General features: G+C 39.6%; 4 protein-coding genes and 1 pseudogene across 4 annotated transcripts; 3 read left to right on the top strand and 2 right to left on the bottom strand.

The window, feature by feature from the left end:
- Nucleotides 1-11,993: 11,993 nt before the first annotated feature.
- On the bottom strand, nt 11,994-14,272 carry LOC144706167 (mannan endo-1,4-beta-mannosidase 5-like). The gene is made up of 5 exons (XM_078579078.1): nt 13,841-14,272; nt 13,377-13,571; nt 13,183-13,305; nt 12,645-12,847; nt 11,994-12,579 (listed from the first exon to the last, which is right to left on the bottom strand). The coding sequence occupies exons 1-5, from the start codon at nt 14,156-14,158 to the stop codon at nt 12,069-12,071; spliced, it is 1,350 nt and encodes a 449-aa protein (XP_078435204.1). The 5' UTR covers nt 14,159-14,272; the 3' UTR covers nt 11,994-12,068.
- Nucleotides 14,273-21,500: 7,228 nt separating this feature from the next.
- On the bottom strand, nt 21,501-23,493 carry LOC144706169 (Core-2/I-branching beta-1,6-N-acetylglucosaminyltransferase family protein). The gene is made up of 3 exons (XM_078579080.1): nt 23,309-23,493; nt 22,544-23,075; nt 21,501-22,265 (listed from the first exon to the last, which is right to left on the bottom strand). Exons 2-3 carry the CDS (start codon nt 23,063-23,065, stop codon nt 21,624-21,626), a joined length of 1,164 nt encoding a protein of 387 aa, XP_078435206.1. The 5' UTR covers nt 23,066-23,075; nt 23,309-23,493; the 3' UTR covers nt 21,501-21,623.
- A 1,432-nt stretch (nt 23,494-24,925) lies between these two features.
- Nucleotides 24,926-30,104, top strand: LOC144706166 (ferrochelatase 2). Its single transcript, XM_078579077.1, has 11 exons — nt 24,926-25,105; nt 25,512-25,620; nt 25,836-26,163; nt 27,479-27,622; nt 27,935-28,036; nt 28,290-28,393; nt 28,484-28,610; nt 28,696-28,848; nt 28,909-29,009; nt 29,116-29,317; nt 29,719-30,104. Exons 1-11 carry the CDS (start codon nt 25,057-25,059, stop codon nt 29,941-29,943), a joined length of 1,644 nt encoding a protein of 547 aa, XP_078435203.1. The 5' UTR covers nt 24,926-25,056; the 3' UTR covers nt 29,944-30,104.
- A 6,385-nt stretch (nt 30,105-36,489) lies between these two features.
- On the top strand, nt 36,490-38,919 carry LOC144706168 (mannan endo-1,4-beta-mannosidase 5-like). Its single transcript, XM_078579079.1, has 5 exons — nt 36,490-37,065; nt 37,335-37,529; nt 37,601-37,723; nt 38,059-38,261; nt 38,327-38,919. Exons 1-5 carry the CDS (start codon nt 36,751-36,753, stop codon nt 38,823-38,825), a joined length of 1,335 nt encoding a protein of 444 aa, XP_078435205.1. The 5' UTR covers nt 36,490-36,750; the 3' UTR covers nt 38,826-38,919.
- A 15,204-nt stretch (nt 38,920-54,123) lies between these two features.
- Nucleotides 54,124-55,443, top strand: LOC144705394 (putative carboxylesterase 18 pseudogene; annotated as a pseudogene).
- Nucleotides 55,444-72,089: the final 16,646 nt, after the last annotated feature.

Below are 72,089 nucleotides of genomic sequence, written 5' to 3'. Positions count from 1 at the left end.
TGAAAAACCCACACTGCGCGTTGATTGTTGATTGGCTGGAAAGATTTTTAACTATTTTGTTGGGTTTTTTCTTGGCATGCTACGTACCCTGGGCCCTGAAATAACAGAAATTAAAAATTACATAAGATACATTTTGATTTGTACTTACCTATCCGCTTTTACCATGTTACCCAACCAAAAGCTGCCACATTACCTCACGTGCGTGTGCTTTGGATGCACAGCATGGGTGGTGCACTTACGCTCTCAAAGAATGCATCTGCGGATTGCATTTAAGTCATCGGATTGCATTTAAAAAAAAAAAATCCGATGACTTAAATGCAATCCAAGACGTGGCCACGTGGCCCTACAAATCCATTTCCTAACTTTTTTCACAAAAATCCAAGTGTTAATTTGCGCGCGCAAACAGACGCAGCATGAAAATTAATTGAAGATATACCCTTCGCATTCTCTCTCCTCCATATTTCTTATAAAAACATAGAAAAATCCAAATTAATTTGATCAAACCCAGAAATTATTTTTATTGGATTTTTAGCCCTGCAACGTGCGACCAAGAGGTGTTTTAAGGGCATATTTGCAACCAAAATTTCAGAAAAGTTCCTCCACCTTTAGAAATTGATTTACTACTATGTTATTTATAATTATATCTTTTTTGCTATTTAAAATTTTATTTATTCTTTGAATAAATTCCCAAAAAGTTCAATAAAATGCCAGAAAAATCTAGAAATTTTGGTAACTCATTCCCACATTAGTTAAAATTCAAATTAGTTTTTAAACCTGCCATTTCTATTTAAATATAATTATTTCAGACTTCAATAAAATACATAAAATTCATTAACTGAAATAAACTTAGGGAAAAATCAGAATTTACTTGGAAAAGTAATTAACATGTAAATATATGATAACAACCCTATTTGAATCTCTTTAAATGCATAAAAATTTGTGAATTTCTTGAATTAAATATCAAATTTACGCTGTTATCAAGTTATTAAATTGTCGACCACTAGACTTTAAGCATTTATTAAAAGTATTCATATTCAAAGGATACTTGAGAAGAACATCAAAGTATCCGGATATAATAGTACTATCTAGCCTTAATCATATGATGAGTATGTACGGTCCTGTAGCCATTAGTGTGGAGACACAAACTCAGATGACTGATTAGGGATTTATCGTTGATCATACCGTTAGTCATCCTAAGAGCATCAAGTGGACAAGGAACTATATTGATGACACATGCTCAATTTACGTTTGGACCTATCAATCTGACATTAATTAATCTATATGATGATATTGTTAATTAATTTGGGAGGCAAATAAAGGTTAATGGGCCATGAGAGTCATTAATTAGAATAATACATGGGCCTAGAGGGTTACATGTAAATGGTTTTTTGGATGTCAGAAGATATACTTAAGGTTTGGGAGTTTTAATAAAAAATAACCACTTAGTACAAGTAGGGGAATACCATGAATTAATCTATATGATGATATAGTTAATTAATTTGGAAGGCCAATAAAGGTTAATGGGCCATGAGAGTCATTAACTATAATAATACATGGGCCTAGAGGGTCACATGTAAATGGTTTTTTGGATGTTAGAAGATATACTTAAATTTTGGTGGTTTTAATAAAAAATACCCACTTAGTACACGTAGGGGAAGACCATGAAAAAAATGCATCAAGGCCATGGCTCTTCCCTTTCTTCTCCCTTCTCCCCTTAGCTCCTCTCCATTCTGGATGTGGGAAAGTGTAACGATGATGGCAGAGTGTGAATGAAGCACACCATGATGAAGACGGAGATTTGAGGTGCCATGGACTGCATGGATATGTCTGAAGGTTATGCACATGACCAGCTCAAGAAGTCTAACGCAAGGACCCAAGAAATTGTGAATATGATTCACGCCCATTTGATTTGTTTCATGGTTTTATTGATGAAATGTTTATTCCATTATAAGTCTGCCGTTGTGAGTCTTTCTCAGTTCTCACCCTAGTGGACATCCAACCACAGAAGAGACTCCTCCGAAAAGACTCATTTAATCTTAATCGTGTCTATGAAGAGACATATCAAATCAGTATAGATCTGGAACTATTTCACTTAGCTCAAGAAGATCTTCTCACATATCAGGAGGCATCATGGGAAATTCTTTTGAAATGTACCATGAAGAGAAGTTAGCTGCAATTGAGAAGAGTGAGACATGAAAACTGGCGAGTCTTTCCTCCACATGCACGCCTATTGGTGTCAAGTGAGTTCATAAGTTCATAAAGTTTTCCCACTGTCCGATAGTCAAGCATAATGATTGATTTTTTGCGGTTTAATTTATTTTTTATTTTATAACATTTATTTTGGTAACTAAACCTAAATCAATTAAGTTCTTGTAAAAAATAGTTCAAAATAATTATAAATTATTAGAAACTTATTTTCCTAATTAACATGATTTATTTAGAATTTAGAAACTAATTTTAATAATTTATATAATTGTTTACAGTAATATTAGTACAATTTTATAGGTTAAGATACCAATTAATTCCAATAAATAGCTATGGCAGCGCTTTGGTAGTGCTAGGTGACAATTGATGGAAGTGTACATGAGTGGAGTGGAGCATAAAGAAGATATATTAGCGCTGATTGTGATGGAGATGATGGACAAGACACATCAACATGCCACATGGGCGAGGCAAGTGATGGCAATTTTAGCATCACTGGTGCAAAGGAGATGGAGGTGGATAAGTGTCGATAAGCAGAAGAGTTGGAGGTGGCGTGCGTGATGTTAGAAACCTAGGCAATTAGTGATGGTAATGTAAGAAAGAAACAGACTCATTCAATCCTCATTGGCATGTGCCTGACAAGTCGAGTTGTACTTTTCATTCTCACGCATTGACCAAAACATGACCCCTTCAACCCTTTGCTTTTGGAATACAAGAACAGATCCAAACAAGATTTTGAATGTGCAAATCACTCTATTAATAGTAATTGGAAACATAATATAACTGTGCTTTTTTACAAGGATGTGGGGTTCTATTAATAGATCCAAATAGTTGATGTTCTGAGGAGAAAGATGTAAATACCCCCAAAAGTTTAGCCTGAAACTTGTTCGATATTATCATTTAAATTTGGAGCAATCTAAGCCATCCAATCTTCTCTACTACAATTTTTTATCCTCCCATTTGTGTGGCAGATTAGCATTTTGGCACACAATTCTAAGAGTAGAAAATTCAAAATTTCATTTCAAATACTTAAATATTTTTAAATTATATTTTGTGACTTAATTTTTTTCTTTACAAATTAAGCTTAAAAAAATTGCATCAAGATATTAGAGAATCCAAAAAATCATAATATAATTAAAAACATAATAAATTCGTTACATATTTAAATAAATCTAAATAATATTTTATGATTTGTAAATTTATTTTATCTATGAAGTTAATATCATTAAATTATGTTAAAATACCATATATCAAGAAAAGTATGGAAACTCATTCAAAAAGTACAATAAATCATTTTAACCATTAATATCATGCATTTATGATCATTTCAATGGAAAAAGCACATAAATTGTGTTAAATTATGAGTAAAGATAGCATGACATTTATGATTATCAACTATGAAGATGTTTTTGCTTTAGTGGTCGGAATGGAGGCTATTTAAGTACTTCTATCTCCAGTAGGATAATGAAGCAAGAAAGTTCATTACATGGGTGAAAATATTATTGTTACTTTTTGCAAAATTAAAAAGTATATGCGAGACAACCTGAAGGGTATAACAAAAGGGCAGTGAACTTGGTGATTAGATTGATGAAGGCCCTTTACGGTTTGAAGCAAGCATCCATGGTCTGGTACATAAAATTAAGCAATTGTTACAGGCACCCTAACTTCTTTACAAGTACACGTGAGTATACTATCTACTTCAAGAAAGCAGTTACCTCGCACTTTATAACTGGTGTATATGTTGTTATTTGTGTGTCACAAGGTCAAGTACCTTCATACTAAACATTTTAGACTCAAATGAAGAACAAGTTTGAGATGTGTTACCATGGACTGATCACCTCATATCTTGGGATTAAAATGGTGCAAGAGTTTGGTTGGATCAACTGAGTGAAGGGAGTTATGCCTTGAAGATGCTCAAGCAAAATGTTTGAAGAGTGACACTCAGATGTAAGCCGTATATCATATCAGAGCCTAATTTGAAGTCTGAGGTACTTGAATCATACCAGACCTGATATCCTATTTCTGAGCAGGTTTTATAGCCAATGGAAGAACATATGGCTGAAGCAAAAAGAATCCAAAGGTACATAAAGGGGACATTAGAACTTGGCCTAGTATATTAGAAAAGAGAGGTAGGTATGATGCTCGTGGCTACAGTGACATAGATTTTGTAGGTGATCCACATGCTAGCAAGAGCACATCTGCAATGATTTTAATTTTGGGAACTAGTATAATCTGAATATGTTGCAGCCACCACAACAGCTTGGCAAGGACTTAGGATGGCCAAAAGTTATGAAAACAGAGACCATACCAGTAAAACTAATGATTGATAATAAAGTAGTCATTGACTTGTGAATGAATCCAGTATTTCATAGCAGAAAAAAACATACTGAGACTAATATTCACTTGATAAGTTTGTGCACTCAAGAACGGAATATGGAACTGGATTAATCAGGTCACATAATCAGTTGGGAAGTATGTTCACCAAGTCTTTGGGAGGACAGAAGTTTGCTGAATATGATCAATGACTAGGCATGAGGTGAATCTGGGAGTAATAATTGATGCGATCACTAGCCCTTCTATTTTGAAAGGCTATAAGATGTATGTTGGCCTGTATAGGCAAGTGTAAATCCCTTGTAGTAATCTACCGATCTCCTCAGAAATTATTGCTTCTTTTGTGCAAGTCACATATTCTTTAATTCATAGCCTTCCTAACAAAGTAGAAGAAAATTCTGGAAAACATTTCTCCATGAAAAAGTTATGGAAAGTTATTTTGGGGCAGAACACCCTTTCCTACCTATGATCCCTTATTCTATTCGTAGACCTCCATTGCAACAGGAAATGAGGAGAGTGTTTCCCCAAAGATTGCCATATTTCACGCTTCAACGGCTACTTTTCCGTTCCCATGAACTTCATGGCATGAAGGAGGGTATTATCTATCTCTGGAATGCGTAGGATTATGAACTTTGTGTCTCACTGTTAACTTTACAGAGATATCTATGGAATTAGGATGACTAACATTTATTAACACACAAACAAAGCATGATGACAACGAAGGACTTTTGTCCTCCGGCACGCCAGCGGATACGCGTCCCAGAAACATGCCTGTCAGGAGAAGCCGCCAACCGTACGCTTCGGTTGTCAAGAAGACCTCGAAGCTTCCTGAGTCTAAGAGAGGGCACTGTCAGCTGCCTCAGACTTTGTCCTCCTCTACTGTGCCTATAACGATTAGGATGCCTGTCTTACAGTCCCGAGGTATCCCTCGTATGCCGAGCAGCGGTGCCACGGAGAGCGATATGCATCATCATGCCACTCGGCATGATGAAGCCCTGTCGGTTAGGTATTATCATTAATACTTCTAAATCGCATCTGGCGCCTATATATATTGAACACTATGTTGGTTTTAGTATGGGATCTTCACTCTCTTATCTCAGTACTCTCTCTCTCTCTGTTCTTCTCTCTCATTTCATACAACACCATCTTCTTAACATGGTATCAGAGCATGGTGAGGGCGTTATTGCCTCGACCGATGGCATTCTAATGCCTCTTGATGCGCATCCTGGTCGCATTCCACCACCGTCTCGTGCCTCCACTGCGTTGACAACACCAATGGTGTCAATCAAGCTTAGGAGAGCGAACTACCTGATTTGGAAAGTACAAATCGTGCCCATTGTGAAGGCACAGGGCTTGAGGAAGCATCTCACTCACACCCAACCTCCTGAGGAAGAAGACATTGATGACAAAAACACTCCATGGAAGTGCAACGATCAGCATGTACTCGCTACGATTATCTCTGCCATGTTTGCCGAGCTTCTCCCTCTTGTCTTGAACTGTATTACAGCCCGAGACGCTTGGAGAAAGCTTGAGATCAAACTTTTGTTGGCTTCTGAATTGCGCATCATGGAGTTAACTTCCCATTTCCACTCCATCAAAAAAAGGGTCTCTTTCCCTCGATGGTTACACTTTGCACGTTTGGCAAGTTTTGGCAAAACTGGTCGATGTCGGGGAGCCTGTAGCTGAAAGAATAGTCAAATTTATCTTTCTTCGCGGGCTAGGTCCTAAGTTTAGCTCCTTCTCAACTGGAGTGACCACTCGCAACGAGAATCTTTCGTTTGATGATTTAGTAGCTAATCTCTGCTCTGAAGTTTCCTTAGACAATTTTGAAAGTGATGATGATGCCTTGGATGCACCTGTTGCTCCAATGGCACATCAGGTCCAGATCAACCCTCCCAACAAGACATCCTACCGCAACCAACCGTCGTCTTCTAATTGAGAACGTGGCAGCGGTCATGGAACTTGTGGAGACAACAATTGGGCTTGTGGAGGACGTCATGGTCGCTTTATTCCTCGTTGTCAACTATGCCTTAAACAAGGTCACCAGGCTCCTGAGTGTCTGTATGTCTCTTACAAACGTATGCACTCTCCTTCTCCATCGGCGGTGATGATGCGTCCACCTACACACATTCAGGGGCCTCCTTAGGCTCATGTGACATCTTTTGCTGGGCCCTTTGCTGGATCAAACTCATCGCTGCCTGGCACGGTGTTGCCTCCACAACTGCATCCCTACCAACAAGCCTAGTACCCAGACATTGGTGTTACCCATCACGTTACCTCTGACATACACAGCTTGTACGGGTTCACTCCCTATGATGGATCGGAGCAGCTGTATGTCGGCGACGACGAGGTTTGCCCATATATTCCCTTGGCTCCTCCAGAATTTCTTCATCGCATCTTTATCGACCTCTTCTTTTGAAAAATGTTCTTGATTGTTCAGGTTTTGGTGTTTTAATGTACACTAAATTACATTAATATCATGAATTTATAATTAAGAAACTAATTTATAATTAGAGCTTAAAAATATTTTACGATTATGTTTTTAAACTGTTTTAAAACTATATAATAAACTAAAATAATCTTAAAGTACTTGGGAGAATGAAAAATGTTTTTTAAACTTTCTGAAAATAATTTTAAAAGTATTAAAATATTATTTTAATACTTTAAAATATTTTAAAAGGTCATTTTATATTTAAGGTTTGTTGAAATTATTTTCAGAAGCCTTAGAAATATTGTTAACTACTTTAGAAAATATTACAAATATTTTTCTGAATTTTTTAAACAATTAAAAGCCTTTTAAATGGTGCAAAATTGACTTTTAAATAAATTTTTGGTATTTTAGTTCATTTAAAAAGGCCCAATAAGGCCTAAATGGGCGGAGCCCATTAGCCTTAGTGGCGGACCCGACGGGCGGATTTAACCAGTTAAATCCGCGGTCGGGTCCGCTACTAAAGTTTGAATAATAAAAAATATATATATATACATATATATGGGGAGGGCGGGATTTGAATCCACAATCTCTGCCCCAGCACTGGAGCGCCTTACCAGTGCGCCATGAAGGTTTTATTTATAGAAAGACCTTTTTTATATATGTAATAACTAATTAAGTTAAACTTAATTAAAAAAGGAATTTAAAGGGTCAAAGGGCGGGTCCGACGGTTGACCTTCCGAAAAGGTCTTTATTAAACGCCAAAATTCGAATTTGTTCCGACTTTTGACATTCCATTATTAATTTCGTTAATGGGTAATTAATGTCATTAATTACGTCATTAATGAAACCTTCCAAAAATCTTTGAAAATTCATAAAAAATTAAATACAGCTCCTTTTGAGCTCGAATGTTTTTTGAAATTCTCAGAAAATTACAACCTACCCCTCTGGTCCTATAAATACCCCTTCAGAGCAAGGATTGAGGCATCCCTTTTGAAAACCATCTCTCTTGTACTACTCTTGAAGAAGAAAGTACTCCTTCTTGTGAAGTTTCTCCCCTGCAATCAGCGTGGTTGTGCTTCTCCATTGATAAGGGAAGTTTTTCATTTTCATCATTCATCCATTTAGTGAATAGAGTGATAGTTTCCTTCACATTCTTGTTATTAGTGGTGAATTTGTGTGATTCCTTGAAAGAGTGTGAAGGATTGATCTTGAATTCTTGAAAGAAGTTTTTAGTGGGATTGAATTTGTGATCTGAGTAGACATTTTGGAAAGCAAAAGGCTGACATATTGATCTTGATATCATATCTTGAATTTTAGTGTTGATTATCCGTCATACATCATTGAGAGCGGCGATTGACCTTTGATCAATCACGGGGAGCGGCATAGCTTCTGTTTCACTAATCTGAGCAGGTGACGAAGATCGAGAAGGCAGGGAGGTGATGTTGGTGGCACCAGGGACGTGACAGTGACGAGGGAAGTGGACGTACGAGGAAGAGTTCGTGACGGTCTACCCGAAGGCGGTTCGGGTTTGAAGCTCGTGCACCAAAGAACGTGACGTGCCATCAGAAGACTCCTCTGCAGAAGCAACTCTGTAAGTTGGGTTAGGGTACCTTACAAGGGAGGATCCTTAGTAAGGTTATCCTGAGTCCTAATTTGGACTCGAAGGGGGGCCTTGGATTGACTCGATCACTAAGCGGATCGAGGAACCAAGTAAATCTAAGTGTTTGAGAGAAAGAAGGTGAGAGTCAAATCAAGGAATCTTAAAAGCTAATTAGGCAAACAAAAAATAGATTAGCTAATTCACCCCCCCCTTAGCTTCCAACATTGATGTTCCCCAAATCTCTTAAAATCTCATTTCTATTCATAAACTAACAGTTGACAATCATGTATTTGTTGCGTTTCACCATAATGCATACTATATAAAGGATCACACGACGGGGAAACTGCTCCTCACCAGAACAGTTCGTGATGTGCTCTACTGCATCGACCCTCCATAGGCCACCACATTTTTGGGAGAACAATCAACAACGGATGGCTGGCACCTCCGACTTGGGCACCCCGCGTTTAACATTTTGAAGAAAACAATATCTCATTTTGGGCTTCCTACATCACAAACTCTATCTACTTTTTCTTGTTTTGCTTGTTGCCTTGCAAAATCTTGAAGACTCCCATTCTCTCCTATTACTCGTGTAGCTTCACCTCCTCTTCAAGTCATTCATTCTGACTTATGGAGTCATGTACCCGTCCAATCTCATTTAGGATATTCCTACTATGTTTCTTTCATTGACGAATTTAGCAGGTTCACATGGCTCTACGCCTTGAAGGCCAAAAGCGACGTCTACTCGACATTCGTTTAGTTCCAGCGCCTGGAGGAGAAGCAGTTCTCTCGCCGCATTCAGACCTTCCACTCGGACTGGGGAGGTGAGTTTCAGTCCCTGCATAAGTATTTCTTAGCATGTGGAATAAAACACTTTGTTTCATGCCCACACACTATGGAGCAAAATGGCACAGTAGAGCGCAAACATCGACATGTGGTTGAGACCGCCCTCAGCATGCTGCATCAAGCCTCCTTACCAGTGACTTTCTGGGATGAGGCAGTCACCACATCTACATGTCTAATAAACCGAATGATCTCGCTTGTTCTAGGTAACAAATGTCCGTTTGAAAAGTTACATTCCAAATCCCCTGACTACCAATTCCACAAAGTCTTTGGATGTTTATGCTTCCCTAACTTACGTCCTTATATTAAAAAATCTCCCAGATCTGAGCAATGCCATTTTTTTTGGGATACAGCTCATTTCATAAGGGATATCGATGTCTTTCCCTCTTGACTTCCCACCTTTATATTTAGTGTGATGTTATTTTTAATGAAAAGGTGTTTCCCTTTTCTTCTTTGTTTAAAGAAACTCGACAGTCTGACAGTTTGTTAGGCTCCGGCCCTACTGACAACTCAACAATATGCATTATTAATACACCTGAAGATAATACTCTCGTCTCTAACGTTTGCTCTGAAGTAAGCCCTAGAGTCAGCTCTCCTGTTGAAGCCTGCCCGGCCAGTGGTCAAACGCCTTTACCAGCACTTTCTCCTCTACCGTGCATTACAATCGTCAACTCCGCCTCCACGCACCCGTCGCATCTACAATTTACTTAACATCCCCGACACGTCTCAAGAACGTGCTCGCCATTTATTTCTCTCGTATGTCTATCATACTAAGGTACGCCCTCAATGTCAAAATTCTCTACCTCCCCAACCAATGAACATCTCACAAGCTTTGTGCGATCCTCGTTGGCCGACCGCAATGGAGGCAGAAATCTCTGCCCTTCATAAAAATGGCACCTAGGTGCTTGTGAACCCACCAAACGGTGCCAATATAGTTGGCTCTAAACAGATTTTTAAACATAAGTTAAATGCATGCAGCACATAGGAGAGATATAAAGCTCGCCTCGTCGCCCGAGGGTTTACTCAAGCCCTAGGAACTGAATACCAGGACACTTTCAGCCCCATAGTCAAAATGACGACCATAAGGCTTCTTCTCTCCATTGCACTCTGTAATAATTGGGAAATTAAGCAGCTAGATATCTCTAACGCCTTCTTACATGGTGACCTTAATGAAACTATTTTTATGAAACAACCCCCTGGCTTTGTTAACCAAACTTTTCCTCACCATGTGTGCTTACTTCAAAAAATTTTATATGGCCTAAAACAAGCACCTCGCATGAGGTATAAAAAGGTATCGGATTTTCCAACACTTAATGGCTTCCACAGTTCTAAAATGGACACCTCGTTCTTTTTTAAAATACACCCAATTCAAAATTATTTCTTCTTGTGTATGTAGATGACATACTTTTCATCGGTTCTTACCCTTCCGAAGTTGCAGACACCATTTCTTCCCTACAAAGTGCATTCCTGGTTCAAAACCTTGGTAGTGCGACATACTTTCTAGGCATTCAATTAATTTCGCACTCCAAAGGCATCTATCTTTCTCAATCTAAATATCTGGCACAAAAATTTCAAACTGCAAAAATGGGTGAATGCATGCCACTAACACATCATGCAGCATATCCTCATATGTGCCATCGAAAAATTATGATAGGTCTGACCCAACATTTTACAGAAAAATTGTTGGAAGTCTCCAATATCTAACAATCAGTAGGCGCGACATTGCCTATGTTGTCAGTCGAGCATGCCAGAATATGCATGACCCCAAACCCATATACTAGGCTGCTGCCAAACATTTACTTCAATACTTTAAGGGAACTGCTGACTTCTCCTAATCATACTCTCATTCAACCACCACATAAATTAATGTCTGCAATGACTCAGATTGGTCGGGAGACTCAAGTGATAGACGATCCACACAGGGTTATCTTACTTTTCTTGGTCATCCAAGAAACAGTTGCCCACTAATAGAGCACACAGGGTTATCTGAGGCGGAGTACAAGTCAGTTGCCCACGCTATCACTTTGTACGAGATAGCCTTTCACTTTGTACGAGAACATGTATCAGCAGGACTCCTGCAAGCGTCATTTGTGTCCACTAATGATCAACTTGCAAATCTTCTTACAAAACCATTAACCAAGCGCGGTCTCATTGGCTTCGTATAAAAGTCAATGCGGTCCCCACCTTGATTTTGCGGGGGATATTAACACACTAATAAAGCACGATGACAACGAAGGACTTTTGTCCTCCGGCATGCTGCCGGACTCGCGTCCCAGAAACGTGCCAGTCAGGAGAAGCCGTCAGCTGTATGCTTCGGTCGTTAAGAAGATCTCAAAGCTTCCTGAGTCTAAGAGAGGACACTGTCAGCTGCCTCGGCCTTCGCCCTCCTCTGCTATGCCCATAACAACTAGGACGCCTGTCTTATGGTCCCGAGGCATCGCTCGTCTGCCGAGCAGCAGCGCCATCTGGCGCCTATATATACTGAACACATCTTTGGTTTTAGTATAGGATTTTCATTCTCTTATCCCGATACTCTCTCTCTGTTCTTCACTCTCATTTAATGCTACGCCATCTTCTTAACAACGTTAACCTACATTTATTATCTTCCTCTCCAAACATAGACAAATAATCATGCCCAGTGCTGGGGATCTCAACATAATTCAATCAATGCGCCGGCTTCTTCTTAGACTTCGAGGACCGACCACGCGGACGACCAACCGCGCCAAATCGACGCCCAGGAACGAATCCTCTTGGCGGCGAGCTCATCTCTTCCTGTCGCTGCGGAAGCTCATCATTAGAAACACTTATTCCCGCCATTGTCTGTCGAAGCGAGTTCATCTGGCGAGACTGCCGGGCAAGAACAGTCCCGGTCTCGGGCTCCTTGGACAGGACGATCTCATAACCATCGTAGTACGAATCCATTCCCTCCGCCATTAACTGCCAGACCAGCCCTCCCGCAAAGGCCCCGCCTTCCTTCGCAAACCCGTATATATCGTCGTAAACGACGTCAATATAGGCGTCTCTCTCCTGCGTGGTGTACCCGGGGTCCTTCTTCGACATGCCGAACTCCGCGAATACCAGAGGCTTCTTAAGCGCCGAGGTTGCATCCTGCCAGTGGCTCCACATCCACCGCTGCACGAAGCTGTCCTGGGATTGCTCGCCTTGCCCTGAAAGCCTGATCAGGGATACATGTCAGATTTTAGGGTCTTAGGATTTATTTTGGGTGAGTAGTTTGCTCACCATATGTCCGGGTAGGCGTGGATAGTGGCGAAGTCTATGGTGGGGAGTTGGTTTGTGCGGATGAAGTCGGTTCCGACTTGGTATCCTGGGTTGTACTGCTTCCTGTCCGGCGACGAGTCACCGTAGAAGCCTTCCATTCCCACCTCCAGCAGATGGTTGCTGTCCAGAGATTTGGCGAATGCTGCCATCTCTTCTACCCATGCCTGTAGAAGTAAAGCCTCAAAGTTTCAGCTCTCTCTCTCTCTCTATGTATCTCTCTATCCATCCATGCATACATATATCTTTATATCTTTGTATTCTTCTATCTCTTCCTCTGTACTCTCCCTCTGTCTCTCTCTCCATCTATAAATGTATTTATATACCTACTTACTCATCTATCTTTCAGTGCTTTTATGGATCTAATTAAAATATCTCTGTATCTAAGGTAAAATATTCTCTCTTTCTCATTAGCACCTATCTCTGAACCCATCGTGCCATTTTTTTTTACTTGCTCTACCTTCCTCTTTCCAGCGTAAAGACCGATGAGAGAGAAACTCACATGAATGGTTCCGCCGGAAGAGTCCACCTCGCAGCGGGGCTCGTTGATCAACTCCCAGGCCATGATCGTCGGATCGTCCTTGTAGGTCACATTGGTCACCGAGTTGACTCTCGCGAACACCCCCTGTCGCAAAAACAAGAACTAATTTCACAACCGCTCTTCTTGCAGCGTCGCGAGGTTTGATTTTTCAGTACCTCGACGTGGTTCTTATAGTACCCTTTGACTGCTGGGTTGGTGTAGAAGTCGTCGGTGCAGTTGATGGAGACGCCCTCGTTCCGAGCCCACTGCACGTACTGCCCCCGTCCCCCGAAATCGTCGAAGTTGTTGACCAGGCTCAGGATCAAGCGTATGCCCTTCTTCCCCGCCTCCGATATCACGAAATCAAGGCCCTGCCACAGACCAAAGCTCATCACTCATTATTAAAACAATGATCGTATAAGGTAAACTACTCTTTAAGAATGGCGGATGCAAAAAACATCATCAGAATTAAATCTAATGCGCCCTCAGTCATCACTCATCATGTATTCCGTTGTGTTCACAACCGTCTACAGCCCGGTTCGTCATCTGTTCAGTGCAGCCCCTAGAACGGCAACGGAACAAATTCCCGTTTCGTCCGTCGGCCAGCACCCACCCTTAGTAGAAAGGAAAGGAAAGAGACCTGAAAGACGGACTCGTCGTAGACGCCGGGGGAGATCTGGAGAGCTTTATCACCGCCGTCGCTGAAAGCCCACGTCCTGCAAACGCCGAGCCCCGCCGCCGCGGCGCCGCCGAGGACGTCTGAAACCTTCGACCGCTCGCTGGGCTCCGCCGCGACGTGCAATAACCAGTAAGCGTTAAATCCGTTGAACAAGAAGGGAGCGCCATCGACAACGAACTCGGCTCCATTCGTCTTAACGAACCCGCTTTGCACTGAGCCGACGAGGGCCGATAAGACAAGGGCGAGGTAAATTAGTAGAGCTTCGCCGAGTCTGGCCATGGCTATCGGCTATCAGTTTACGAAGAAAGGTAGCGCCCTTACAATCAATCGGGTAGAGGTTTTAACTCAGCGGGCAGGCAGGGAGACGCTCAGAGCTCGTCCGCGGGCTAAATGTGGTGATGAGATAGGCGCAAACGCTTAAAGATTTATAGCCCGTGGGGTTTTCGGTGGTCAGGTTATGAAGTAAAGAAGCATGTTTTCTTTTTTTGGAAAACTGTAAGGCGTTGATTGGAGCATGGGGCATGGCGAGATCACGGAACTCCCGGTGAACGTTTGCAGCGGCCTATTATTTTTCAGCGATTAATTCCCTTCGCGTGAAAGCCATGCAGCCATGAAATCCGAGGAGAAAACGACGAGCCGCCACAGTACGAAAGTACGCAGTCGTCGTGAGCGCGTGATGGCGTTATTTGAGGTCGTCTTCGCGAAATATGGGGGAGAGTCGTTTGTGGATGATTGCCTCGAATCGGAAGCCTTCAATCCGGTATGGATGTCTCAGTCTTAATGGGATCCTGATGACGTTTAGGTTCGTTGAGAAATGCGGCCATTGGCCTGCCTTATGAACAAAACGCTGAAGTTATTGAAGTATTTTTTGTGTCCTCTCAGCTGTAAGGCCTGCCTTATGGAAAAAACGATAAAATTATTTAAATATTTTATACGTCGCCTCAGCTTTCAGCAAACCTGATTTTGTGGGATGCTGCTTTTGTTTCTCACTGTACATTTTTTTAATTACCCGTCAAGAGTGCCTAAGTCTTAATATATGTGGTTAGCGGGATGTCTAATCTTCTATAATTTGCCTTGAACGTTCTCCTGTCAAGCACCATCTTCACTTTGACCACAGAACCTGAAATAAAATGATGAATTTGGAGATTAAGAGTATTTAGTCATCTGGATGCATATAAGATTGGTATTCGCAAAGATGAAGAACATCCATAGTGTGACCTAACCTCACATTGATGGAAATATCCACCATCCTGCATCCATGTATAAATTCCAATACATTTCTCCAGAAAAGTACATTACATGTACCAATGATTTTGCTCGATTGTAATGTGTAAGTATAGCTATCCCCCATGTTTTCCTGGGATTGCCCACACTTCACAGGATGAGAGTTGTGAATAATTTATTCTTAACAATCCATCCTGGAGGAAGTCATCAAATATCCTAATCTGGAAATTGCTTTCTGTTTCCGAGGCTTGACTGTTTCAAGGCACTGAAAATTTTAGAGCATATTTCTCAGATAAGGACTTTTAATATATTCATTGTTTATTTGGGTTTATCTATGTTATTTGGAGGTTTTTTTGCCAATTTTTGGGTTTAGATATTAGTCGTGGATAATGAAGAAATCAATATATTCATAATATACTCGGAGGGAGAACCAAATTAATGGCATAATCATAGAAAGTAATCTATAAAATCGAAGACAACAATAAGAAAATGTTCTTGGGGGGAACTAACTTCAAATGACTTAAAGTATTCCAATAATTCTTTGGATTTTGATGAACCAATTTTCATTGTTTTATTAGAAATTACTAAAAGATATATAATCACTTTGAGTTAAATAATTTATTTCCAGAACATTAAAATTCAGGTGGTGTCCTCAGGGAATTGGTTCTTGATTCAGTAAAGGGATTTAGAGAAATATAGGAACACAAAGCATTAAAAAATAAATGTTCAGGGAGAGAAATATGGAGGGAAGAAATAAAGGATTGAGGAGTTACATTTGATTGAGAGAAATAAACTAATCACGAATAAAGTTGTTAAGAAGTCAGAAATCCAAAAATACAAAAAATTTGAGAATTGGAGAAAAGATAAAATGATTAAAATAATGGGTGGAGAGATCAATCCAATATTATGAAATACAATAGAAACAAGAAAATAAAGAACTTGCATATCAATTAGACCATCACAGTTGACTAGGTTTTACAGATTTAAGTTTGGAATAAATTTTATGTAACAAATCGCTCTCCAAGGGTTATGAAATATCTTCATAATATTGTTCCCCAAACTCACATACCCCTGTGGAGATTGCAAAAAAAGATTTCACTCTTCCAATCACTTTCAGCACAATCTTTAAGAAGAGGGAGAATGAGAGAGAATATGAAATGAATTAAATTTATTTATTGATAGTCGATGACTGATAATCTGAAAAAAGGGTTTTATTTCGTCATAGGTATTTTGAGCTTGTTCAAGAAAAATATAGACCTATACTCACTTAGTAATCTTAGCTAGTGATGAGTATGGATTTTCTCCACATGGAACAATGATTAAGGATTTAATATTCTTAATATGGGATTATTGATTGATATGAGAAGAAATAATAATTAAATACCAAATCAAGTGACGAGAAAGTACGAGGCGAGATAGTGATATTAATTTGAGGAGACTAGTTTGTAGATAGTGATAATTCAAGTTTGAGAATAGTGAGTGAATGTGATAACGGAATAACGTTGACGTGAGGCGTAACGGGAATAGGGTAGAGAATGAGTCAAATACGATAAATAAGAAGTTAATGGAGGACGTATGGAGGTCATGAAATGGAGAGATGTGTAGTGGGAGTGAACAACACAACAGAAGGTGTCAAGAAAGAGCAATGTAAAGCGAAGATGCTTATTGTAGATCCTTACTTTCTGCCAAGATCACTGTCACTTGCAAATGCACGTAAGTTCTCCATCTTCTGTGTTGCTTCTTCTTACACACCCGAGGCATCCAAAACACAATTGATGGATCTCAAAAACTCATTATCTTTCAATCAGCTTACATGAGTAGGAATCAATATTAAGTATGATTTTGATAGTGATCCATACTTTTTTATAGATAATAGGGCACGAACGAAAATAGAAGGGGGAGATGAAGCATCTATGAAAACTTCAGGTCAATTGGAGCTCTAGATCATCACATATAGCATCTTGAATTTGGAATAATCTGAGTAGTTCATTTTCTCTCTCCTCATCATTGGCGTTGACGCTGCCTCTTTTTCCATTTTCGGTTAAGCCATCCAATGATTTCCAGCTCAGGTTATTAAATGATTCTGTGATCACCTCGTATTCCATAATCATGCACTTCAAAATCGTTGTGTGTACCTAGAGGAGAAAAAGACAAAAAATCACTTAGATTTTTGTTTTAAATATTGTGACGTGGCATTGCATCAGTACGCTCCACGTCACAATGTTTCCTTTTGTTTGAATGACAAGCAAAGGCATATCATTTACGCCATAAAAAGGTGAATATTCATTTTTAGTATCTGACGTGGCAGGCAAAAACGTGTATTGCGTCAGCGCTCTTTTGTTTTTTAATCAATTGGGGGTACACGTGTGCACCAGGTGTACTACCACAATTGTTGACTTTTTTCCCCTCTTTTTTAATTATTCTCTCTATCTCAATTCTTGTATCTCATTTATTGTGGTTTCAATCATTTGTTTTTTCCATTGGTCCACATCACTCCTATGGATAAAAAGAGAGAGAATGTCTGATAATGATTGGCGAATTGTAGCATTGCGATTTGTGATGGCACAGTTGTGCCTTTTTGTAATGATTAGAGAAATTAACCATTGAGGATTCTTGTGATTGGTCGCCATTTCATGAATCAAATGGCAACACACGGCGGGTGCATATTAAAGCCAAAAAATAGATTAATAAATCGTTATCAAATAAGTAATTGGCCAAAAAGTAAAATAAATATATATTTTGATGTAGTAAATTCATATCTTTGTGGATATAAGTCCAAAAATTCATAAAAAAGTTCTCCAAGGACTTGATGTCATAAAAGTTATTTAAAATTTGATTAAACCCCCAAAATTGGAATATCAATCTAAAAATAGGTTTAATCATTTATAAATTGATAAAACATATTTATAATTATTTTAATGCAGAAAAAGATGTACCTTTCCCAGAATTAAGCCCATAATTTACATGTTATCAGTGTCTACTTTTCCAGTTTTTTTGAGGTACTTCTTGGGTCCTTCTATATTGGAACATTCACTTAGAAGACTTAATTAGTAAATGGACGACCAAGGAAATCCACAAACCATCTCCCTTTAAAAACTGTTTTTGTGCAACACCATGTAAAACTTTTGATTAACCATGTCCTTCGTGTTCCAAACTGAATATTTTATCAAGATTTTAGCCTAAGCTCTTACTCTAATGTATGTTGCCCAAATTATGAACCCATGAATATGCAAAACATTCGTTACAAACAAAATGTCTTCACTCGAAAGAAATTATTCAGGGTTAGTCATGGAATGAATCAGAGACATTATAAAAAACCATATTAGAGTAATGACATATATCATTTAATAAAAAATACACTTTGGAAGAATAATTATGCATAAATTAACACTTTATTGTTAACTTAAATCCCATAAGCATAAAGTGATTACAAGAGTGATTAACTAGACTGTTACATAAGCCATAGGGTCACATACAAATGGTCTGTTAGATGTTGGAAGATAAAGTTAAAGTTTAGGGGTTTAAATAAAAATTTTTGTTAAGTATAAATAGGGGATTGTCATGAAAAAGATTACCCAAGCCAGAATATTTTAGGTTCCCACCCTTCTCCTCCATTCTTCATGTCCCTTCTCTCCACTATCAATGTAATCAGGATGGTGTAAGGACAATGGTGGAGTGATAACGGGGATCATCAAGATGGAGGTGATCTGATGTGGTGAGGATCACCTAGATATCTCCAAAGGGTAGACAAAAGAATAGATCAACACGTCTCGCTCAAGCAACCAAGGACTTGAGCATCTAATCTGCATCAAGGTGATTTGATAGTCAAAATTTATGCATCATCATGATTCCGTTCTAAGTCTTCCATTGTGTGCATCATCAATTTTTTCACCCAAATACAGCCTTAGAACCAAACGATGTAGACATGCTTGTGGGAAGAGCTACCACCCTGTGTTCTAGTCATGATAGTTGTATGTATGGGGAATGATACTAGTTCTATCATATGAACCATTCTTCATAGTAGAGTGTGCTTATTATCCTGTGCTTATATTCTGTGAATTGTTACTACTTATCATCAGTACATACACTATAATTATTGGGAGAATTATAGTATATGTACTGATGATTGATGATGCACACAATGGAAGAATACCTTGATGCTTAGAATGTACACTACACTATAGTATTTATATAGACTCATAAATAAAATGCCCATATATCATTTCTCAATTTCTCTCCATGCCATTTTTTATTATTTTCTTATTGGTTGACGTCCCCATTACTTGCATTTTATGCTCCTCCTCAGGAGAGATGTTAGAGGGGTAAGTGGAGAGATCTAGGACATGTCCCACAACTCTCAAACTTCTCCTTTCAATCCCAAAACAGAAAATGATTATGTTAGCCCAATAGGCCAACGATTTGACTTCAAATCCCCATAGAGTGCTCCTACCCATTAATGATACCCTTGTTTGTCTCCTAAAAATGTATTTACACATGGAACTTGGAAATACACACACCTATTAAAACTATTTGACTTTTTAAAATTCAAGCAGGGTTATTTAAACATGTACATAATATGTAAAAGTGATAATGAAGTAACTAGGTTACTAACATGATGTATTCATGATTTTGATGTCTAAAGATTTATTGATTTGATGGAATTATAAGTAAATTCTCATGTTAATGTGTGGGGGCCTCAAGTGTTCAACAGTCAGTCGACACATAGGGTAATAATTCAATCAATCAATGTCACTCCTATCTTTTCTCACATCGCCATGTGATTCTCACATGAATTTCTAAGGAAAAAAACTCATGAATAGTATTCGGAATGAGATTGTGCACTGCCCTCTAAAGAGTAACATGATGCTTTCATGAATTTATAAGGAATAAAGTAAAACTCATAAATACATGTGCAACAACTTCAATACATTTTCATATGAGATACACCCCACAACTGTATACAGTCTAATAACAATATATTTAATTGATAGAGATACAATTACCAATAAAGACATTTGATGCCAGACACAATATCCACAAACTGCACATGGACTCCGGGACTCATCTCAAAGACAGTCATTTCTTACGAATCCAACATCCAATAACGATACTTGGTACTATTTTCTGTATCATTCATGACTCTTATGGATATCATTTATCGTCAATGTCAATATCGGACGTTGATACCACTATTTATTGGGAAGCATGAAGACACTCCTTCGGACCTCTATTTATGAGTTGATGTTTATCAATATAGGTATCCTTTATATGTTCTAATGAAATTTATTTTTTGAAAATGACTATGAAGTCTAGTGAATCTGTATCTGATGCGCATGTGTCTGAATGATACTAAAAAAAATAGATGATTTGATTATGTTTGTTTTATTTCATTAAAGATTTTAGAAATTCGTGTTATGAACTTCATAGCTCTTTAGATTGAAGATATCAATATTACAATCAATTTATTCATAAAATAATGATGGTTTCCCCCCATTTCTTTACCATATTATTAATTTAATGTTAGCGTTTTCTCCAATTAAAATCTAAAATAATTCAGTCGACATGGACTATAATATAAAAGAATATGAGCGCCATTTCTCTTGTAAATAAAATTCATCTCAATTCAATTATCTCGACGTTACATGACACAGGATTTGATTATTCTGAAAATTCATAGTTAAACTATTGAGTTCGACACTTTGCCTTTACAGTAAAGAATCTTCCGTCCACAAACATGTAGATATCAAGTTCTGCAGCAGTCTATTTACCACTAATTTGTCTTCTTTTGTATCTAGATGATTTCCTAAGATATTAGAAACATAAATCCATGGATTATATTGTTAACTTGGGCAATAAAGCCTCAATTTGAACTTTATAAGAAACCAACAATCTGTATACTCCAAACCAATCCTCTAGCACTTATTATTTATTCATTGTTCACTTCCATCTTCCTTCCCAAACTAAATGATTTATATTGTATATATATAATATAAAACTCAACACATCTCAGCAACAATTTCTAGGTTTCTCTATCTCAATCTCAACCCCAATATCTGTCGCTCCTAAATTCTCCTATCTCAGAACATTTCAGAAGATACCTTGGATTGATAAAATACGAAATCATTGTCAATCATAGAAAGAATATGATCAGTCAATGGGCAGGTATTCAAGCTCTTGGAACAACTTTTGACAGTAAGCTCTTCGGTAAAACCCCATTCGTTAAGCAATATAAAGTCTGGGTCCGTTTGTTAAAGATGGAGGGCAACCACATTAAAGCTAGATAAGAAAGACGAAATAAGAAATCCAACCTGTCTTTCTGAGATGGGTCCAACTGCTTAAATTAATGCTGCTCGATATCAATCCCGAGAAATTGCAGTAAAATTAAGGATTGGACTAGTTCATCTCAGATTTCATCAATTTCGACCCTCAATCGAGGCAATCCCATCATAAAAATCTACAAAATGGTTATTAACAAGGGAGAATGATTCCAACCATACCAAATAATTATGGGCGGTAAGTATCAAAATTTCATCGCTCTAGGGCTGATTCTGAGGAGGGGCCCCAGAGAGCTAGGAGAAAACTTTCTCGCAAACAAGAAGCAAACTGACGTCGGCACAGAATTATGCGTACAAATGGTGCCATTATTTATGATAGATTGAATGAAACTCTCTGTAATATTTTCTCGTCCAAGCTGCGCAGGATGGGGCCCTCCTCTTGACCAATCAACCCAAGTGATTGTTCTATTGGAGTTCATATCCCCATGAAACATGTTCAGATAAGTGGGTATGTAGTGCTCGTCAGGATAACAAGAAGGCCTGCAGTGCTTAGCGAAAACCGAATAATACTTAACGTCGGCGATAATATCCACGGCGAGTTTGCGGTTCAGTTCAAACCATTCTGACCCTTTTCTCCATTGGAACAGTTTAATCGTTGGAAACATGCGACGATGATAACGACCGCGCCCGCGTTGAGATGGATCGTCGTAGGACTCGACGAAGCTGTTCATTGACGTTGTCAGATACTGATAGACTGTGGGGAAGTTGAATACCGGTATACAGCTCTCCGATAGAAGAACGAAGCGTTCGTTGGAGAAGTCTAGCAGAGCGTTGGCCAACAGACGCCTCTCTGCATCTAATAATGATACCGACCCCCATGCAACAGTCTGCAGAGAACGATAATGATTTATACGAAATAATATTTTTTTACGGTTATTCGCACACTTACGAGGGCTAGAAAGAATATTGGTGTGAAGATATTTGAAAACAAGAAATTGTGTTGATCTTTCGGGGTTTAATTTTTTTTTTTATACTAATCCGCCCACTTAAGATGTCTGTAAATCTGTTGTAGAATGCTCGAATATTGGTGAGAAGATATTTGAAATCAAGAAATTGCGGTCATATTTACGGGTTTTATTTTTACAGCGTGAATAGTAAGACGTACCTGGCTGGGTATCTCGCGCCGGAAGAAAGGAGATGATCTGGTTACGTTCAATCTGTGGCCTGGAAGAGAATGAACATAAACTGAGAAACGATCTTCGTGCCCGCGGAAGAATCTCTCCCAGAGCGGAGCGAGCGGCAAATTTCTCCTCGTCAGAAAGAGAAACGCCACTTTCGGCATTCTTTTGTATGGATATTTCGATTTTCTTGGGGCCATAGATGCTCTCCAAAAGAGTTCATCATCGGACATGTTATGCTTCAATTTCTTCGGCATGATGTAGTTGTTCAAGCTCTCTGCATCTTCAATATTGTCTTTGATACAAACGGGAGAAGGTAATGAAATCTTGCCGCGGGACATGAATTGATGGATATTCGTTGCCGCTGAGAAACCTAGAATTGCGCCAGCTGTGAAAACAACCAAGAACGATAGGGCCTTAATCAGACGTACAGACACATCGTTTCTCGGAGAGTTTACGAAGATCTCCACCCCGTCCTTTTCCCCCCGGCCCCGCGGTAAGGGCTTCATTTGATCCTCCCTGCTCGATAGAAATGAAAATCAATTCTCCAAATCAACGATATATGTCCCGCAATTTCAATAACAAAGACGATTAACTGAGTGAATTGCTTGAACATTGGGAAATTCTCGGATTTGCGGATCAGGGATTCCGATCGTCGCATGTTCGATGAAAATTACAGCAAATTCGATATAAAATCACAGATTAGGGGGCAGTGACCGATAAATCATCGAAATTAACGATCGCCGGAGTACCTGATTTTCGAGTGGCCAATGACCTACTTCGATATCTGATCTCCCCGAGAACGATAAAATTCGAAATACATTGAACGGATTAGTGAGAGGCGACGCAACGGACTGAAGAAGAACGACTGTACCGCGTTCTTGTTATCGGAAAGAAGAGGAAGAAGAAGACGATCGCGAGAGACTCTTCAGACCGACGAGGGAAGGTATCGGCATTGAAGGAAACGTGGGACCCACGATATTGAAAAGTCAACTACCATTTACCTTTCTATTTTCCGTTTTCTTTCCTAAATTAGCGCCATTTATTTCTCATTTCCTAACGGTCCCCAGAGGTGGGCCCCATAACGATGACGGTTACGGACGGACGGGAAGAAGACTAACAAGGCCGTGCTCACTTTAGCAAAGACCTAAACCTTACCTAAACTTCAGTCCCGTTTGGGTCCGTTTTTGTTCAGTCCCCGTGCGATCTGGACTGGTCACGGTCTGGTCAGGTTGAGTGGTCAATGTCAGAGTCAGAGTAGAAAAATTATGTCAATGTCAAAGTCAAATATCTTCTACATCAAGTGGGTGCCCAAAGATGGTCAAACATATGGCGGCTAGGCTGAGCTCAATAGAAACCTCTCTGTCAAGTTAGATTTGATATTTTTAAAATTTTACAAAAATATTTTTAAAATATTTAATAATTTATTTCTGTTTGATCAACCGATCCACCCTCAAACGGAGTATCTACAAACCCGGTTCGGTCTGGTCAAAGCAGTCCTCGGTCCTAAATGTCCAACCCTATTGCCACTCAACTCCTCCCCTCTCTATGCATGCATCTGTTGGCTATTGCTGCTGCTTCCGTCGACGCCTTATTATCTCTCCATCTCGCTCCCTCCCTCTCCTGACCTCTCTTTCTTTCCATCCCCTTGGCTTTTCGTCTCTATCTTCCGTCGCTGCCATTTCTGTCATCAGTCATTAGTCATCTCGGACTTTAATGACTTGGTCCAGTCATCCATCCCTTGGTTTTACGGATGACGAATGCTAGATTGAGACAAAACGGATGACAGATTTCATCTAGAACTGAAATGACTTTTTTCCGTCATCAGTGTACTGGGTTTACGTATGACGGATGCCGTAGCAAGACGAATTGGACGACGGTGACGGACTGAAACCCCCCTCTGGTAATACGGATGACGTATGCTGGATTAAGACGGAACGGATGACAGATATAATCTCGGACTGAAAATGACTTCGGCCCGTCATCCGTCATCCAATCACATGCCCAGAGGAAGCTCCACCGCTCATCGTTCCCCTTTCGACGGCTGAGATCTCGGCACGTGGCGCTTAGAGGGATTAAACTAGTGTGATCGCACTGCTGGGACCATAACGGGAGACCACTTTCTCTCTCGACGACTAAGATGTGGACACGTGGCTCGGGGGGTCTCAGTTTTCATGCGCTCACCGCGGTGACAAAACCTGGCTCCGAGCAAGCACAACCGTTCATCTTTTACCTTCCGACGGCTGAGATCTTGAGTTTGGAAGGGGCGGTGAGAGGGCTCTTTCGCTCACCGCGGTGACGAGAACGGGAGCCCAATCCGTTGCGGGAGAGAGTCGTGCGGCACGGAGGTAGGCAGCTCAAATCGTTGGCGTTGGTTCTTCCACGACGGTCAGCGCTATTTTTTTTTTAGAGAGGGGCTGCAAGACTAACGCAGCCCCTGTTCTTCATCGATCGATCGCTGTTCTTAGCCGGTTTTGAGATTTTCTCTGATCGGCTTGCTATGAGGATCGAGGTCCTTGCTCTCTCCCTCCCTTCTCCCGCTTCTCAGTGTAAGGATCTTCCCCCTAATCCGTCCTCGTGCCCTAATTTTCTATTTTTTTTTCGTTTTCGCCCCGTTTGGCTTCGATGTTTAGTTATTTTCTTTGCGGAAGGTTTCTTATGATTTGTTTGCAACTATTTGTCTCATTTGATTTATTAGCCTTTGCATCCTTCTTTCCCTGTCGAGAGTTTTGTGCTTGTGACTCTGATTTCTGGTTGGGAACTAAATATTTAAGCCTTTTCATCCGTCGGCTCAGGAATTATCGTTAAATTTTTAATTACTCGGTGATATAGAATTCAAAATCAATTGTTACAGTGACCGAGTTCAGGTCTGAGCTGGTCATCGGAGGGTTCCGTTTGATAGAGAACGTTTCTGAGCTTATATTTTGAGCTTGATGTCCCCGTTGGCCTTTTTAGGGGATCGTTTGTCCTCTTCACACCAGGCGAGTACTCGAGGTGCTATCGATTTGGGCTGTTTGGAGCTCAGTTCTTCGCGTTCGACTAAGCAGGCGTCTTCTTTATCCAGGTGAAATTTTAGACTGCTGTGTGGATAATGGATTCTATCACTGTGCACTTTTTAATATCTTGATTGAATGTCTTTCACAAAATTGTCATTTCGTGCTCTAAAAAGGAACTCAAAAGCTTCTTGAATTTCAACCAACGTTCCAAAAAATGGAGAAACTCTCTCTAGTCTTGTTTTATCTCACGAAAAATACGTAAAAACTATAGTCTCTTTTGCAGGTTCTCCCCTGGGCCGAAACAGGAAGCTGGGAGGCCTTATTTTCCATGTGCTACAACCACAAAAGCTTGTAGCAAGCCGCTTCTACCGAAGAAATCTGGTGTCCCAAAACGTGATTTAAGGTGGTGGGAACTGGGTTCAACCCCCGTTCATCGAGGCTCTAGTTCGAGATCATCGTTTTCTGAGGCAGTGCTCACCTCCCAGACTCAGGATGCATCTTCGCGGCTTCTTGTTGATGGTGAGAAAGTTGGAGTACTTTTACTAAATCTGGGAGGCCCAGAGACGCTCGATGATGTGCAGCCCTTCTTGTTTAATCTCTTCTCTGATCCGGTAATATGGCATTCCTTTTCTCGATTGATCTAGCTTTAAATATTTTCCTTCGGCCTGCTTCATTTTATCTGGACTCGGTATCTCGAACTACGTGGAGTGATATTTGTTCAAAAAATTATGTGTGCCGGGATGTCATTGATCATATTGCAAGTATTGATTGGCAGCGATGTAATGGGTTAGATCCCACTTGATGGTTAAGTTGTCCTGGTTCATATTAGATATCGTCGAAACGTAGATTTTTTGTGGAATCTATACCAATGTCCAAGAGTCTGTATAGGCGTCAAATTCTTTAGTACCTCTTGGTGCTATATTACTCGGTGGATTGAAATTTTAGTCTGCAATGGATGAAAAGAAAATTCATGCCCCTTGGATGGCGACATTAAATTAGATCTGAAAGAAGTTATTGACAATGGAGGGTTCAGTCGCACTTAAGGCCATTGAGAAAGAATCCCATTGTGCGTGAGTTTCCTGTGGTGTCCCTTTTTATTGAAAAAATGCTCTTGTTTTGAAATAGTTGAAAATTTTCAAGCCTGACCTTATAAAAAGTCACTTTAACAGGGTAATGATGTATTACATTTGCCGCTGCTGTATCTGATATACGCGTAAAGGGATCACTGTTGTAACCTGTTCAGTTCTGTCTCATGAGATAACGGACAAATGCATGTAGAGACTAAATAAGTTCAGTCATGTCTAGTCCTTAAACTGCTGCAACCCAGAAAATAAGATTGCTAGTCTTGTGATTCATTTTATCTGTTTTATTTATATTGTGTTTCTTTTTACCTTGTTGTGTGCAATCTCCCAGATAATGACCCAATATTATCCTTTTAATTACAAGGACCCGATATTATCATGTTGCAAATAATGGTGCTATAATAAGATGTTTTATTCCCCTGATTTGCAGGATATGCGGGGCTACTCTATGTATATTGAGGATGGAAGTTTTGCAGCCATTCTGAAATAAATAAATTTATTGCACTAGAAGTTATTTGATTTTAAAGTCTTGAGCTAGAAATGTATAAATAGATACGGATGTTATTTTGGACCTGAATCAATGTAGTATTGATAGTTTACTGATGTCGGTACAGCAATTCAGGTAAAAGAATTATTTGTAATTCGTTTGTGGGGACGACTAGAAATCACTGGATTGGTAGCCTGCTGAATGAGCGAGCCTATTGGGTCGATGTTCCACTTTGACTACACCTTTTAATCATATGATGGGTTTCTCGTATCATGGCATGATGTTTAATTCGAACTATTACCGAAATTGTTTTCCATCTTTTGTATTTCTAATTGCGGTCCTAATTGAAACATGCAGGACATTATCCGTTTGCCTAGGTTTTTTCGTTTTCTCCAGAAGCCCTTGGCAAAGTTCATATCGGTCGTTCGAGCTCCAAAAAGCAAAGAAGGTTATGCTTCTATTGGTGGTGGTTCTCCTCTCAGACAGATAACAGATGCACAGGCATGAGAGTTTTTATCTCACCCATTTCTTCATTGGAAACGTACTATTTTGTCATCTTATAAAAAAAACCATTCGGACTGTGTGCTTAAATAAATTCCTGGACAGTTAACTTCAGATGGACCCATGTTCGGGTACCTTTATTTTCCTTGACATTTTCTCACATATTTGGGCTGCAAAGTAGTTACTGTTGTTCTTTGTTGAATTACAAATTATTTTCGTGTCCTAAAGTGAGAGAGGGGAAGTTTTTTAAATGTTCGGTTTCTATTTCTGTTGTACAGCCATATAATGTCTGTCTCCGATGCTTGTCTTTAGGCTGAGGAGCTGAGAAAATCCCTCAACGAAAAAAAGATCCCTGCAAAAGTGTACGTTGGAATGCGTTATTGGCATCCTTTCACTGAAGAGGCTATTGAACTGGTAATGCCTTACAAAGGATAGATGGGCTTTACTATGTACAATGAATGCATTAATAACTCTGAGAACATCATTCTCCAACGTCTGTATAGGCATCATAGAGAAAGCATCATTGAACAACAATGTTATTTTGAAAATCTGTTGTGTCATGTCTGGTACATCGAGTGAAAGAAAAAAAAAGGCAAATTAACTTTATCTGGAGAACTTTCATTAGTACTCACCCGGTGCATTCTGCATTTGTTCTCTTGCTTTGCAGATCAAGCGAGATGGGATCACAAAACTGGTCGTCCTCCCACTTTATCCACAGTTCTCAATTTCAACTAGCGGTTCGAGCCTCCGTTTATTGGAGAGCATATTCAGGTGAACAATCCTCGGAATTAGAGATTCACGCACAGTAGGAAGCAAATGACTCCTCATTTATCAAGTGTCGATTTTCTTTGCAATATGCAGGGAGGATGAGTATCTTGTGAATATGCAACACACAGTCATACCTTCGTGGTACCAGAGAGAAGGTTATATCAAGGCAATGGCGTCTCTGATCGAGAAAGAACTAGAGAAGTTCAAAGACCCCAAGAATGTTGGTTTTTCTTATCACTGGTTTTGTAGAAAAAGCATAAAAAAGCGATATGTAGTTCTTTCATTAACATTTTTTTCACTCTCAGGCCATGGTTTTCTTCAGCGCTCATGGAGTTCCTCTTGCCTATGTGGAAGAAGCGGGAGACCCATATAAAGCAGAGATGGAGGAATGCATCGATCTTATTATGGAAGAGCTGGAAAGGCGCCAGATCACGAATCCTTATACTCTTGCTTATCAGGTACACTTTCAGTTAGATCTCAATCAATCAAATGCCCATCTAATTGATTTACAATTTCAGAGTCGGGTGGGGCCAGTGGAATGGCTGAGGCCATATACTGATGAAACCATCATTGAGCTTGGACAAAAAGGTGTCAAAAGCCTTCTGGCCGTGCCCATCAGGTTCCTTTTGCTCTCAACCATGAACACTCTTGCTTCATAAAGCTAAAATTAGGTATAATCGCAATATATTTTTTGTAATCCGTTTATGGTTGCGATTATATGATAGCTTTGTGAGTGAGCACATTGAAACACTTGAAGAAATTGATGTGGAGTACAAGGAGCTGGCTCTGGAGTCGGGGATTGTCGAGTGGGGCCGAGTGCCTGCTCTGGGATGCGAGCCCACCTTCATCACTGACCTTGCTGATGCTGTCATAGAAAGCCTTCCCTATGTCGGAGCCATGGCTATGTCTAACATCGAGGCTCGTCAGGTAAACCCCCAACCCAAAATGCTGAGTCGTGAACCATAAACCCTAAACCCTACGCTCTAAGGCTTAAATCCAAGAATGCTAGAGTTCACAGACAATGGCAAAAATTGAGTGAAGGTGACAATTTTGTCATCGTCATCATGGTCACAGAAGAATAGCGATGGAGATGACGAGACAAATCTGTCATCATCATCATCATCGTCGTTCCAACAGTGATGATTTTCTCATCATCATCATCATCATCATTGCCTTTGTAAGGAAAAATGATGGCAATGACGGTGGCGTTTCATCATCATCGGCGATGACGAACACTACCGTACACAGAAGTGTACGGTATTTCTTGCTTATCTGGATGTTCCTACCCTAAACCCTAAACGCTAAACCCTGGTTTGGTGGAATTTTAGTCTCTTGTACCTCTTGGAAGTGTGGAGGAGCTGCTGGCGGCGTATGATACGAAGCGAACGGAGCTGCCTCCACCGGTGTTAGTCTGGGAATGGGGGTGGACAAAGAGCGCTGAGACCTGGAACGGTCGTGCCGCCATGCTAGCGGTGCTGGCCCTTCTGGTGCTCGAAGTGACCACTGGCCAGGGCTTCTTGCATCAGTGGGGCATTCTCCCCTTGCCCCGCTGAGCATGAACCCTGAGCCGCCATGTTTCTTCATTTCCTGATACACCATACGGATCGTTTTTTTTTTTTTTTTAATTCGTGCCTTATTTTTTGTTCCTCTGACTGGTTGATTGGTGTGATGGATAATTCAGCACTTCTCAATTTCAGCATGTATTTGATGCCTCTTTAGAGAGACTCATCATAGATCAGTCTCCACTTGAGTCTTTGTATAAAACTAAAAATATTCTGAACTGCTGAATTTTACGGGGATATCAGCATGAAACACATCTGTGAAAAAAACAAAAAGAGTAATGTTTGATTGCTGTAAAGTCCCCAGGTCTTCTATGTCCGATTGACTTACACCAAGTTTAATTTTGTGTTCAATTTTGGCAGTGCCTGTAGAGAATCTTAGAGTTCATTTCTTCAAGGGTTTTTATCTTTGGAGGATTGTTTCTTGATTTCTGTATGTGAAGATTGTGAATGGCATCCTTTACAAATCTATCATTCTTGCATTTGTGATTTCCTGCACAATCCAACTTTCTTGGGAATCGCTCTAAGCATCATTTCGGTTTCTTAGAGGTCCTGAACCTTCTTGGAGCAAAGAAATACTTTCACGACGCATAATTTCTTATTGTTTAATTCCAGATGCTCACGTACAAAACTATAGATGCACTATGAGACCTAACTTCTGTGTATATTATCCAATTTATGACATAAATGATTTCTTTGTTGTGTGATCTGTCATGGGTCCTTTCAAACTTGGTAATGATTTCTTTCTTTCTGAGAGTAGAGAGCTTACTCTGATTTTTTTGTCTCCTTATTTTCAGAGTACATGAAAGCCTATCTATGATCAGACAATAAAGTGATATCATTCTCACAATTAGTTTCAGATTATTTATACAGTTTCTGATTATTGGGCTGATGGGGCTGAATTGGATTGGGAATTAAGATCAGATCAGTTGCGCCTCAATTGATCAGATGTTCTTGATCCAAATCAAAAGGGTTAAAAGATGATCAAATCAAAATTTTCCTTCATAAATGAAACATATTCCCATACAGCTATGGCCATTATGGACCTCCGGCTCTCACCACCTATGGTGCTGTCTGATAAAAAATTTTCAGGCTTTACGGCAATAATCAGCAGTCCAAAAAAAATTCATGCATCAAAGTAAATTAGAACCTACAACATACCTGTGAAAGAAAATTTTATGCCAAAGATTGAATCATTTGGTGCAGAATCAAATCTGTCATTCTTTTAGTTCCTCAAATGAGTCTTTATGAGCTGAACGTCTCCAACCTCTGGATGTAACCGTGTATTCATCATTTGAAATTTTCTCATCTTCTACTTGATAAGAACCGATGGAGGAAGGATATATCACAGTTCCATGTGCACTTGGAAGGGAGACCACTGTATGAGAGAGGGAGTACAGCACCAAATAAATACTTGCATGGGTAATTTTTTGCGGCTTTATACTATTTTATACTTAATAGGGATTTTTTATAAAAGTTTACAATTTAAAGTATATCAGTTGATGTCCAATAAACCTTATGTGTGTGATCCTCCAGGACCATGTACAAGTGACATCAATGAATACATAAGGCCAGTAACTCTTTATACAATAACCAAATTATTTAAGCATATATATGAATTAATCATTGATTATTTTAACCTAATCAACAAGTTCTATTAGTAATCACAAGTCTTGGTTTATTGATTGGTTGGTTGATTTTACCTAGACATTGACATTGAATATATGGAAATTTACTCCTCAGTTTTTTATCTGAATTCCATCAACAAAGCATGGTCTCTACATCACGAGGATGTCTCTAACATATGCCATTACAGTGATCCCTATGAACATGTGTATATGGAGCAACCTCCAACTTACGTTTCTCAAGGGCAGTCCTCTCTAAAAATACCTTCTCTAGCATCCTCTATGTGGCATCAAACCTAGTCTGGGCACCTGTTTTTTGAAGTTATCAGCCATCTATACACATATGTCTTTACTTGATGCACTAGTGATCCTACCATGATGAGCCACATACCTTTACACTGTATTATCTTCAACAACACTTTGGACACTAGACTTGTACAAACCTTGCTACTTCCTTGGTATTAAGTTTTTCTATCGCTTGGGGAAGGTGGCTCTCTCTTAAAAGAAATGTACTCATTTACTTCACCAGATTGGTGTAAACTCAAAAATTAGGGTTTGAATTCATCGTTGGTGTTTTGGAGTTTGATCAATAGCAATATATACATGTACCCACTTAATTAAATATAGCTAACGATGAGTACAGATTATCTCCATAGGGAACTGTAATTAAAGATTGTATATTATTTAAATAATGATTAACCGGAAGAGATACAAATTAAATATGGTGTTGAGGGACAAGAAAATGTGGAACAAGAGGGTGATAAAATTAAGATTAATGTAGTAGATATTAGAAGAACATGTGAGAACAAGAAGGGAGTGAAAACAACCAGATAAGAGAGTAAATAGACGAGAGTGACGTTGTGAAAAAAAGGATTTGTATAAGTGGGATGACAATGAGACGGTGATGTGAAAGGGGTAAGACGTGATTGAAGGTTATAACAACATAATTTTATTAGAGAACATGATGGTGAAATAGTTGTAACCCAATGATGACACTCATAAGAACCACTATAAGGCAATGATACTAACTGTATAATTTTAAGCCTAACGATCACTTTAATGATCACTTAAATGTCCTTCTCTAGTATAATTTTAATAGGAATATTTAGAATAAATGCCTAATGATCTCTGTATCATGATTTGACTACTGATCGCCATATTATAATCTCATATTAATTCATTAAGTCAGATCATGTACTCATGGACTTCACCATAAGCATCACAAGAGTACGATAATTAATACATTGTATTAATGAACATGGAACGATATATGGAATGAGTGATTTTATTAGCGGGCACATATTTCCATCTCCACTCACACTACGTGGGTCCATAATATGGCGAATGACATATGGCCTCATAATGGAACTTACGCACATACATAAACATACATGGTAAATATATAAATAAATGATAAATAAGCTTCAATGGCTGACACTCACCAATGGAGGCTTGGCCTCAATTTTGGGCTGATTCTTCATCACTATTATATGATGGGAACCGATATCATTGAATTTTAGGCAAACTAATTATTTGGGTAATTACCAGACCTAAAATAGTGTGTTTATATAGATTAATAATTCAGTTAAATTAGGAACCTCATCAAGTATGCTCGTAGTGGACTCTACACATCCTCCCCTACCTCAAATGATATCCTTGAAAAAGGCTCATCTACATGCATCGTGGTTATGTTCGGATCAAAGGTTAGTTCAACTCAATGTAAGTAGGAGACATATTGTATGATAAGTCTACTACCAGCTATTATGCGTACATTGGTGAAAACATAGTTAGTTAATGAAGAAAAAGCAAACTGTAGTCTCTTGATCTATTGCAAAACCTTAGTATCAAGTTATAGCTGAGACTGCATTTGAGATGGTTTTGTTTCTTTTTTTCTTATAGAGACATTTGGCTTTATCACTCTAGTAGATATGCATATGCACTATGACAACTAGGCTGCCATCTTTACTTTAGTTAATCCCACTTTCATGATTGGACGCAACACATCAAAAGTAATTGTTATGACATCATTGACAAGGTCTTACAAGTTGTCATTTATACTCCACATATGAGCTCGTCCAGTCAGCTACCTAATGTGTTTACCAAGATTCTATGTGGAATAGTCCATAATATGTTGTGGACAAGTTGGGCTTGTTCAACCTATACAATAGCTGGAGGGGGAATGTTTGACTGGTCCATTAGACTCATGTCTAACTTGACTCTCTTTCTTTCTTTAGGTATATATTTGTACTCTAAGTATTTTTATCCTTGGCACACACTATCCATCATCCATGTGTCATATATACATGTTTATAAGCATTCACCCTCCTTATTGTCATGGTAGTAGTATTATAATTTTGAAATTAAAGAAAAAAAGTAATATTTTGAGTTCTTAAATTGGAAATCACTTTAAAATTAATATCAACTATATAGTTTATGATCTGTATTTGTATAAAGATAAATTTTTATTTATATATTTAGAAAATTTTATACATCTTAACTGAAAATTCCTATGTCATTATGATGTTTTATCTGTATCATAACGATCATGCTTGACTTTATTGGAGCAAAGATATTTTACTTGAATTAAAACTAATACAAGTTATATTTTTCGTTTCTCTCTCTAATATATATAAATATAAATAAATCTCCTTATCTCCCCCTCTATCAATCTATCTATGCTTATCTCTTCCTCTATCTATATATCTATCTCTCCTTCTTCCCCCCTCTATCTATCTATCTATCCTTCTCTCTTCCTCTATCTATATATCTATCTCTCCTTCTTCCCCCCTCTATCTATCTATCCTTCTCTCTTCCTCTATCTATATATCTATCTCTACTTCTCTCCCCCTCTATCTATCTGTCTTTCTGTCCATGTATCTATCTATCTATCTGTCTATGTATCTGTTTATCTATCTATATGTCTGTCTATCTGTCTGTCTGTCTATATGTCTATCTATCTTTCGATCTCTATCTATATCTATATATCTATATCAATCAATATATATATATATATATATATCTTCTCATCTTGGATATTTTCTCAAAAGTGGCATTATCATTATCTTTTATTTTTCTATTTGATATTTTCTCAGCATTCATTGGGGATAAATGATGTCCTTTCTCCACATTGATTATTGTATTTGAATACTTGGTTTTATCATGGTATTAAATAAAATTTTGAGTTTTATTTCTGGTATAAAACGTCTAATATAGACTAAAATATATTAACCCCATGGTGAAGTTCATTAAATATAGAAGTTTCACTATTGTTTTCATTATCTAGATAGGATTCAAAATATTTGTTTCTCTCCCTTAGAATGATTCAGAAAATATGAAAACTCAATTCTTAAATCATTGTGGAATTTCTCAATGCTTTTTCTATAAGAAAAATCTAATTTTATTGGTTCTCATATGTTTTCTTAGCCCATAATCATCACTCAACCCAAGATTTCTCTCATCCATATTTGCTCCACTTCTTGACAACCATTTACTAATTTCCTTGGAGTTATTAACTTCAATAAAAAATGATGATTCTTTACTTTCCAATATTTCTTCATGTACGGTTGATTTTTAAACCCTATATTTCTCCCTTCAATAGATCCCTTAATTCTATTTTTAAATCTCTTACCTCCACTTCTTTCTCTCTCTCAGACATCAGTAACTTATTCCATAGGGATATGACTTTCACTTCTGAAGTAAATTCATAAAGACATAGTTTAGTAATGAAGGTGGAAGTATTGAAGGTAAAATCATAAAGACATTACAAAAAAAACTTAAACTCAGCACTCACGTATCACATAATGATATAAAACTTAAATTTTATTCATTTCCAGTCAAGCATTCTGCCCCAAACATGTTTTCTTGTGAAAAAGAAACTCATGGCTCAAGAGGAGCACATGACAGACGAAATTGCAAAATGTCAAGACATAATAAGAGAGTCATTTGATTGCCTTCTACAGCGTACCCATAAAAAACAACATGCACAAATGTTTGGTTGCAGAATCGATGACCGAGTCCTATGAGTAATAAATATCCATATACAATTCCGAAATCCAAATACTTTAAATTAGTACATTGAGTAAAAAAAGATACGCTTAAGGTCATACATGGTAAAGGACCAAAAAGTTTTAGAGGTGCGGATCATCTTCATGTTTAATTTAGTAAGTTATCTGTCAAACCTTAAACAGTAAATTGGGGCTTTCATCTTCGGACATTAGATGACTTATGCCTAGATGGATGCCTTGAAAATACATTATTCATCACTCTAGTACTGGGTTGTATAGGCATCGTCCAAGAATAACATGCAGGAGAACTGTTCGCTCTTGACCTGTTGAGTATAGGCATCCTCCTATAATTACATGCAGTAGAATTTTTTTTGTTGTGTATCTCGGTGTAATGCACTTTGATGAGTTAGTTAATATGAGTTCGAAAAACATGATGTCATTTAAGGCCCACAGTGATCAGAGGAAATATGGTACTTAAAAGTGGGGGCTCTAGTAAGTAGGGTTGAAAATAAATAGTGAGCTAACCTCATCAACGAGTGTAAAGTCAGTTTACAAGATAATAATAATTATACGCCGCAAGAAACAAAAACATCACCCCTCAATATCAGGTCTGCTGACCTGTGACGCGACAAACAAATGGAAATTAAATAAATGAGACTTGGTTGCGTTTTTCAATAACTGCCGTAGTTTGTCCATGACGAATTGAGGACGGCCAATCTCCACATTTGTATACGAACTTGTACCATTTTCTAGGCATTGTAGAGAAGACAGTCGTCTACAGACTTCCGCAAATTCCGCCGAGACGTCCTCAAATTACGTAATTACACATGCACGACAACAGTGTACTTTCTTATTTTGGCTTCATAAACCCCCTCCAGTCGCCGGAGAAGAAGAATGGGCCGCCGCCAGCGTTCACCGGGATCTCGCCATGCCCCATGCTCCAATCAACGCCTTACAGTTTTCCAAAAAAAGAAAACATGCTTCTTTACTTCATAACCTGACCACCGAAAACCCCACGGGCTATAAATCTTTAAGCGTTTGCGCCTATCTCATCACCACATTTAGCCCGCGGACGAGCTCTGAGCGTCTCCCTGCCTGCCCGCTGAGTTAAAACCTCTACCCGATTGATTGTAAGGGCGCTACCTTTCTTCGTAAACTGATAGCCGATAGCCATGGCCAGACTCGGCGAAGCTCTACTAATTTACCTCGCCCTTGTCTTATCGGCCCTCGTCGGCTCAGTGCAAAGCGGGTTCGTTAAGACGAATGGAGCCGAGTTCGTTGTCGATGGCGCTCCCTTCTTGTTCAACGGATTTAACGCTTACTGGTTATTGCACGTCGCGGCGGAGCCCAGCGAGCGGTCGAAGGTTTCAGACGTCCTCGGCGGCGCGGCGGCGGGGCTCGGCGTTTGCAGGACGTGGGCTTTCAGCGACGGCGGTGATAAAGCTCTCCAGATCTCCCCCGGCGTCTACGACGAGTCCGTCTTTCAGGTCTCTTTCCTTTCCTTTCTACTAAGGGTGGGTGCTGGCCGACGGACGAAACGGGAATTTGTTCCGTTGCCGTTCTAGGGGCTGCACTGAACAGATGACGAACCGGGCTGTAGACGGTTGTGAACACAACGGAATACATGATGAGTGATGACTGAGGGCGCATTAGATTTAATTCTGATGATGTTTTTTGCATCCGCCATTCTTAAAGAGTAGTTTACCTTATACGATCATTGTTTTAATAATGAGTGATGAGCTTTGGTCTGTGGCAGGGCCTTGATTTCGTGATATCGGAGGCGGGGAAGAAGGGCATACGCTTGATCCTGAGCCTGGTCAACAACTTCGACGATTTCGGGGGACGGGGGCAGTACGTGCAGTGGGCTCGGAACGAGGGCGTCTCCATCAACTGCACCGACGACTTCTACACCAACCCAGCAGTCAAAGGGTACTATAAGAACCACGTCGAGGTACTGAAAAATCAAACCTCGCGACGCTGCAAGAAGAGCGGTTGTGAAATTAGTTCTTGTTTTTGCGACAGGGGGTGTTCGCGAGAGTCAACTCGGTGACCAATGTGACCTACAAGGACGATCCGACGATCATGGCCTGGGAGTTGATCAACGAGCCCCGCTGCGAGGTGGACTCTTCCGGCGGAACCATTCATGTGAGTTTCTCTCTCATCGGTCTTTACGCTGGAAAGAGGAAGGTAGAGCAAGTAAAAAAAAATGGCACGATGGGTTCAGAGATAGGTGCTAATGAGAAAGAGAGAATATTTTACCTTAGATACAGAGATATTTTAATTAGATCCATAAAAGCACTGAAAGATAGATGAGTAAGTAGGTATATAAATACATTTATAGATGGAGAGAGAGACAGAGGGAGAGTACAGAGGAAGAGATAGAAGAATACAAAGATATAAAGATATATGTATGCATGGATGGATAGAGAGATACATAGAGAGAGAGAGAGAGCTGAAACTTTGAGGCTTTACTTCTACAGGCATGGGTAGAAGAGATGGCAGCATTCGCCAAATCTCTGGACAGCAACCATCTGCTGGAGGTGGGAATGGAAGGCTTCTACGGTGACTCGTCGCCGGACAGGAAGCAGTACAACCCAGGATACCAAGTCGGAACCGACTTCATCCGCACAAACCAACTCCCCACCATAGACTTCGCCACTATCCACGCCTACCCGGACATATGGTGAGCAAACTACTCACCCAAAATAAATCCTAAGACCCTAAAATCTGACATGTATCCCTGATCAGGCTTTCAGGGCAAGGCGAGCAATCCCAGGACAGCTTCGTGCAGCGGTGGATGTGGAGCCACTGGCATGATGCAACCTCGGCGCTTAAGAAGCCTCTGGTATTCGCGGAGTTCGGCATGTCGAAGAAGGACCCCGGGTACACCACGCAGGAGAGAGACGCCTATATTGACGTCGTTTACGACGATATATACGGGTTTGCGAAGGAAGGCGGGGCCTTTGCGGGAGGGCTGGTCTGGCAGTTAATGGCGGAGGGAATGGATTCGTTCTACGATGGTTATGAGATCGTCCTGTCCAAGGAGCCCGAGACCGGGACTGTTCTTGCCCGGCAGTCTCGCCAGATGAACTCGCTTCGACAGACAATGGCGGGAATAAGTGTTTCTAATGATGAGCTTCCGCAGCGACAGGAGGAGATGAGCTCGCCGCCAAGAGGATTCGTTCCTGGGCGTCGATTTGGCGCGGTTGGTCGTCCGCGTGGTCGGTCCTCGAAGTCTAAGAAGTAGCCGGCGCATTGATTGAATTATAGACTTGATTGTTTATCTTACGATTGGAGAAGGAGATAATAAATGTGGTTTGACCTACGTGGTCTTATTTTTTATGAAATTTGGCCACAGAATCTGATGTGGGACACATAAATGGAATTCGTGAAGTCGATAATTTAACACCACAAATAATATTAACTAAGTATTACTTGAGGGTGATTTGAATTCGGTTTAATACTATAGAAGGTCACTAAGTTGATGGAGCAGGGATTTAAAAATGACACTTAGGGAATACTTATGATATTCCTAACTTAACGGAAGTAGGAGATTCGAAACAATCTATCAGAGTTTAGCAAACGGATTTCATGAACCAACAACTATCTCAGTGAAAATCAACAATTAACAGCCACTCAGAGCAAATCAACAATCATCATGAACCAACAATTATCTCAAATTTAAGGTGTCACAATGTACCTCAAAGACTAGAGCCAATAGCATGATTGTTCTGATATTGAATGGCCTTGATTGATGATGATCTGCAGCTCCACGAGCAGGTGTGAATAAAGAGAGGAGAAGGTGTGGGAAGCAGATAAAATGGGAGTGTAAGATTTGGTCGGCGAGGAAGATGTTGATGTATAATGTGAGAAGGGTGGAGAAGAAGTGCGGAAAATGAACTTCTACAGTGGATGGGATAAGGCGCGAGAATTGATGAAGATTAGAAGGGAGACAATGAGAAACAAGATGGAGATGATGGAGGTGAGATGAAGGGATGTGTTTCAATGAGGTCCAGGGTAAGATGATAAAGAAATGATGGAGATGAAAAGGTATGGAGAGAGGCAAGGAGAAAACCAAGAGGAGTTGATCAATGTTGAAGATGATAAATCGCAGTAGTCGTCGCGTTGTTGTTATCACCAGGAAATCACTAGAGAATCACTCTTTTCTGACAAAAAAATTCACATTAATTCTCAAGCAAAAAGTGTCCATACAAGCAGGCTCATACCCCTTTTAAAATAAAAGAAACATGCAGTTACAAAGAAAATATATCATTCACAGTTTGAGAGAAAGTGGTAGAGAGATTGGTGGTTCACGTGGAGGGAGTTTTGGGGAAAGGTGAGGGTGAGAGGTTAAGAGAAAATTCAATTCAGAAGTTATAGGGAAGAGAGAAAGAAAGAAAATTAGAGAAGGAAGAGAATGGTGGAATAGACCAATAATGGGAAATTAAGAGGATGAGAGAGCGGATAGAAAGAACGAGAACAGGTGGAGAAAAAAGTCAAACAAAATGGTCTGAGTGAGGAGAGAGAGAAAAAGAACATGAGAGAGAGGAGAAAAGTCGAAGAAAGGGGTTGAGTGAGGAGAGAGAAAAAGAACGTGAGAGAGAGAGAGAAGGGAGGGAAGACAGAGGGAAATGCTAATCATTTCTCATCAGAAACTAGAGATTGTGTGTGAGTTCTAGAGAGAGAGGTGGCATAATGTTGAGAGAAAAAAGGGAAGAAATGAGAGGTTAGAGAGAGAAAGTGGAGGAAACGTTTGTGTGCATTGAACCCACAATACCTCTTTCTCAATTGGGATCTTTATATTTGACCAGGATCATGCTTTATTCACTCCAAAAAGAGGAACGACAATAAATAAACAATTCAAGCACTTCTATCTTGTTGAACCAACCAGATCGTGGAGAGCTCTGTCCTTCCTGAATAGACACTACTTGAGCACGTCGAGAAAGAAGAAAATTTGGAGAAAATAGAATTATTCATACACAGACATATCTACTAAAATGTCCTTCACTTGAAATTTTTTTGCACCTTTATAGGAGGCAGTTGAGGGATAGGTAGATGGAGCCATTACGTCCCACCCCTCTCTAACTGCTTCCTTGAAGCCTTAAACCAAAATTCATATTTTACGGTTCTATATCATATTAATTAGCTTCAGATTCACATAGACTAACTCACTCCTGATATAATCTAATTAAATTCTTAGAATCATGCACACGTGATACTAAAATTACACAGTAATTGTCAAACTAATGAAAAATATCCACAATAAGCACATTTAAATTCAAGCATGGTTGATAAAACATCTCTATAATATGAAGAAAATGATATTCAATTAAAATTCAAGAATTTTGAATTTTTTATTAATAAAAATATGTAATCATGATTCAGATGTCTAAAATCATATAAAAAGCCTACAATGATAAGAAATTTTGTCATGTTATCAATAATCCCCCAACTTAACTCTGAGTTAGTCCCTTAGCAATGTCCCTCAGGTAAATATGATCTTTTAAAGATATTTTAATAATTTTTTAAGAAAGATAACATTATATATATGCATTGATGAAAATATATGTGGTCAGGAAGCCAATTACACAATCCACATCTATTTTAACATTTGTCGTTATCATATATTCATATAACACATGTTTGTTGCTTAAAACGTGTCCATGAATATGTGAAATTATTAAGTGAACTATGATCAGATTATAATACACAGAACACTAGTCTTTTGACGTGTATTCATATTTGAAGGCTACTTGAAGGCACAAAAATTTTTGGGTAGAATTGAACTATCCAGTCTCCCTCATTTGATGAGTACGTTTGATAGTGTATTCATTAGTGCCTAAACATTGTGTAGTACTTCTAGATCACAATTTGTAGCTTGGCACTCCAAGGGCTAGCTACACAATTTATCTAATAGGTTTGATAAATATTTTATAAATTAATCAATATGTTGATATATTTATTGGTTTCTAAGACCCTTTAAAAATTTTCACAATGAAATAAAGATGGAATTGTAATAGCCCTTAAAATAATTTAAAATATGTGATGACTGATTCCCCTTAGCATGGATCATATCTGCAATTGCATGCGAAATGAAACAATTCGTGTTGACCTATCCATGTTCAACTACCCAGCTCTAGACATCTCTATGCAATCTGTGGCATGTCAAATCTCTTCATCTCAATGAGCTACAATATGAGCTACTAGTCGTTCATCACATTGAGTACTGATGCATTGGATAATCTTTAGAGAATTCTTCCATGATATTACATTACATTTGCAAAAAACTTCATCACATTGTCTCCTCTTATACAAAGGACATGCAATCCCATCTTTTATCCTCAAACACCTTCGTGATACAACCACGGTAAGATATTTAGAATATATAATTAGAAACTCATAGGTCATTGTCAAAAGATAATCGTCCATCCATATGATATCTCCAAGGAGTATGAATCAACAATGGCATGAATCAAAATGTTTGACAGTTCTGAATATTATTATTGAGAAATTCGTACTGATAAGTTCAGTGAATGCTTTTTCCAAAAAGTATCTAGTGCATATCCTTGGTGTCTCCACACAAATAGCTATGGGATCGATCATACTCACCATAAGATCGGGAATAGGTGCATTATTGAATATTTAAGAAGATTTGAATGTGTAATTAGCTTTCTGACTACATAAATAAGCTGAGGGTCACACATACATGTTTTTTTTGGATGTCAAAAGCTATACTTAAAGAGTAAGTGTTTTATAAAAAATATCTTAGTATAAATAGAATAAATCCCTGAATCAAATTTTGTATTGGTGCCCATCCTTTTTCTTCATTTTCTCATTAGGTTCCCTCCACTTAAAATGTGATTAGAATGGTGATCATGGATAACTAACAAGGCTCATATAAATCAAGAAGTGAAGATTTACCGTGTTTAGGATGCTATGGATTCATCTAGATGGTGAATGATAACGTGTATGTTAAGTAGGTTAATCTGACCATATTTACATGTTTATTTGCATTAAATATATTACATATGTGTGTTATCACACTTAAAATGATTAAATTTATGTATAAAATGATATTTTTAATTTTATACATTTTCAAGTAATTTTAGCAATTTTCCTAACAATTTATTTCTGAAGGAACATAATATTCTGAGTGAAAATATGTTTTTCCTGAATTTGTTGACATTATATTCATAAAGACATAATTTTCTAAGTCAAAAAATATTTTTCCTGAATTTGTTGACAAAATATATATATTGGGATTATATTTAATTTAATATGAATTTTGGAATCTTTTTAAGCCTTTTTTCTATAATCCGATGTGTCACCATTCGACTCGTCAAATAGAAACCAATCAAATATTAAGATTAATGACTGGTCATTGCCAATCATTAAACTTCATTAATGATAAGTGTCAACCAATCATGAATCGTAGACTGCTATGCCATCACGATTAGAGATCCCAGAATGGTATTTAATGATTAACTCTTTTTTTCTTAGCTTTTTTCAACAGAGGATGACGTAGCCCAATAAAAAAAAAGATGAGTTTTTTTGCGTATAAATGCTATGCATAGACCGAGGTGAGAAGGCTTAAAAATCTTTGTTGACTGGCCAAAAGTTGCATCTCATCTTGTGTATCATCCAATGACTGGATGATACATGCACGCATATAGGTGGCGTGCATGTATCATCCAGTCATTGGATTTAAAGGGAATGCACTGATTTGGCACACGCTCACGCATTGCCACGTCAGATGAGACATACTTATTAGTTTTAATATTTGACAGTTATCTTTTAATTTTAATTTTTAAAAAGGAAACACGTGGCACAACGAGAATTGTTGATCGAGGATGACATGAGGCAATCCAAGCCAATGATTGCCTTTAATGCATCAACAAGACAAAGCTCTTACAGAATGACATGACGGTGCTGATGAGGATGAGGAGAGAGAAATATTTTGATTAAATCAACAACTAAGAATTGACAAACGTCTAAGCTTGATATTGGACAATCCAGAACTCTAATTTAACTGAAAAGAAGGGCAGTATTGTCTTTATGTCGTATATCCATTGATATCTTTGGATCTATAAATTGATCTCCTGATCTTTGTAAAAAATATCTTTAAGATCACTTCCTCCTAGAGAGGCAAATTGAAAGAAAGTGAAGATTTGAAGGTTCATCAAGGTGTTATTTATGTCTCTAAGGCTTGGAGAGTATCAAAAGAGACGTGGGGAGGCTGATCTGCATCAGGAAGATGCCTTGATCCTGGCGGAACATAGGGATCTAAGGCTAGCCTATTGCCTTAGATTGCTTATTCTTCAACATATTTTGATTAATCATCTATCTCTGTCATCCATCATCAACATCCATTATCATCTCTATCTATCATCACCTACCATCCACCTAATGTATCACCTTCACCATCACAATCTCATCATGCGTCCCTCTCCCACTGTATAAGAAAACCTAAATCATTATATCCCCTATTTCTCTCCTTACTCTACTTCTATTTTACTACCTTCATCACCACGCATCACACTATCATCTTCATCCTGTCTCACCTTCCCATTCTCATATATTCTAGTATACCCTAGATTATTAAACCCTCTATCAACTACTTTTTATCATTACTTCTCATCTCGTCTCACCGCCACCATTCACGTCTTCCTCCATCCTAAGCTATAGTGTCTAATCTCTTGATCACAATCTGTTACTAGTATGATATTCATCCGTCTTCCTAAATTACTGCTATCTCTATTTTGATCACTATCTCCATCCAATCACTTTCTCTTATGCTATACATAATCCTTTTTACCTTCTAGAATTCACCCTATAGAAAGAGCTATTTCCCTAAGATTCGTTCCTTGTGGGGAGGACCCTTTGATGGCGCACGCCATCGACGTCATCCGCACCGCGCGCCCTCGACGTTGAAGACCGGGTGAAGCCGCTCCAGCTATCCTTTCTGTTTTCTCGTCTCTCTCTCTCTCTCGTGTTCTTGTCTTTTTCCGTCCTCATTCGTCCCGTTTTCGTCATGCTTTGCCGCGTTCGCGGCGTCTTTTGTCCGTCCGTCATTTTACTGTCAAGGGGAGGGGCCATCCGTTGACCCTTCCCCCCTTGTCTCTCTCCCTTTCTTTCCCCACTCCCTCATATTCCCCTTTGTTTTTCCTTTGTTCTTTCTTTGTTTGTAATGGGGGGAGTCCATTTATAAGGGCTCCCCTAATGGACTTCCCCTTTTGGCCCATTAGGGGCCCATCCTTCCCCCCCTTATAACGGAAAGGGTGGGCCCCCTAATTCCCTAGACCAGTAATTTTCATTGAGGCATTTCGTCGAACAGGTTGCTAGTCTCCCTTCCTCGTCAAGAGAAAAACACAAGGGAAGGAGAAGAGAAGGAAGAGGAAGGAGAAAGGGAGAAGAGGAGGGGGCCCAGCGTCGCCAGCTGCCAGCCGCCGCCATCGTACACCCGTCTTCCCTCTCGCGCCGGCACCGCGTGCACGCGCACGATGCCGCCAGCCCGCCGCCGCCGACGCGTCCGCCGGCCATGCGCCACCGCCGCGGCCGTGCCCGAGGCCGTGGTTCCGCCGGCCTCCGCTACTCCAATCCTTGCGCGCCGACGCCGTCGCCGCTTGCGACGCCGCGGCCCCTCCGCCGCCGTCGGACCCTCGACGCCGACCGACCGTCGACCCTAGACCAATCGATCAGCCGATCGACTGCCCGACGGAGCCTCGACCCGCCGACGGGTCCTCGACCGGACCGACCGCTCGGTCGCGGTCGACTCCTTGATCTGGTCAGCGGTCGATCGACCCGACCGACCCGGTTGACCGAACCGACCGACCCGACCGGCCAAACCGACCGGTCCGATCGACCCAATCGGTCGAACCGATCGACCCGACCGGCTGAACCGACCGGCCCAATCGACCCGACCGACACGACCGGCTGAACCGACTGGCCCGAACGACCCGACCTGCCAAACCGACCGGCCCGATCGAACTGACCGGCCCGGCCTATCATCCAGCCCGTTCGTCTATTGGTTGGAGCCGCAGTCACCGTTGAACTCGTCTTCAGCCCCTCCGCCGACCTTTAGCATCGCTCCGGCAACATCCGCTGCACGTCGAGCCGTCGTGTCTACTCCGGCGTCCCTCCGCTCCACTCGCTCTGAATCGCTGCCGATGAAGGCGAAGTCCTGCACTACGAGCCACCGTCGACGAGGTACGCCCTCTCCCGTCACTCGTTTAATTACTCTCTGCAGTATACTTTCATCCTGATTCCACCGCGCTCGGGCTAGGTAGGTGAGAGAGGACCAAACAAGAGATAACTACGAATTGTGAGTGTCTTATCGGTACGGACGAGTACGTCCGTTACGTGCGAGCTCAATGGATTGAGTCCATTCAGCTGTAGACGTCCTCGTTGCTCTAACGAGGTTCGAGAGGCCACTATCGCCGTCACCTGGAAACTCCCGTCCAAGCTTGGAGCTCGACGCCTCCCTTGAGTCAGAGCCTACACGTCCGATACGTAGGGCATTCTCTTGCATTGTAGTTACATAACCCACTAGGGTTAACCGTCGGACGACGACACCGCTGTAATCCAATACATTTTTCCCTTATCGGCACCGAACAATCATATTTGGTGTCGACCGGACGACGTCCGACATCACCCTTGCTCATCACTAAATAGTCCAATTATTTTATGAGAAACAGTTTATAAATTGGTGTTCATTGACTCAAGTGTCAATGATAAATTAAAACTCTAATTTAAGTTTATCAATTGGCATCGTTACCGGGGAATGATTGCCATTAGGGATTTTTAATCTCTTTGTTGTGTGATTATCTTTTATTTAAGTAACCTCTATTTCGATTAAATCAGAGCATTAAATTTCTGTTATACCCCACAAGAACGTATGTTTCTAGTTTCCACTATTAATTTTTTATATTTACCATTTTGATGAATTCTAATTGAAATGGCCGGTAGAAGCACAAATATACATCATGACTCAGGAAATAATCTAATGATAGAGATATTAACGATGATGTTGAGGATTATGTGATAAATTAGAAGTTGAAGATCAAATGAATACTCCATTTATTTAGGGTGTGAACCACTAACCAAATTTAATGCTCTGATTGCTAAAGGGTCAAATTTTGAAATAGATCATTTGAAGAATTTGCTCTCATTTGTCAAACACTTCATTTTTGTAACGTCACAAATGATGTAATCAAGATGAGTTTATTTCCATTCAGCCTTCTTGATAAAAGTTGTGATTGGTTCTCTTATTTATTCGTGAGTTTTAATAGTTCGAAAGAAATGGAGATTTCTTTATTTAAAAAAATTCATGTGGAAAAACTAACGGAAATATATGTGCCTGGCGAGCCAATCACACATTCCACATCTCATTTGATGTTCATTGGAAGAACATATTCATTATAGTGCATGTGTGATGCTTATAATGAAGTCCATGAATACATGATCGTACTTAGTGAATTATGATGAGATCGTAATACGGAGATCATTAGTCTTTAAGCATGTGTTCTAAATATTCATATTCGAAGGATACTCGAGAAGGACATCGAAGTATCCAGATAGAATAGCACTATCTAGCCTCATTCATATGATGAGTATGGCCAGTCCCATAGCCATTAGTGTGGAGACACTTAGGATAGATAGTGGGTGCTCTTTAATGGAAAGAGTTCACTGATTTGATTCGTATGAATCCCTGAGTGGTATTTTACCGAACTGTCAATCAGGTCGATTCACATCACGGTTGTGTAAGTGGTCCTTAGACCTGAGACACCAAAGACGTCTTGTGAACGGACAGTTTTACTTTGACTATGGCCAACGACTCTCTAACCATTGGATTTTGAAGGGTCTTAGTTCGGGTACATCAAGAAGTTCACAGAGACGATTGAGTGGACAAGATGAGATTGTCCACCCTCGGTATAAGAGGTGACAGCTCAAGGAAGACGATGCGATGAAGTCCTTGGCCAAGGTAGTGAAATATCGGAGAAGAGTTCTCCCATGATTTCCGAATGCATTGGTACTAACTCCGATGACCAATTAGGGTTTGACAGTGGACCAACCCTACGTCATCCAAAGAGCGTCAAGTGTATGAGGGACTATACATACACGGTAACCGATGAAGAACAGGTTCCATGAAGTCGATACAGTCTCCTTTGTATCTTCTAGAACACGAGGTGTAGCTTGGCACCGCACGTGTTGGAGATTCGACCTATCAATTGGGTTAAATTGATCTGACATTAATTAATCTATATGATGATATAGTTAATTAATTTGGAAGACCAATAAATGTTATTGGGCTAGTGGAGTCATTAACTAGACTGATACATCGACCAAGAGGGTCACACAAAATGGTCTTTTGGACTTCAGAAGATATACTTAAGTTTTGGGGAATTTTAATGAAAAATACCCACTAAGTATAAATAAGGGAAGGCCCTGAACGAAATTCACCCAGGCCAGAATTGTTCAAGGTCCTTTCCCCTTCTTCTCCACTCTCCCCTCACCCCTTCTCCATCCCCGATGCGATCGGGACGATGTAATGATGATGACGGAGATTGAACGGGGCTCGTCAATGACGAGGAGGAGATTCGACGTGCCGAGGATCACGTGGATACATCTAGATGATGCACACTTGAGTAGGTCGACTCAGCTCACTCTAGGATCCAAAAAATCACAGATGTTATCCGTGTAAAGGTACTTCGTTTCTTGGTTTCAATGATGATGTTCGATTTGCAAAAATCTTCTACAGCGTGTCGTTTTGATTTATTCATCTATGTCAAGGCTTGTAGAACCCAACAAAAACTACAATATATAGGAAAACCATACAAGAAATGAGCCTAGGACCCGATGAATACTTGGGAGAAACTTGGAAGAAATTAAAGGGATTAGCATGAAAATTTCCACATCACGAGATAGAAGAATGGGAGATCGCCAAAATATTTTCATGTAGGGTTAAGAGATCAAGATCGGAAGATGATTGATGCAGCTAGTGGAGGTATGTGATGTAACACGACATGTCAGGATTAAACGGCTTGTGTTACACCACAAGGAGAGGAGGGCTTATCAATAGAGAGGCAGCACATGGCAGCCGCATAGGTAATGGTGACCGCGTGACCATCGGACTTCAACGACGACGACGTCAGGTGTCGCTACAATGTTGTTGGTTGTGACTAACTAAATCTAACTATCGGCGGACGGAGATAGGCATCAGTGGTGACATCGAGGCGGTTCATCCTACGGTCGCATGTACTTCGCGGTGGTGAAGTGGCAGCGGCAGGTCGTCCAGCAATTGCTCTCCTCGAAACTACTCTAGAGAACACTAGGCATGCGTCTGGTGTGCGTAGGCATGGCAGCGTGCTCAGTGGCGAGCGCGGGGCGAGGACAGCGATGCAACTAGGCGCAACGACGGGCTCGGAGGCGACCATAGTGACGAGGACGATTGAGGCGCAGCTAGGCGCAGTGACGCGCTCAGAGGCGAGCGTGGTGGCATGGACGACGGCGATGCATGTAGGCGCAGCAATGGCTGGAAGGCGAGTGGGGTGATGAGGACGGTGGCACAACTAGGCGCAATGACGGGCTTGGAGGCAAGCACGGTGGCATGGACGGCGACAGCGCATGTAGACGCGGCGATGGCTCGGAGGCGACCGCAATGACAAGGATGGAGGCAAAACTAGGCGCGGTGATGGGCTTGGAGGCGAGTGCAAGGACGAAGATGGCGCCGGCGCAGGAAGGCGCGACAACACGGCGCGGTCATAGATGCAGCCCAGGCAAGCGACTGTGGCTGCTACACGGCTGCGCGGATGCGGCTGTGGCTTGGCTACGTGGCTGCGCGACTACGGGTGCACGGCAGCGTGGCTGCATAGCTGCGGCCGCTACGGGCGGCTGTAGCCACTACGGGCGACTGCGGTCGCTCCGGCGTCTGAGGCCACTGTGGCAGCTACGATCACTATGGAAGGCTATAGTATGCTCCGGCGGATGCCGCCGCTCGCAGTGGGCGGTGGGGCCCACTGCGAGCAGCTATGGTTGCTTTGGCGACTGCGGCTACTGCGGGCGACTGTGGCCGCTCTGGTGGCTACGGCCGCGACGAAGGGCTACGGCTTGCTCCATCGGCGGCGGCCGCGACGGGCGGCCGCTGCGAGCGATTGCAGCTGCTCCGGTGATTGCGGCCGCCTTTTGCGATTGTGGCCACCTTTTGCGGCTATGGCCGGGAAACATTGCGGCGGCCGCAGCTCGCAGCTGCGACCGCAGAGCATGGCGGTGGTTGCGGGCCGGTTTGGCCGTGGTGGCTGCACCCGCCTGCTAGTTGATAGGGCATGTCTGACAGCGGCGTTGACAATGCTGGCGGCGGCACTCCGACGAGGGGTTCGATGAAGCCCTAATCCCTCTCTCTCTCTTGAAGGGGTATTTTGGTAATAAACCAAACTCTAAAAATCTAAACAAGAAAAAACATAAAAAAAAGGAAGACCAACGAACTACATTTTTTAATTTCTCTTTTTCACTTTGCTCCTTTTATAGGGGAAATATGGGCCTTCCCCCTTAAAAAAAGGGAAGAAGGCCCAAAAGTTTAAAAGGGAAGGCCTAAAGTAGGGAAAAATACGGATACACGCTGCGCGTGTGAAAAAAAACATAGAAGGTATGTCTTTAAGGCTGGATGGTCCCCCATCAGTACGTTTATGCATAAATATCTGGATGAAGCTATCAAAATTTTAGCAACTCTTGCAAAGAATGATGCCTATTAAGTTGCCCTCATCTGACACAGAAGAAACACAAATGCTAGAAGAGGTGGAATGATCGAGGTAAGTGTAGTTGAATCAAATTTATGTATTCATAAATTAGTCAAAGTACTTTCTTATTTAACTAATCGATTAGATAAGATGACCACGCATGAGGCACCTCGACCATCTCAAATAGCTATGTTGTTATGCCATCATTGCTCTAGTGTTGATCATGTAGATGTAGATTTCCATTTACATGAACAAGCTATGGCTATTGATAGGTCAAGAATGACTATAGCTATTGGTCAAAGTTGTGGGAATACTTGAGATTATACGTACAACATGTGTAACATGCAAAGGACCTCTTATCCATCTAGACCCTCGTCTTTTTAGCAAAAAGGAATTTTTACCCAAGGGTTTCACAAAAACTCTTTTTAACCTAACACTAACCCATCTTATGATGAGGTTATATGGATGTGCAAAAGTGAGGGAGATGGAGTGGATGAGAGAGGAGCAAGTGGCAAGGACAAACTATAAAGAAAAAGGTAAATTGGACAAAATGGTTCCCATAACCATGAACAAGGTCAACTACCAACTTAGCCTGAAATTAATCCAAAAAATTTAGATTCCATTGATATTCATATCTCAAGTGAATATCATCATGAAAACATGTGTGTGATTTCTAAATTGAGAAATGGAAAACTTATTCCTAATATTTCCGAAAAAGAAGAGGAATTAGAAGAATCTCGTGAGGATATAGTAGAGTACATGAAAGAACATGATTCTAAAATTTATGGGTTGACCATTCCATTTCCTGATGCTTTGAAAATTTATAAGGCTAAACCAAGCGCTAGCGATGAGCATCTTCTTGAAAATTTTAAGCAAGTTACAATTAAGATCCCTTTCACTGAAGCAATTAAACACATTTCCTCATATGCTAATTTTTTGAAAAAATTGTCTACACTATTTAGGAAGCATAAAATAATCCAAGTATCAGAAAATGTAAGTTCCATTCTACAAAACCTTCCTGAAAAACATAGGGATCCTACAGCTCCTTCAATCAAGTGCGAGATAGGGGGAATGGTTTTCTCTAAATCACTGCTTGATTCAGGAGCAAGTGTTAATATTTTGCCTAAGGCTGCGAATCATAAATTTCAATATGGAGATTTAGAACCAATCTTTCTAGAACTTCAATTAGCAATTGGGTCTATTAGGCAACCCTATGGCTCGTTGGAAGATGTAGTAGTAAAGATTGGACATTGTTATTTTCTGGTAGACTTTATAGTGGCTGATATGAAGGTCACTAAGGATCTTAGGAATGCCCCTATCATCTTTCGCCAACCTTTCTTAGCCGCAGCTAGGGCAAACATGAATTGGGAAAAAGGGATTGTTGAATTGAAAGTTGCAAAAGAGAGTAGAAACTAATATGTCTAGGCTAATGAAATATCCAGAAAAGCTGATAAGGAAAAATAAAAGTATCATTACATGAACCAAAAGCCTTTAAAAATTGCATTTCCAACCCTAATTTCTGGTTTATCATCACTCGAATTGTGACGTCAAAATGAGGTAGCTAATAAAAATCACAAATTAGCTTCAGACACATGGGAGAGTGAGACAGAAACCTGAATCTAACCGTTTAAAAACGTAGTAATGGCTTCGATAAATCAAAAAAATTATTTCCGACTTAAAATTATACTTTCCTAATGAATCCCCTTTTAAACAATTCTGAAAAACTATGGAAAAATCCAGATAAACCAATGCATGATTTTAGTAATTCAAAAAAAGTTCTCTAACTTGTAAAATGAAGTTCTTTGTAACTCCGAAGTCAGAGAAATCTTTAATATACCAAAAAATATCTAAACAATTATATGTAAGGCTATCTTAATGAGTTTAAACTATGATAACATAAAAATATGCTCATTTGAAGGAAGATACTTATGTAACATGCATGAGTTTTCTAAGAAAATCTACATGTTACCAATGGTTGTAAAAGTAGTCCGCATCATGTTGTCAACAAAAATTCATTGTTGACTACAGCTGTCACCCTTGTTAAGAAGAGTTGTGATTGATAAAAATCAATGTATCACATAAGATGTTGTCGTTGCCAATGACAGTCTTATTCCTCATTAACAAGGATCATCTCCCTCGTCCAAAATTATCATTGATGACAATGATTGTTGTTTTCTGTGATAGTCGTCATTTTTGTCAATGACAGCTGTCGTACACAACGATGAAACGTTTGTCAACATTCTCTTCTATCATTGTGGAAAGAGTGTTCCATCATCGTCATGGACAAAAATTCATTGTCAATGATAGTTGTTTTCCTCTTATGTAACAATAGCCATCCTCGTTAATGATAATCAAGTCCTTATTGATGACAATCATCATCTCTGTCAACAATGCTTCTTTTAACTTTTCTTATCTTTAAAAAAAATCACCGTCCACAATTGATGTCATCCTCGTCAATGACAGTCATTTACCTCGTGGATGATGGTCATCTTCCTCGTCAAAGATAATTATTTTTCATGTCAATGAAACGACAACCATAACCATTGTTAACTACAGTCACCATCATCATTGCCGAGGCTACTACATATGATGTTTGTCATCGATGACATGTCCATCGTTCATCCATCATTGTCATAGTTACAGTCATCAGCATCGGAAGACGTGTAAATTTAGAGAATATATGTTTATATTTCAGTATACCGAATTTAATATATAATTTAAAAATTAAAAACAGTATTAATCCATCTGGAATATTTTTTTTCCCACTTTTACGTCTTTCGTCTATCTTCCACAATCATTTGTGCATCATTTCTGTCATGAGTTATTGATCCTCTCAAACCGATGCTAATGTTGGAAAATGATTACATGCAGACATTCATCCCTAGGTCCAGACGATGGCCAAAGACAGATTTGTGGACAGAGCAGAAAGTCAGTCATCCATCCGACAAGACTAATAGATTTGTCATTCCTAATATCTAGCTTTGATCCTGACGGCTAGCTCTGATGCCATTCTATTTTATCCTGACTTGACCTGATCCTATTCTATGTTCAATCCGCTAGATGTGATTTATCAACTATAAGATTGTGAGTACGTGTTCTCCATCTAATCGCGCTCTACTGTTGGTGTGAGTACAAACTCCTGCCTACCCATATAAAAGTTCAGCTGACATCCACAACTCGTGAAAAATCAAGCCAAATCGAATACGATATTCTACTATTTGGTGTTTTTTTCTTAGTTTTCTATTGTTTTTCTCTAGTTATCACATATAATGCGCTCTACTGTTGGTATAGTGCAGGACGCGGACGGGACGGGATGTGGACGGTTCAGGACGAAATTCGTCCTGTCCTACGTCCCATGTTAGCGTAGGGACGAAGGGCGGGACAGATTTTCGTCCGCAGACAAAAAAACCGTCCCGTCCAATAATCCCGGGACGATTTTTTGTCCCGTCCAGTCCTCCCGTTACGAATTTTCATGCCGAAATTCGTCCCGGACGAAAAAATTCATTATACATTTTTAATATATTATAAATTGTCCTCGCAAGGCCACTTGGCAACATCTCAACTGTTGGACGTGAATCCAGCGGTTTTCCGTCCAGATTCGTCCGTCCGTCATCCAGAGACCTCCGGTGGGACTATTTTTCGTCTGGGGACGAAAAAACTGTCCCGTCCGCGTCCCGGATCTATAAGTGTTGGTGTGAGTACAAACTCCTGCGTACCAAATAAAACTCAGCTGACTTCCACAACTCGTGAAAAATCAAGCCAATCGAACAAGATATTCTACTATTTGGTGTTTTCCTCTTATTTTAATGGGATCGGACCGGACGGGTGAGGAACAGGGGAAAGGATTGTCTCTCCTACTTAAGCTGCCAGGCTGGTGTCACGTTCTTCAAGCCAACAAGGGAGAGGAGCAAGATGGGCTGCACGCATTCCACCCTCTCCCCAAGCCTCCCATGGAGAACGAAGCTAAAGATCTTCCTCCTGAAAGCCATCACGGACAGAGTCTGCCGCCCAGACGGCACCATCAACCGGAGGCTGGCCGCTCTCGGCGACGTCCGGTCCGCGCCCACCCCCCAAGCGGCGCGCGGCGTCCGCACCACCGACGTGACCATCGACCCAGCCCGCGGGCTCTGGGTCCGCCTCTTCCTCCCCGCCGCCGCGCCACCCGCGCCGCTACCCCTCCTCGTCTTCTTCCACGGCGGCGGCTTCGCCTTCCTCTCCGCGGCCACCCGCGAGTACGACGCCGCCTGCCGCCGCTTCTGCCGTAGACTCTCCGTCGCAGTTATCTCCGTCAACTACCGCCTCTCGCCCGAGCACCCTTTCCCCGCTCAGCACGACGATGGAGTCGACGTGCTCCGTTTTCTCCAGGCCTACAAACCCGTCGACGACCCGTTCCTTAGCGAGTTCTTCCGCGCCGCGGATCTCTCCAACTGCTTCTTAGCCGGCGACAGCGCCGGCGCGACAATCGCCCACCACGTCGCCCGCCGCTGGACCGGCGGCGAGAACCGCCGCGTCGGCCTGGCCGGGCTCATCTCCATCCAACCCTTCTTCGGCGGGGAGGCGAGAGTGGAGTCCGAGTTACGCCTCCCTGACGGGCCTGTCGTGACCGTCGATAGAACGGACTGGCTTTGGAAGGTCTATCTCCCCAAAGGCGCCACTAGAGACCACCCGGCGGCGAACCCTTCACTCGCTTCTGAAGGCCTTGGCCTGGACTTCCCTCCCGTTATGGTCGTCGTCGGCGGGTTCGATCCCCTTCAGGACTGGCAGCGTAAGTACTTCCAGAGCTTGCGTAAGAACGGGAAAGACGCCGAGATAGTCGAATATCCTACCGCTATTCATGCATTCTACGTATTCCCCGAGCTCAAAGATTCCTCTCCCCTCATCGATGACATGAAGAGCTTCATTCAACGGCAGATTGGCCGCCGGCTAGCAAGGGAGAAGCTTTCGATGACGACAAACGAGGGGTGATCAGTGAAGCTTACCAGGCCTTTGTCCTCTTCTCCGAATCCTTATCTTTGTAGCTGGAAAAAAAATCGCCTTGTTTTACGTTTTGTGGTGTAGGCTTTCCCGGATTAGTGCATCTGTCAACCTTGTAACGATCGTTTTATTCGCGATTAATGATTAATTATTAGCTAACGCTGATTTCCAGTCGGGCTGCCCGTGAAGAACAAACACTGGGGAATAGATGTTTGGTGGGGATACACGAGCATTAATTCGTAGTATAAGTAAGGAAAGTTGATGACATGAATATTAAAGGCGCATTGAAAAGATAGTACGGGAGAGGAAGAAACCAATGTCACGTCACCGATGGCGGAGGGCAATCAATAGCCATCAACGCCGAAGTGGTAGCTTGAAGTCTTTTTCCTGAACGATCCGAACAACTTTATATGACATTTAAGACCTATGAGATTATGTTTATCCCGTGCATATTGACTAGAACGGATGACGCGGCGTCATAAGTAGACATGGTTGTTCTGTTCGGATTGTTCGATTTGGTGCGAATTGCGCATTCTGTTCGGATTTCCGAACAGAACAATGTTGAAAACGAACACAACTTCGGCTGTGCGGTTCGCTTTGTGCAAATTGCACGAATTCTTTTAAAGGTTTTTTTGAAAAAAAACTCCCTCGTCACTCTCGTTTTCGTTCTAGTTCTTGTTATTTGGGTATGTGCGAATCCATAGTCTTCTTCTCCCTCTCTCGTTCTCCATCTTTCTCACTTCTCACTTCTCAGCGGCTCTGAATGACCTTGACCCACAGTCTGAGCCACTCGTTCTCGTTCATCTCTCTCGAGTCTCCAGAGCGGCTTTTTCTTTCTTTCTTTCTCCTGTCTCTTCTCCCCGAGCTTGAAACCATCGGACTTCCTCCCAGTCAATTTGGCGCTGGATTGGGACGGGGTCAAAGTGGAGGCATTTGGTACGTTTTTTTTTTTCAAGTTTTTTTAGACTTGTGTCTTTCTTTGATTCTCTTTTCTTTCGTTCTAAATCTCTGATGCTTTATGATTCTCTCTTAATTTCTCTTCAGTTCTTTCCCAAAAACTCTCTTATCCGCTCTTTTGCTCTCTGATATTCTGTATGTGTCTCTCTTATTCCCGTTCATCTCTCTCTGTCTAACTCTAATTCTCTTCCTATTTTTATCTTCGCCTCCCTTGCGCTCTAATTTTTTCCTTCCCAAGGGTACTCTCATTGTCCGAATTCCTCTTTTTCTATGTCTGATTCGCTTTTTTCAATCGCTCTCTAATTGTCTGTCTATCAAATTCTCTGGTTTTTTTTTATCTCTCGGTCATTCCCCCTTCCTCTCTCTCTTTTTTCATCTCTCCCTATGTCGTAATCTGTTTCTCATTCTCTCATTCTCTGTCTCTTACTCTCTTTTTTTTCTCTCCATCATTATGTGGCTTTCTTCTTCTCTATTCCTCTCACCTTAGTAATTTTTTTTTTTTACTAGCATTCTCTGAATGTCTCTTTCTCTATCTCTAAGTTACTCTCTCCCTCTAACTCTCTGATTCTCTCTGTCTCTTATTCCCCCTTATTAACTGTCTTTCAAATTCTCTGTTGCTCTTACTTTAATTCCCTCTTTGTGTCCGTCTCCCTGATTCTATCTATCAAATTCTATGGATTCTTTTTTTTTATCTCTCGGTCATTCCCCCTTCCTGTCTCTCTTTTTTCATCTCTTCGTATGTCGTAATATGTTTCTCATTCTCTCATTCTCTGTCTATTACTCATTTTTTTTCTCTCCATCATTATGTGGCTTTCTTCTTCTCTATTCCTCTCACCTTAGTAATTATTCTTTTTTTTTACTACCGTTCTCTGAAAGTCTCTTTCTCTGTCTCTAAGTTACTATCTCCCTCTAACTCTGTGCCTCGATTCCTTATATCTCTCAAATTAGTTTTCACTTTAAACTCTCCACTTTCCTCTCATTCTGTAACTCCATCTTCAAACCTCTCTTTCTTTACATGTGCAGAACAAGAGGGCTCCTCATTGGCCTGAGGGCGCTACTCACATTTCAACCATCGTCGAAAGATATACTTGGCCAGGAGGCGGAAAGCTAGTTCTGCAGCTCAAAATACCCAGCCAGAAATCCAACTGGAATTTTGAAGGTTTGGGTCTGCAGAGGGACTTCAATTTTGAAGACAGTTATTTTCGTTAAAAGTGGGATGTACTCTTCAAAATAGACATGGTGTACCCCACTTATTTTGAAAACAGATATTGCTCCTCTCTACTTTTCTATCATTTCCTAATTTTATCTCCAGTTTTCTCCATCTTTCTCTCGCACTAAGTATCTCTTTCTCCCTTTCTATCATTCGCTAAGCTTCACTTTTCCGCACTTTGATTCTCTCTCTTCTTTTAATTCTTTGATTTTGTCACTATCTCTTATTCCCCCTCTCTATCTATCAAAATCTCCCTTTGTCTGCTTTTAATCCCCCCTTTATCTTCATCTCTCTACCTCCCTATCTCTTTCCTTCTACAATTCACTGTCCCACACTCTCACCATCGCTCTCATTCCCTTTGTCTTCCTCTCCCTTATTCACCCTCGCACTCTCCCTCGTCTTCTCTCTTTCACTCTCTCTCCCTCTCCCTCTCCCTTTCCTGACAAAACCAGGAACACTAACATTTGTTTTAAAAAACAGCATCTTGAATTTGTTACCATATGAGAACTTAGCAAAAGTTATATTTTTATTGTTGAAATACCTAAATATATTTTTATTGAAACCTAATCATTCTACCCTCTAACCTAATCACTCTGTTTCATGCATGTCATTTTAATGAAATTAATACTAAAAAATATATTAAATTCCTTCCCTCACGCTCTCCCTCTTCTTCTCTCTTTCACTCTCTCTCCCTCTCCCTCTCCCTTTCTTGACAAAACCAGGAACACTAACATTTGTTTTAAAAAACAGCATCTTGAATTTGTTACTGTAAGAGAAGTTAACAAAAGTTATATTTTTATTGTTGAAATACCTAAATATGTTTTTATTGAAACATAATCATTCTACCCTCTAACCAAGTACTAGAAAATATGGAAGTACACTCTGTTTCATGCATGCCATTTTAATGAAATTAATTAATTCCTTTCCTTCTAGAACGAATGATTTCAGTTATGCCACCCAATGAAATGAGATGAATTACCAAAATGAATTCAGTACAATCTCCTCTGATTAAATTGCCAAATCAATTCGTTGAATTATTCCAAAATTTTTTCTTAAATCTAAGTTACATCAATGGCATAAATGCCATTATCATTAGATTTAATCACTGTTATATTTATACTTAAAATTTTATACTGATTATGGTGATTCATGACTTCTGATTCGTAAATTAATTACTAAATTAGATTATTCATAGTAAATTATACTTTATGCACAACATTTTTTTTGCAAGTTATAGCTTTTTATGAAATTTCCAAACAATTATGTTCTTCCTGTGCGAATTTTGTTTGCTTGTTCAAATTTGTTCGTTTTGTTCGAATTTGTTCGTTTGTTCAAATTTGTTCGTTTGTTCGAATTTGTTCGGTTGTGCGAATTTTGTTAGGTTGTGCGAATTTTTTCGGATGTGCGAATCTTGTTCGTTTGTTCGAATTGTTCGAACATTTGTTCGAATTTTCGCACATAAAAAGAACAGCACACCGAACACACCCCTGTGCGGTTCGTTTGTGTGAATTTTCTATTCGTTTTAAAAGAACAGAACAGAACGACCATGTCTAGTCATAAGTCTCGTTCAGATCATGTCCTCATCTATCCTAAACTCGGGACGTGAGACGGGCTGTGACGCTTCATTCTACAATTTTTTTGAAATGTTTAAAACGATTTATTCAAATTCAATTAGTCCAGATTATTTATATTATTAATAGATTAAAGGAAAGGTTTATTAGTATCACATAATTTACATCTATCTACTTAACTATATATCTTACCACTGATAAGTCCACAGTAGGGACTGGTCAAACCTGGGGGTAAAAAAAATGAAATTTGGTTCGCTGATGGAAGAATATAGTACGAGATCTAAGAAAATAGGTTTGGGGATGGACATGAAGAAAGGACTGATGAATTATTTCAGTATCAGTTTGATGGTTTAGAAAATAAAACAGAGAAAGAGGAAGAATATTTGTATTCATCTGATAACAGAAATCGTGATGAATATAATAAGGCCTTGGGACATCGCTGGTGCTGATAATTTCATGTGTTTTCTCTGCTTATTTTCATTGAAATGATCATAAATGCATGTTATTAATGCTTAAGACTATTTATTGCATTTTTAGAATGACTTTCTTATTTTTATTTACGTTATGGTATTTTCACATAGTTTATGACATTAGTTTCATGAATTAAATAATTTTTAAAAGTCAATCAACATTTATTTTTGATTTATTACAATATTTTAAGGATTTGCTCACTACTTTTGTCCTCCACAAATGATTAGGATTAATGGAGTGACTTTCTCATTGAAATCTTGCTCATTACTTGAAACTCCATCACTATTTATGGAGGTATTTACAAAAATTCCTGACCACGATTAATGGAGTGACTTGCTCATTGAAATCTTGCTTGGATCCTTTACTGTACTCCAAGAACAAAGGATTGAAGGTGTGACGTTCATATCAAGACATGCAAAGAAAATGCACCACTCACCTGGTTGGGCATAGAACGACAAGGTTAGTGTGATCTTCACCTTTTTTGTCTCACATAATTGTCCTTTTTCCTAGGATTGTTTCCTTAATAGCCTAAGTTTCCATTATCATGCAGCCTACTTCCATCTCTGTCACTCATTGACATGTATTCGCCTTTGTCTCTGTCACACTGATGATAGTAAAATCATAATCACTCTCTCCCCTCCGTCACTTGTTGGTGCATAGTCGTCATCATCTCTATTTCTACCAGCACGGTATCTCTTTCATCCATTCTGCTCCACTCACGTCCAATACCATTAGACATCAAATGACACTCCAAAACACCGGGTAAGGTATATTAATCAGATATAATTAACGTTAACAATTATAAATTTCTATAAATTTCCAAAATCATTTGATAAAATATTGATAAATTACATTAAATAGGATTAATAATTTATGACATTCAAAGAATTAGTTTTAATTATTTTTCACTAGTTTGATTTCAGTAATTTAGAAATAATTCCTGAAATAAATATAAAAATCCAAAAATAGAAATTAAAGATAAAATTCACTAATTCAGTACTTGGTCCTTGTCAGTTCGACCCTTGCTCACTTCGTGTTGATATGGAAAATTATAAATGTTGTTTTATAAACCAGAAGCGTTAAATATTGTAGCTTGAAGCGTTAAAGCATTAAATGTGTAGGTACCAGAAATCAAATCATATATTAGATGTTGAAATCAATATTGAAAATTGGTATCTGGATAACTAAGTCCGATTTAAGGATACCTATTTAAAAAATGAGCACATATTGTTCCATATGGAAAAAAATTAAGTTTACAATAGTATAAATACCCTCTAAGCATATTTGTATCTAAAACAACATGCCCTCTAGCGTCTATGTGATGGAAATATATGTGGGCGGCAAGCGAATCACACATTTCATATCTCATTCCGTATTTATTATAGTGCATGTGTGATGCTTATAATGAAGTCTATGAATACATGATCAGACTTTATGAATTAAGATGATATCGTAATATGGAGATCACTAGTATTTAAGTATGTGTTCTAAATATTCATATTCAAAGGATACTTGACAAGGGCATCAAGGTATCCGGATGTAATATCACTATCTGGCCTCACTCATATGATAAGTATGACCGATCCCATAGCCATTAGTGTGGAGACATTAATGATATATAGTGGGTACTCCTTGGTCAAAAAAGTTCACTGAATTAATTTGTATGAATCCATGAATGGTATTATACCAAACTGTCAATCAGGTTGATTCACATCATGATTGTGTAAGTGGTCCTTAGACCTGATACACCAACGACGTCTTGTGGATAGATAGTTCTACTTTGATTATGATGTATATGTTTCTAATCATGGGATTCTAAACAGTCTTAGTTTGGCTGTATCAAGAAGTTCACGAAGATGATTCAGTGGTCAATATGGGATTTTCCACCCTCAATATAAGACGTGACAGTTCAAGGAAGATGATGTGATAAAGTCTTTGGCCAAGGTAGTTAGATATCGAAGAATAGTTCTCTAATTATATTTGAACGCATCAGTACTAGCTCGGATGACCAATTAGGGTTTGATAATTGACCATACCTAAGTCATCCTAGGAGCATCAAGTGGATGAGGGATTATACGTTCATTTAAAATAAATTATAATAATAATATTTTTTTATAAATTGATGTATTCTCTCTCTATTCCCCTCTCTGTTGCAACAATTTATTTAGCGCTCTATCTTGCACTTTTTCATGATTTGCTCTCTCTCTCTCTCTCTCTATATATATATATATATATATCCAGAATTCTATCTTTCACAATCTGTAACTCAATCTTGCTGTTAAAAGATGTTACACATGATAACATGCATTTCTAATGCCTTATATAATTATATTTATGTGTATGTATGCATTAAGTTACTCATATTTGCATGTTATCAAGCTTAAAATGATTAAATCTATTTTTAGAACAAATTTCTGAATTTTCTGTATTTTTTAGGATTTTTCTAACAGTATATTCTAAAATAATATAAATTTTGAGACAGAATATGATTTTTATGGAATTTTTGGATATTAAATTTGGAAAGATATGATTTTTATGAGTCAATATATATATTTATACGTATTTTTTGGGCTTTTATTTGATTTAATATGAAATTTTAAGTATTTTTATTTTTTTTATGGCATAGGGTGACGTGGCGTGCTGATGTGCCGCCACGTTAGCATCGATAAAGAGATTTTTTTCTTTTTTTTGGTCCTTTTGACATGTACATGTGGCACAGAATATGAAAAGCCGCGGAATATGAAAAGCCACATAATACAAAAAGCCATGGAATATGAAAAGCCACAGAATACCAAGTGCTTTGACTTCTTAACAGGCACGAAATTGATGACATTGATGAGGAGAGAGAAGAAATTAAAGGCTAGGATTGCTTCAACTTCCAACGGCCATAACTTTTGATCTTCCCCTCCTCTTTCTATCCATACCCTTTAATCTATAAATAGAGGCCTAGATCATTGTAAAAATCATCTTGAACTTGCTTCCTACTTTTGTAGGCTGATTGAAAGAGAGTGAGTTTTGAGATCCATCAAGATTGTTCTTGGTGTCTTTGGTGTGTGGGAAGAGACAAAAGAGAAGAGGGGGAGCTTACTGGCACCTCACAAATCGTCGTTATCCTGGCAGAATGTAAGGATATAAGGTAAGTGTCTTCGCCTTACGTTGTTTCTCTCCCAACATCATCGTTATCATAGTTATAGTTTTTTGTCAACTTTTCATTTATCACTTCACTTACTTACGTCCCCATTCTCTCATCTCCCCATCCGTGCCATCGTACTACTCCATACCCAACCACTATCCTCGTTCATACCGTCGTTCATTGTCATATCCATCACAATCACTTACTCTTTTCTTTGAGTTAAATTAGCTTATTATTATGTATCTTTTATCGATATCACTAGCTCATGTCCTCACATCTTGCTTTCATCGATCCTTTCATCCATCATCACTAGTATAAGAAAGTAATTCCATAATCATCGGTCCCTATGGAGACGATCCATACTCATCACTAACTAAGTATTTTTAAGTACGGTTAACTATATATTTTTATTGAATAATCTCAATCACCAACGACCAATTTTAACCCTAAAATTGAGATTATCAACACACACTCATTCTTTAACGATCACTTACCCTCTTATTCTTCCTAATGGCCTGAATCTAATTGACCCTCGGTCCATTTTTTCTGCTCTCGCTCACGATATGCTCTCACCAATGCAATTTAGGTATATATCTCACTCTAGATCTGACACTCTCCATCTAACTCTTTCTAGATGACAAAGAAGAAGGCACAAGATTTATGGTTTAATTTTCTGTCCTTTATTTATTTCCTTGATTGAAAATCGAACCAAAATTAGTGTCAAGTCTCATGACATCATGCTCTTAATTATTATTCATAAACTTTTTTCCTTTTGTCAATTTCATAAACAACATATCATTGATCTCCTCTATTTTGAAAAATAATTTCTCTAAATCCTATTTACAGTAAGGAACCTTATTGAACACGGAATATACATTCAATCTTGAATCTGATTATACATTGGATAAGTCCTTATTTTAGAATTTGACTGACAGCAGACTATTTCTTTAAACTACATTCTGATTGAACGCATGACAGTTTTTTAAATCTGAAATCTGATTGAATGCAGTGATTTACTATCAATCATTGCTGATTTTAAGAAGAAAACTGTTTTTGGAATTGAATTGAATACAAATCGTCTTTATTACAGAAAAAATGAAATATATTTAGTTTATCTCTACCATAAATTTTCATTATTCATGATTTAACTTGGTACAAAAAATTAAACCACCATTTTAATATGAACTAGCTTATGGAATATACTCTGCAGCATCAAATATAGATTTTACCTGAAAATTTTTGTTCTGTTAGAAATTAAGTTGGTCTCTTTTGAATATTTTCTATGCTAATGAATAAGGAATTTACCCGAAACATCTTACGACATTAGAAATTTTAATTGAAAGATATTTTACTAAATTGAACTATCATATTTTGAAAGAGATTTTTTGGAACATCATGGGGGAAAACTTGAATAGCTGTAGCGAGGGGCTCTTGGATCTCTCAATTATTTTATTGTTGTATTCTGACTCATGGTGTCCTGGTCGAATTGGGAGAAGTGATAGGTATTATTATGGTTCAGTCAGTTGGGGAACCAGGGACTCAACTAACATTTCAGGCTGAAGTACTGAAGTCTGGAAGACCTATGTAGGAGAGTCTCAGAAAAAGATTAGACATGGGATCTTTAAAGACCTGTTAACATCTTGAGGAAGAAAGGAACAATTAAAAGTACTTGTGTAGAAGACTCAAGGGGAGAGTTGAAGCCATCTCCAGTCAAGACGTCTTCAGATAGTGTTGTGAGATGAGTATGTAAAGAATACATTATGCAGCTCTAAATTAGACGAGATATTAGCTTTAGGATAAAGATAACATAAAATATTAGCTTTTTGGATGGCTTTCGTAACCATATAGGTTAGTTCCCAAACCACTGTAAAAGTTGTAATAAAGTGAGAAGAATGGTGAGTGATAATGTAGCAACATTCAAATTGAATTTAGTAAATAATAATTGTAAATACATTTTTTAGAAACCAATTCAACCCCTTTCTTCTTGGTGTTTTCACTATCACTTGTTTGGAAAAAAATTTCCCTAGATATAATGTTCTTTATACTCTTCTTCTTTCCTTTTTTAAATTTTATCACACTGTGAATTTATATACATGTCTTTATGAATGTTTATTAAATAATACAAGATTCCATGAAATGCAAACTTATGCCATGATGAAAATTCACGAATAAGCTGAATTAGTTGAATATCCCAAAAACAATTGCCGGTGCTGCTGAACATGCTTCCCATAGCATAAAATAAAAAAGAGAATTTGGAAATCCAATTAATTTTATGTTAAACTCAGACTTTCAATTAGTGATATGCTTTCAAATATATTAAAATTTAATTTGAGAATTTTACTAATTAGAAGATAAATATGTCATTTTATAAAAAAATCAGTCTGGTCTTTTTAGCATATGTAATAATGGGACAAAAATAACACATTTTTTTCAGATTTAAAATTCCATTAAGTACATTTTATAAATGCCCTTTAGAACTTAATAAAGCAATATACATATCCTCAATAATCCTTAGTATTTGACTATAAAACATCTTTAATAAAATCCTATGTGAATTAGAGTTTTTTCCCCTAAACAATGGCAATAAATACTTATCTACAAATATTTTATCCCCTATAAAACAAGTTAAACAAATTCTTTGATATGGACTAATCCATATAAGTAAACCTTAGCAATAACCAATCATTAACCCAGAAATTGAACTAACAATACAAGGCATCTTGAACTTAATATTATATAAAATTCAAGCCAATATCATTTGATTGACCCATTGTTAAAAGTCAACTATCCAAAATGATTTCTTTCATCATTATTTGACTTTGGAAGTCTTAGAGTTTATGGTTGGTCATTAGTAGACATTAGTTCTAATATTAGTAGACATTGGTTTGACCATTTCATATGGAGTTTTAGCTAATGAATCAAAACTTTGAAAATTAATCAAATAGTAATGCCCTATCCCTGATCCTTTGAGAAAACTCTACAACCCATCCCTAAGAGTCTCAACAAGAACACAAAAGGAAAACCCATTTTCTTGGGAAGCTTAGATGGACTGTGAATGGGCCCAATAGGACGGGTAATGGGCCCAACACTGCTTGTTCATCTTTAACTGGTTCATAGTAGGGATTGGCACGCATCATCCATTATGTCAGCATCTCTGTGACGGAAAAGTGACATATGACATGACGGTGGCGGATGATGAAGTGGTCGTGACGGGGACGTGATGGTGATGGGGTGCCCAGGACATATGATGTGACGGAACGGCCTTCACGGATGATGGCAATGACGGAATTTTTTAAAAGTTAAAACGGACAGAAATACATATAAAAATCATTACTTTTAATCTTTTCGACAGCTGAGATTTTGCCACGTGACTTGGCCATTTTGATTTCCTGTCATTTTGCACAGAAGTCCCTATATTTTTTGTGCCCACAAACTGACGCCTAGAAATAATTGGAGATATACCCATCCATTCAAGTAGGGTTTTATTCAAATCACTAGTGATAGTGACACCGTCACGGTGACGGGGATGTGACGGGACGCAGTGTGGAGGGATGATGACGTGAATACAGATCCGGGACGCGGACGGGACAGTTTTTTCGTCCCGGGATGAAAAATTTGTCCCGTCCGCGTTCTCGGACGAAAATTCGTCCGAAGGGCGACCGGATGGGATGTTTTTCGTCCCATAGGATGAAAAATCCATCTGTCCGGAATACTCGGACAGTGGATGGACGAAAGGTGGACAGATTTTTAATTTAATAATTTGATAAAATTCTAAAAAAAATATTTCTTTACATTTGAAAATTTTTTAAATTTGAAATTTAATCCCCCATTCATTAGCAAAAAAAATGTCTTTCACATATGCACTTATAGTTGTACGGTAGTAGTTAATTGTGATATTTGAGTTCTTTACTAGATAATTAGCTTAAATTGTGATTTTCACATACCCTTTATCCTTTCATTAATTTCACGAAGAATGCAATAAATCCCCGCCAAATTTTATAATTATTTCACAAAGAATTCATTAATGAATTTCATTATTTAAACCCCACCAAATTTTATAATACTTATTTTGCAAAAAGTCATTTAATTTTTACATAGTTGAAAAATGAATTTAAAATTCATTAGTTAAATTCCAGATGACTGTAGATAGTTCATTATTTGATTCCGAACTTTGTCAATCTAATCAAATAGTGTTTGAAGAAGTCTTTTAAAAATTAAAAAGACGGGTATTCCACCATGGAATTTCCATACTTAAATATGCAAGATGTTGTGCATAATTTATCAGTTTTCTTAAGTAATCTTATCTCCATCTTAGAATGAGATGAATATGTTGCATTAGAATGAGTTGAAAATTTTGTATATTTCTTACGATCACCATTTGAAATGTCCATTGGAGTTCAAAGGATAGCACACAAACTAAAACGGGAAAAAAATTTCAGAGTATGGCTAGAGGTGGGCATGTGGCATTCATGAGTCACAGCAAAGGTGAACCAAAAAGTATGCAGCATTTTTTCAGAGTCTGAGACAGAATACTGATGCAGAGTTCTTGCAGCCGTCCATCCAACTCGTTCAAAATCACCTTCACATTGGAGTAGATTGACGGTGTTGAGATGGCCGTCTCACCTCTCGCACTTTTACACAGTCCACAGTGTTATAGGATACAAAGTAAAAAGGAAATCCAATGTGATCAATGGGTAACAAAGATTGATGGATGCAAATTGCCACCATTGGAAATGGTTGAGCAGCATTTTTTAATGTCTCGAAGAACTATTTCTGATCTGAGATACATTCACATTTTCCGACATGAATCGGTTATTGACCAAAATAAGAGAAATAGTTATCAAATCTGCAGCAATAACGCAACATAGGAATGGCATCAGAGGAAAAGAGTTTGGGAGACAATTGTTCGACAAATGAGGTACTCCATGATCGTCAAAACCTGATCATGAAGTGGGAAATTTTAAAGGACGAAAACAGGTACTTTAAAAAACAGCATTCAACCATAAAACAATGATCCAAAATTGTAAAACCGATCACAACAAATAAAACAGGGTCATAATCACCTAAAAACTTTTTTAAAAAATTAAATCACAGTCTTTTCTCGTAATTTGAGAAAAATGAAAGCAAAGGATAAAAAGTTCGAACCCATATATAGAATCGGAATAGTAGAGAGAGATACCACTGAAAATGGGCAAACCCACCAAAAACAAACCAGAGAAATGCTCTATGATGAACCGTTGTTGCCATTTTTTATAGCCATATCGAGGAAAATACAGATTCAAGGAAAACCCACAAGAGGATACAGGATCCAAAGCGAGAGGAGTCGATCAATTTCACCAAAGTAGAAGTAAGAGAACTATCTCCCCCCATAGTGATATCTACCTCAAAAATATTCAAAGACTCAGAGCAAGAACAATTTCTAAGTTAGGGAAGTGAAGGTGAGAGAAAAATTGGATGCCACGTATTTTAAATGGAAAGTTCTAAATTCAAATTAAGAAAAAAATTTTGAGAAAGGAAGATAAGAGCTAAGAAAACTAAATTCAAACTAACACGTTAGAGAGAGATTCTTTGCATCACATATGGAAGACAAATATCTGCGTTCACTGATGGGGAAAGGTGGATAAACGGAGGAAGGATGCGGTACAAGCACGACCTACACTAAGGCAGGAAGATGTAAACCCGTCCACCGTCTTCATGTTTTCCCCTCTTACGCTGTTACGTGAAAAGGAGAGAGTTAAGAAAAATAAGCATGCTCAAGCAAAGGTCAGAAAGCAATATAACGTAACTCAGCATCAGAAGAGCTGTTGTTGTCAACAACGTCATCCTCGGAGTTAGACGAGTACTGCTCTGCGCGATGGAACCATGCACGAAGCATCATCAGCATCTCAATGCTCTGCATCTAGGCGTCCTCTTCGATACGTGGTGATGCCTCGGCCAACTAAAAAAAGCCGCTCCACCGGTGAACTGGTCGGGCTTACGGCAAGAAATTGGGACGCAATTTTTGTCACGTTCGGAAAGTATCGAGTTCCGACGTCCTTCCACCAGCTTAGTGGACAATCTTCCTCCTCACTGTTGGGTTCTAGGGGCCTTGAGATGGACGAACAACACAAATCGATGCGCAGCGAAAGGCATTGTTGCGAATCGAACGGCATCAACAAAAAACACTAAAACGGCGTACCCTTACACGAATTCGATTCGTGATTTCTTCAATCCCGGAGCGAGACGAGTCGAGCTGCTCAAGTGTGCAGCCTCTAGACGTATCCACGCGATCCTCGGCACGTCGGATCTCCTCCTTCACATAGACGAGCCCTGCTCTATCTCCGTCGGCGTCGTTTCGTCGTCCCGATCACATCAGGGCTGGAGAGGGGGTGTGGGGAGAATGGAGAAGAAGGGGAAGGCCCTTGAACAATTCTGGCCTGGGTGAATTTCGTTCAGGGCCTTCCCCTATTTATACTAAGTGGGTATTTTTCATAAAAACCCTCAAAACTTAAGTATATCTTCCAACGTCCAAAAGACCATTTGCGTGTGACCCTCTAGGCCCATGTATCAGTCTAGTTAACGACTCCAACGGCCCTATAACCTTTATTAGCCTTCCAACTTAATTAACTATATCATCATATAGATTAATTAATGTCGGATCGATTTAACCCAATCGATAGGTCGAGACTCCGACACGTGGGGTGCCAAGCTACACCTCGTGTCCTAGAAGATACAAAGGAGTGTGCATCGACTCACTCATGGAACCTGTTCATCATCGGTTACCGTGTATATATAATCCCTCATCCACTTGACGCTCCTTGGACGACCTAGGGTATGGTCAACTGTCAAACCCTAATCGATCATTCGAGTTAGTACTGATGCATTCGGAAATCATCGGAGAACTCTTCTCCGATATTTCACTACCTTGGCCAAGGACTTTGTTGCATCATCTTCCTTGAGCTGTCACCTCTTATACCGAGGGTGGACGATCCCATCTTGACCACTCAATCGCCTTCGTGTACTTCTTGATGCACCCGAACTAAGACCGTTTAGAATCCCATGATTAGAGACTCGTTAGCCATAGCCAAAGTACAACCGTCCGTCCACAAGACGTCTTTGGTGTCTCAGGTCTGAGGACCACTTACACAACCGTGACGTGAATCAACCTGATTGACAGTTAGGTATAATACCATTCAGGGATTCGTACGGATCAATTCAGTGAACTCTTTCCACTAAAGAGCACCCACTATCTATCCTTAGTGTCGCCACACTAATGGCTACGCGACCGGCCATACTCATCATATGAGTGAGGCTAGATAGTGCTATTCTATCCGGATACTTCAATGTCCTTCTCGTGTATCCTTCGAATAGGAATATTTAGAACACATGCTTAAAGACTAGTGATCTCCGTATTACGATCTCATCGTAATTCACTAAGTCTGATCATGTATTCATGGACTTCATTGTACGCATCACACGTGCACTATAATGAATATGTTCTATTAATGAATATGGAACGAGATGTGGAATGTGTGATTGGCTTGCCAGCCACATATATTTCCATCACTCACTACATGGGATATTTAGATACTTGTCGAGCTCCTGTCTATGCGTTGAGCGTGGTCGCTGAGTCTTACACGGACATGTATATTGTTGATGTTGGCAAATATGTGCGGTCGTTTAACACACAATTTGCTCGTCAAAATATATATATGAAAATTCCTAATTCAATGATTCGATTGAATCCACAGAGATGAGTAAGGGTCGAATCCACAGAGAACGCGGGTTGACTTAATCGATTCAGTTGACTCGGTCAACCGAGGTCGAATTGAACTTAGAAAGAAGGAGATTGTTTTAATACTAAATATATATTTTAGAATAAGGATAAAAATGGTATAAATGTAGTAGGATAACAGTCAGAGGAACCCAAGTAAACTCATTTCGCCCAACTCTAAGGTCCGATCGTTGAGATATGGCAATCGGAAGTGCAAACCCTAATTCTTGATTTCAGAATAACCCATGGTAAAAGAGGAATTTGGGTGCCCAAACCTTAATGAAAATGAGCTATTTAGGTACCCACAGAAAGAGGACTCAACAAGGAATGCAACGGTACCAAACGCACAAAATTCGGACTTAAAACGAGGGAGAAATCCCTGTTCAAAGTTAACCAAAGAAATCGCAGACGAAAATCGCGGAGTCACGATTCTATCTAATCTGAATCTGAGCTAAACTCTAATCTAATCTATTCTATAGGGTAAGGATTGCGAAGATTACGCACTACTAACCCGATTGCTCCTGAAGATGTTGCCACTATCGTAGTCCCTTCTTCGACGGCGCTTCGGTGTTCAAGGGGCGATCCTCAAACGCTTTCTCACCCATTTTGTGATTGCTCGCACAAATCCTGAAGAAATGCCTCCTAAACGCGAAACAAATCACTTCTGACTCAAGAAACTTTCTCACAAGGCTCCAAGATGTTCAAAGACTTGAGATTTCAAGAGTGAACCGAGAAGAGGGAGAAAATGGGAGTTAAATAGGGTTACATGGGCATTTTTCCCATTTTAGGCCTTAGTGGGTCGTTCGTAACCCACTAAGGCCACGATTTCCTCTCTTTCCGGCCTTATTCAGGCAGGGAATTAATTGGGCCACCCGATCTGACTTGGATGTAATAATGGCCTCCATGTGGGCTTGCCCTACATGTCCACGTCTGGGCCTGCTATTGGATCTGGTCTTGTGCTCGCTCAATGGGCCTCGGCCTTGACCCCATGTTCTTCACATCATTCCTCTCTTATCTCTTCTTCATTAGGCATCCACTTAAGTCCTGAAAGTCAATCTCAAGAATATCGTTAATTTCAAGTGGTTTGACCTTGAAAAAGGTCAAATCTAACTCAAACATGCAAATAAGCGTAAAAAGTGCATAAATGCGGATTTAATGAAATAGCTTGGTGATAGAGAAAATGTCATGAAAACATGATAACATGCACCATATTCATGATAATTAAGCATTAATAATAGTGAATTATGATCAATTTGCATATTAACTATGCATGTTATCAATTGTCGCTTGGAGGATACAAAATGTTCCGGACGGCGTCTTCCAGATGATTCGCCCTTCTCTGAATCACATCTAGTTGCATTTGTTTTACATGCACTGTCTAAAAGAATGCCAAGATAGGAAAGCACGTCTTCGCGATATGACGTATGCACAACGTCTATTTTGGAGAATGGATCCAGTGTCCCCGCCGTTGCCACAATATGATTGCCCCAAATTACTTTTGCGTACTGCATCAACTTGATATGCATAGCACTACACGCCGAGCGCAACGCATCCCTCCGCTCGACATCCAAGGTTTCCCTAGCACTGTACATAGCCTGCTCAAGTTGAGACTTCAGGTCCGTGATCAATGATGTTACTTCAGTGATTGGCAATCTCTTTGTGGAACACACATAGTCAGAACCCTGACATAGTGGCCTGAGGATACACAAA

The sequence above is a fragment of the Wolffia australiana genome, chromosome 7 (genome assembly GCF_029677425.1).
Source record: "Wolffia australiana isolate 7733 chromosome 7, ASM2967742v1".
NCBI lineage: Eukaryota > Viridiplantae > Streptophyta > Magnoliopsida > Alismatales > Araceae > Wolffia > Wolffia australiana.
Note: the sequence above shows the minus strand (reverse complement) of the source record. Positions and strands in the feature narration are given on the sequence as shown.

Bases quoted from the DNA above. Each gene is read 5' to 3' on its own strand.
- LOC144706167 (XM_078579078.1), bottom strand. From the start codon at position 14,158: ATGGCCAGACTCGGCGAAGCTCTACTAATTTACCTCGCCCTTGTCTTA. The intron at 13,572-13,840 runs GTCTCTTTCCTT...GGTCTGTGGCAG, and splicing joins ACGACGAGTCCGTCTTTCAG to GGCCTTGATTTCGTGATATC. The intron at 12,848-13,182 runs GTGAGTTTCTCT...TTACTTCTACAG, and splicing joins CTTCCGGCGGAACCATTCAT to GCATGGGTAGAAGAGATGGC.
- LOC144706169 (XM_078579080.1), bottom strand. From the start codon at position 23,065: ATGAAGCCCTTACCGCGGGGCCGGGGGGAAAAGGACGGGGTGGAGATC. The intron at 22,266-22,543 runs GTACGTCTTACT...CGTTCTCTGCAG, and splicing joins GGCGCGAGATACCCAGCCAG to ACTGTTGCATGGGGGTCGGT.
- LOC144706166 (XM_078579077.1), top strand. From the start codon at position 25,057: ATGAGGATCGAGGTCCTTGCTCTCTCCCTCCCTTCTCCCGCTTCTCAG. The intron at 25,621-25,835 runs GTGAAATTTTAG...TCTCTTTTGCAG, and splicing joins CAGGCGTCTTCTTTATCCAG to GTTCTCCCCTGGGCCGAAAC. The intron at 28,849-28,908 runs GTACACTTTCAG...TTACAATTTCAG, and splicing joins CTTATACTCTTGCTTATCAG to AGTCGGGTGGGGCCAGTGGA.
- LOC144706168 (XM_078579079.1), top strand. From the start codon at position 36,751: ATGGCCAGACTCGGCGAAGCTCTACTAATTTACCTCGCCCTTGTCTTA. The intron at 37,530-37,600 runs GTACTGAAAAAT...TTTTTGCGACAG, and splicing joins ACTATAAGAACCACGTCGAG to GGGGTGTTCGCGAGAGTCAA. The intron at 38,262-38,326 runs GTGAGCAAACTA...ATCCCTGATCAG, and splicing joins CACGCCTACCCGGACATATG to GCTTTCAGGGCAAGGCGAGC.